The sequence below is a fragment of the Columba livia genome, chromosome 3 (genome assembly GCF_036013475.1).
Source record: "Columba livia isolate bColLiv1 breed racing homer chromosome 3, bColLiv1.pat.W.v2, whole genome shotgun sequence".
In the NCBI taxonomy this organism is placed as follows: domain Eukaryota; kingdom Metazoa; phylum Chordata; class Aves; order Columbiformes; family Columbidae; genus Columba; species Columba livia.
In genome coordinates, this window is record NC_088604.1 from 108218533 (window position 1) to 108289517 (window position 70985).

At 45.2% G+C, this 70985-nt stretch overlaps 1 protein-coding gene and 3 long non-coding RNA genes across 10 annotated transcripts; 2 read left to right on the top strand and 2 right to left on the bottom strand.

Annotated features, from left to right (window-relative positions):
• Nucleotides 1–4865: 4865 nt before the first annotated feature.
• Nucleotides 4866–7294, top strand: LOC102090228 (cystatin). The gene is made up of 3 exons (XM_005508801.4): nucleotides 4866–5153; nucleotides 5706–5819; nucleotides 6923–7294. The coding sequence occupies exons 1-3, from the start codon at nucleotides 4881–4883 to the stop codon at nucleotides 6998–7000; spliced, it is 465 nt and encodes a 154-aa protein (XP_005508858.3). The 5' UTR covers nucleotides 4866–4880; the 3' UTR covers nucleotides 7001–7294.
• A 13444-nt stretch (nucleotides 7295–20738) lies between these two features.
• LOC110363517 (uncharacterized) lies at nucleotides 20739–29483 on the bottom strand. Of its 5 annotated transcripts, none has more exons than XR_010471692.1 (4): nucleotides 29398–29483; nucleotides 28606–28779; nucleotides 24100–25386; nucleotides 20739–23291 (listed from the first exon to the last, which is right to left on the bottom strand). It is a non-coding gene; the product is annotated as an uncharacterized LOC110363517 (long non-coding RNA). The 5 variants fall into 5 exon arrangements; XR_010471690.1 differs by lacking the exon at nucleotides 29398–29483 and adding an exon at nucleotides 29228–29389; XR_010471691.1 differs by lacking the exon at nucleotides 29398–29483 and adding an exon at nucleotides 29224–29389.
• On the top strand, nucleotides 29407–55722 carry LOC110363516 (uncharacterized). Of its 3 annotated transcripts, none has more exons than XR_010471688.1 (4): nucleotides 29407–49605; nucleotides 49697–50274; nucleotides 50858–51043; nucleotides 51732–55722. It is a non-coding gene; the product is annotated as an uncharacterized LOC110363516 (long non-coding RNA). The 3 variants fall into 3 exon arrangements; XR_002421664.2 differs by having other exon boundaries at nucleotides 29408–49903; nucleotides 50201–50274; XR_010471687.1 differs by having other exon boundaries at nucleotides 29414–50274.
• Nucleotides 55723–55869: 147 nt separating this feature from the next.
• On the bottom strand, nucleotides 55870–58654 carry LOC135579158 (uncharacterized). Its single transcript, XR_010471693.1, has 2 exons — nucleotides 57877–58654; nucleotides 55870–56445 (listed from the first exon to the last, which is right to left on the bottom strand). It is a non-coding gene; the product is annotated as an uncharacterized LOC135579158 (long non-coding RNA).
• Between the last annotated feature and the right edge of the window lie 12331 nt (nucleotides 58655–70985).

Below are 70985 nucleotides of genomic sequence, written 5' to 3' on the forward strand. Positions count from 1 at the left end.
CCCACGGAATTGCCACTGAAGTGCACTCAGTGCCAAGTGTTAAGTATATTTAAAGTAGACAGTCACTAACTCCTTCCAGGCTACCATGAAGAGTGCAAGAAGCATGGTTGTGACTTGGAGGGACTGGAGGGACAGTATTTACTAATCCAGTTGTTCTGCCAGGACTGAAATATGTTCAGAGCAGCCCTTTGGTGTTTTTCAGCTGAATTGCCTTGCAGTCTATCCAGAAAAGCCACTCCTGGCTGCTTGTGATGAGAGCTTGCCAGCATGTGAATGCGTGTCTACATGCAGGAGAGATGTGGCTGTGGTCCTGGTTCCCTGGGGACTTTCAAATCAGCTGCCTAGATTTCAGAGACCCCCTTTTTAAAGCTGAGAGTGAAGACAGGGCCTGGATTTTCCCTGTGCGGACAAGTTGTGGCATTGCCTCCATTCCTCTCCAGAAAAAAAAAGGCTCTGCATGCCAGAGCAAGGAGTGGACAGAGGTAGCCATGGGTCTCAAAGGAAGGCAGAGGTGGTCATGGCTCTCTAAGTGGGGCAGACACTCCCTACTTTTCCCACCATCACCGAATATCAGCTGGTATAGGATGAGTTTATTTCCGTAAGCAGAGGGCACTCTTCAACAGCAGTAAAACAGCTTTGCTTTCGGTATTGAATCACTCTCAGCCCCATCTCATAAACTGCTGACTGTCTTGCTCAAGAGGATTTCAGCCCCCCAAAGTGATCCTTTTACAAAACACCTCCCTTCCATCACTTTGTCTTAGTGATGCAGCATGGTTGGAGGCAAAGGGGGAACTGTGTCAGCACCCCACCCTTTGCTGCTCCAGATTCACACAGTGGGATGCAACGCACCAACCCCAGCATAGCCCTGGCCTGCTGCACCTCCACTAAGGGAAACTGAAATCAGATGTTTAGCGCTGGATAATGCTTTTCCCATTGTTTCTGCATCTATCACAGTAATTACTCTCTCTTGAGGGTCATTCAGATTTCAGCTCTGTGGAGAAACAGTTATTCTTGATTAAAGGACCAGCAGCTGCTTTTTAAACAGCCATATCTAATTGTACTTTGAAAGACACATCATAGTATTCCAGAGCTTTTTTTCTGGAATCTACTGAGTGGAGACATCTATAATTGTTCCTTTGGATATGAAAAGAGAGATGGGAGATGTCAACAGCAAAGACAAGGAATGCAGAGTTATCTGGAGGAATTAGTATGCCTGGTTAATTACATACGAAGTCCAACGGTCCTGACTGAAATTGAAACATTGACGAAAAGGTAGATGAAAATACATTGGATATTGAACAAATGCTCTTGAAACAACTGTGTAAGAATATGCTACAATTCTGTCTTTCTGGTATACTGATAGAACACAGTGTTACAAACTTTTACAATGTTATCATGAATCTCTTGCTGCTTGGTCTATTTCTTAAATTACCAGTTCCTTTGGTCACCTGGTTATCTCAGAATTTCTGTTTTATTTATCTTTTTTAAAAAGCATCTCTGATAGAGAAAAATGGTAGTGCCCTAGTGCCCTTCAGAAATAAAGTGACAAAATGCAATTTTATTTCATGAACCAGGTCCCCTTTATTAACTGATTGTAGAATGTAATTTTTTTGCCAAGCCTTTTTTTTTTTTTTTCCTCAAAATTGCTTTGGTTGAAGTCCTGATTTTGTGAGGTTTACCTTGGCAATATTCAACAAATGCAGCTTGCCTCTGTTTTTGTGGTGGGTCTGCAGGGTCCACCTGGCACTGACCAAGCTGGAGAACCAGAAACTCCAAAGGGCAAGTATATCCCTTTGCAGCCATTCTGCACAGCCGAGGGAGGCATGAACCGTGTCAAAGAGGGACTCTGCCCTTTTGCAGAATAAATGTTGGTGCATCTGGTAGGAAATACAAAGTGAAATCCTGACACCAAAGAAACTCCAGGGTCTGACACTGCTGAGCAAAAGACCAGCTCCACTTTCTGTCATTACATGTGTTCAAATGAGTGAAGTGTTGATGACCAAGGAGAGGACAACATGACACTGATCAAAGTGCAGCTCGTTTCAGACATTTAAATAAGCTGTCAGGCATCCACCAGGTCTCCAGATATGTCTGTTTTTTGTGGGAGGGAGCAGAACCAGGGGAGAGAACAGGGACTTTTGATGTTGATGCTCAAGGATCATCAGTGCTCAAGACCTCTAGCACCCGGCTAATTTGGTAGAAAGGGGCATAGCTGACTTCTGAGATGCAAACCCAGCATTCTCTTTTGCTTGGGTTGACTTGTACCTGGGGAGAAAACTCTAAGTGGGGATCATCAGTGACTTTAAGTATCATAGTGATATAATATCAAAGTGCCCAGTGCACTTCTTTTGGGGTAAAAAGTAGGGTGTGGCAGACTGGACATTGCTGCTGCTACTGGCAATGGGATGGCTCGCCCCTGCCATGTGGTGCTTGTGGCCAGCGAGCTGTGGTCTTTGGGACCTCTCCGCCTCTCTCAGAATGAAAGCAAGCTTTGTCGCTAGGTTCAAAAGTTGGTGGTGTGGGCAGGAGGGCAGAGAGTGTTTCTGGAAAGCCTGGCTGCAGTGTGCGGGAAGGAGTTGGGTATTATTCCTTGGCAAATGTTCCTTTGCCTCAGCTGCAGCTTGGGAAGCTGTAGGCAGTGGTTTGATGGGGAGGAAACTTTTGGTTGAAACTCCTTAGAGACGTTGCACACCTGTGAAGAGCCAGTACATAGGGCACTACCCCGGGGAAAGAAAAGATGCAGGCTGAAGGCTCTGCTTCATAAAACTCAAGACAGAAACTTTTCCACATCTGTGCCCAGGCTGACACCTCTCTGGGGGCTAAATGTTCCCTGCCTTGGGGAGGCTGGTCTCTCTCTGTGTTGAGATTCTTCCATACTGTGTGAATGATTATCTGCCTAAGGAAAGAGATGAACTTTTCCTTGCAAAAGGTGTCACCACCCCTCACGTTACTGAAGCACATCTCCTCTGCTTGTTTCCTGCTGGAGTGGCTTTGTGGCATCAGTTATTCATTGGGCCAGTGACAGCCTGGCACATGAGAAGAAACTGAAACCCTGGGTGAGGGCTGCAGGCAGAATGGGTATGCCGTGGCATCAAAGCAGAGGCAAGAGGGAATGCAGCTGTGTCGTCCTGTACCTCACATGATGTCTGTTTACAGAAATAACCATGAGATCACCAGGACTGCACCGAGAGCTGACTTACTGCCTGCTGGTGTTTGTTTAAGCCACACTGGATAGTCCAACTAGATGACCCAAGCACAGCTAAGACTTTGGTTGCTTGTTTGCCTGCAAGGACAAAGCTCCTTGCATCCCAAAGGCACTGTTTTTCCTCTCATGGTGCTTCCCTGGTGCAATTGTGTGAGGCACAGATCCATGCATGTGCTGCGTGGGGCTGGTGGAGCATCTCCAGCAGCTGGGAACCAGTGCACTGCTTGGTGGAGGCCTGAGCTGGCAGGATCAGCACAGGGCAGTGGGAAGAGACCTGGCAGATACATAGCAGGTGCAGTGACTGATTTAGGCCAGAACTAGCTGTTCCCATGGACAGCAGTCACTGACAGCACAAGAGAGCTTTTGCCTCTAAAGGCACTTAGGTGAGCTCTAACCTTGAGTTTTGAACTGATCCATTCTGGATCCAAGGCCAGTTAGGGAAAACAAAATTAGACAGGCCCCCCCCCAGCCCCTAGCAGCTCTGGCTCATGTCCCAGTACAGACATCTCAGTCCCCTCTCAGGTGCTTTCAGTGGTGCTCATGCCTTCCTATAGCTGTAAAAACTACCACAATGCCCCATCACTGATGAATTAGTCACACAGCTTGATTCCAATTGTGTGGATTTTTCCAGTGATAACTCTCATGCTGGATATTGCTAGCGTGCAGGCAGCCTTTCCACACAAGCCCTTTACTTTTTATTATGAGATTGGCTGCAGATATACAGCATCAAAACATCACCCTCTCTGAACCTAACAACTCCACAAGGCCCTAAGTCTCACTTGAGCTAACTCTCTCATGCTGTTTGTAGTCCTGTTTTTCCAAATATACCGTTCCTGACAGGATGGGAGAGATAGGCTTGTGGTTACAAGAGGTGACCGAAGTTAATCAACCTGCCTGGGAAGCCACTCCTGCCACAGATGCCACTCTGACCTTCAGCAGAACAATTAGCGTAGATGAAGTACAGTCAATGCTGTGGAGGAAGATCTAGGAAATGACACATGGTGTTTTCTGCAGGGAGCCACATCTGTAGCTTAAAATGCTCTTGTGGTTATTTTCCCTCTGCAGTAGAGGAAAATAAGTGCTAAAATAACCCATGAGGAGGCAGAGCCTGGGAAAAGCCTCCTGCTTCCCGGACCTGTGCAGGAAAACATCCTCCTCCCCACACCCCCGTGTAGGGCAGCGCAATGCCAGTGCCTCATCCTCACTGACCTCCTGTCCCCTCCATGAGGGACAGGGGACACGGGTGTGTTTCCATGAGCAAAGATGGTTTCTGGGCACAGGCCCTTCCTCAGCGCAGAGAGTTTTCAGGGTTACCGAAGCCCTCTCCTTCTCTCAGCACTTGCCTTTCTGAAAAGAGAGCAGCTCCAAGAGGGACTCTGGAGGGTACCCTGGCTGGCTGTGAAGCCTGTCCCGGGGCACCCCGGTTCCCCTCACGCCGAAGCCCTGTGTGAGGCAGCCGAGCCCGGCGCTTGGGCTGCTCCGCAAACAGCCGGGCGGTGCACAGCTTGGTCTGGACCGTAAGAGCTGACGCGGCGCATCCCCGCGGCCCCCCCGCTGAGCTGGAGGCACCGCCGAGCCCGGCCCCTGCCGGAGGGCGCTGTACCGTGGGAGGAGGCGGGACGGGGCGGTGTGTTTTGGCGGAGGCCGCGGCCCGCCTCGCCCCGCCGGCTTTAAAATGGCGGCGGCGGGCGGTGTTGCGGCAGAGAGCGCAGCTATGGCGGGAGCGCGGGGGTTCCTGGCGCTGCTGGCCGCGGCCCTGCTGCTCGCCGGCGCTGTGCTGGGCGCTGAGAACCGACCGCTCCCCGTGGGGGCCCCGGTGGATGTTGACAACGCCGACAACGACGAGGGCCTGCAGCGGGCTCTGCGTTTCGCCATGGCGGAGTACAACAAGGCCAGCAACGACATGTACTCCAGCAGGGTGGTGCGGGTCATAAGCGCTAAGAGGCAGGTGGGTGCCGAGCCGGTCCGGGCCCCGTCGGGACGCGCTTGTAGGCGGCGAGCGCCGGGCAGGCCGGAGCTGGGGTGGGTTAGATCGCCCCGGGCATGCTGTGGGGAGCAGCTGGAGATGAGGCCTGTGGAGTTTCTTTGGAGAAAGAATAGGCTTCAAGCTTGAGGAGTTGTTCAAGCTGTCATTTTTTTCCGCAGAGGGTGAATAAAAGCCTTTTTTTGTAGCTTGGTTGCTGTCAGTTTGAATGCCCTGTAGTGTGATGTGTTACTGAAGAAGCCAGTGACTTCTTACGCTGCTGCTGAGTTAAGATGTCACTGTTTACTAAGGAAGCTGCACTATGAAACTTGTTTACTTGGGGTTTGTTCCCTGATTTTGAAAGGGTGCCAAGTGCCTCTTCTGTGGCGGTTGCTGCACGCAATCCCCCCTGTATTTCTGGAGTCTGGTTTCTGTCATATAACCAGAAAACTGCCTTTCTGCTAGACTTCTCTCAGCAGAGAGCTGTTCTGTATGTGCTGCAAATAAAGCTGCTTCTGCTCACTTGTCTTGTTGCAGATTGTGTCTGGAATCAAGTACATAATGAAAGTTGAGATTGGCCGGACAACTTGTCCAAAGCCAGCAGCTGATCTCCAGAGCTGTGCTTTCCACGACGCCCCGCAGATGGCTAAGGTAGGCTCCACAGCATGGCCTGCTGGCCCCTGGGCTTCCAGCCCCTGCCCTTTGGCTGGCTTAGCGCAGAGAGGACAATGTTCCCTGACTGTGCCAGCCAAGAGCAGAGTCCTCGCAAGTCTACACTTGCAAAATACTGCCCTTGCAGAACTTGTCTTGCCAGATGATGATGACAGGGCCTTTTACCCTGTTTTGTAAGTGGGATGTGAGGCTGTAGTGCGTTGAGGACTATATGTGCCTCAGTCCTCTTAAAAAGTGCTTTATGGTCTGGATCATAAGGATATATGGAGGAAACTCTGCCATGCCTACAGGTCTCCTGACTCTGTCTAGTGTCCTGAGTCCCCATAGTATTCTCAGCTCCTCTTGTCCCATGGTCATGTCAACATATGCTTGACTTGACATACTTTCCTGGGAGATTTATGTGGCTGAGAATAGTGCTTTGGGCTAAACACTGATCACAAGAGTCAGATTACTGCTGTTCTCTGTACCTACCAAGCTGTTAAAGGAGTTTTGACTAATAGCAATGCTCTTTAAGAAGTACTTTAGCTTTTCAGATGAGAGCACCAAACATGTCTATTTTGATCTGGCCTGAATCATTCTTCCATAGTACTTAATTCTGTTGATTACAGTGGTAGGCTTAACTTCTCTGTGTAACATGTTTCTACCTGCATGTATGAGAAGTGTAACTGTACACAAGTGATCCATTAAGCATCTAGCTGAGAGCTGCTGTGTACCATTATGACAACTGAAATGATTTGGCATGTGCACATACAGATTAGCTGTGCAGGTGTGCTCAACTGTGTCAGAGAGCTTAAGTTGGAGTAATACCCATGCTGAAAGCTTTCCTGTGGGTGAATGGGTAAAGGAGGTAACCTGGTCTTCAGAAGTGCTGGCTGGTCAGCTTCTCTGTCAGTGGAACAAATGCTAATGAGTCATGTTCCAGAATCTTTGTCAAGAGAGTGCAAATCTAGAGAGCCATGAAAGTGCCATTCACTGTGGATCATATGGGGTCATAAATCAGTGTAGGACAATGGTCAATAACATTGGTTTATGCTCTTAATCCGATCTTAATCTGATAACTGCTTTTTTCCTTTTCTCCTCAGCACACCGTTTGTGACTTCGTAGTTTACACTGTTCCTTGGCTAAACCAAATCAAACTTCTGCGCAGTAGCTGCCAGTAAGCCTACCCTTGGTTCCAGCAGAGGCCAGCAACCAGTTGCTCAGATCTAAAAGAAAGAAAAGCAATAACATAAACTAAAATGGGTTTTATGTATGTCTGTTAATTACAGATGCTTCTGCTATGCAAGTTAAACTATGTAACTTTCCTTTCTTTGTAATTACATTTTAGAGCAGCTGTTTTGGTCTTCCTACAGCTTTCCCAATAAAGTAACTCCAACATCAGAATTCTAGTTAAAAAACCCTTGGCATCACTGTTAAGTGACTATTGTAAACATAAAAATTAATAATTGCTGTGACGTGTTGTTCTCTTGGAGCTTCTTCTGTCTTGGAGGGAGGGTTTGCTTTTATTTGTGACCTAGTTTATTATGCCCAAAGAATAGGTTTCTTGAGCACATGTGCATGACCCATTACAGCTTCCCTTTACAAGCAGAGATGGGTGTAGAAGTGCCTGCAGTGGATCAGTGACAACCCTGCCTGGGGGGGGAGGCTAAACTTTACTCTGGCTGTGGTTTAATTGTGGGGAGTTTGAATGATGTCTGATCTGTGCGAATACCTTTAATTCAGCAGGCAGAGGGGGTCAGCAGCTGGCACTGAGAACTCTTAAGAGAAGGAGGCTGAGATATTTCCTATTGAACTGATGTATATGAGGCTGTGGATGTTTTGTACTTAGACTTCAGTCAAGCCTTTGACACTGTATCCCACAGCATTCTCCTGGAGAAGCTGGCAGCTCATGGTCTGGATGTGTGTACTCTGAGATGGATAAAGAACTGGCTGGATGGCTGGGTCCAAAGAATTGTGGTGAATGGAACCCAATCCTGTTGGAAACTGGCCAGGAGTGATGTTCCCCAGGGCTCAGTATTGGGGCCAGTTTTGTTTAAGCTCTTTATCAATGATCTGGATGCGGGGCTTGAGTGCAGCCTTAGTAAGTTTGCAGACAACACCAAATTGGATGGGAGTGCTGATCTGCTGGAGGGTAGGAAGGTCATACACAGGGATCTGCACTGGCTGGATCATTGGGCTGAGGCCAGTTGTATGAGGTTCAACAAGGCCAGGTGCTGGGTCCTGAACTTCAGTCAGAACAATTCCAGGCAGTGCTACAGGGTCAGAGAAGAGTGGCTGGAAAGCTGCCTGGAGGAAAAGGATCTGGGGGTGTTGATTGACAGCAGCTGAAGATGAGCCAGCAGTGTGCCCAGGTGACCAAAAAGGCCAACAGCATCCCGGCTTGTATCAGGAATAGTGTGGCCAGCAAGAATGGAGAAGTGATTGTGCCACTGTACTTGGCACTGGTGAGGCCCCACCTCGAATACCATGTTCAGTTTTGGGCCCCCTCATTACAGGAAAGACATTGAGGTGCTGGAGAGAGTTCAGAGGAGGGCGATGAAGCTGCTGAGTGGCCTGGAGCACAAGTCTGACGAGGAGCAGCTGAGGGAACTGGGGCTGTTTAGCTTGAAGAAAAGGAGGCTGAGGGGAGACCTTATCACTGTCTACACCTACCTGAAAGGAGGTTGTAGCACGGAGGGTGTTGGTCTCTTCTCCCAAGCAGCAAGTAATAGGAGGAGAGGAAATGGCCTCCAGTTGCACCAGGGGAGGTTTAGATTGGACATTAGGAAAAATTTCTTAATGGAAAGGGTTGTGAAGCACTGGAACACGCTGCCCAGGGAAGTGGTTGAGTCACCATCCCTGGAGGTGTTTAAAAGGTGTTTAGATGAGGTTCTTGTAGATATGGTTTAATGTTAGAGTTGGGTTAGGTTAGGTTATGGTTGGGATGGACTCAAAGATCCGGAGGGTCTCTTCCAACTGAAATGATGCTATGATTTTATATGATCAAGTTGTATTGTAGGGAAACTGGGGATGCTGTGTCTGTGTGGAAAGATGACACTGATACCCGTAACCTACTTAGCCCAAGAACGGCCTAGTGCAAAACCAATGGGACAGTTAGTAATTGGTGTTAAATGGATAACTGTTAAGAAACAAACATTATCAGCTAGTCTTCTTTTTTTTAACAAATGTGTCTTGTCCACAAACCCTGGCTTTGTTCTGTGGATGTTCTTCAGGAGGAACCCTCTAAGATATGTTGATTGAGAGCTAACACAACCACATCTTTGGGCAGGGAGGGGGCTCATATCTAATGAAGAAAGGTAAAACAAGAGCGAATAACCAGAAAACAAGCCTCTAATGAGAAATACAGCTGCTTAGGAGTGCATCTTCTGTTGGCTGTTCTTTCTGCCAAGGGCAGTGCCACCTCCCATAATTGCCAGGGTTTGATGAGCTTGTGATGAGCACAAGGCCAGATCCTGATTCATACTGTCAGGGACATGAGCTGGTCACTTGACAAGGAAGACACCCAGGGTGTGCTCAGATCCAACAGGAATTATTCTGCCTGCTACCCCACTGTCATTGCCCCCATTCTTGCCACATGTTGTGCACAAAGGTGGCCCACTTCTCTTGCCAGCCAGGTCAGTGACTGTGCAGGTGTCCATCTGCTGTGCCACTGGGTACGTGGCCCTGCTGACTGAGGAAATCCTGGTGCCAAGCTGCTCAGGAGCCCTCACTTGTCATTTTTCTCACTACTCTCTTCCTTTATATGTGGTTATTGTCTGCTCTCCACCCTATATATATAAGCACTAGGCAGTGGTGAAGGGGCTCCATCATACTTCTGGTGGGTTTGCCTGTGTTTCTCTTTTGTCATCTTGGCTTGAGGTCTCGATGGGTAATAGTACTGTTCTCCTTAGTAAGGAAAATAGGCAAGAAATGATGATGCAGATGGATGTAACCATCATTTTCACCTCTTCGTCTGTATTTATTACCCAGCAGCTCTGAATAACGTGTGGGAAAAAGAGTGGCTATGCTAGAGAAGATGAGAGTTTGGGTGTTATGAGCTCCTGGGTTCCAAGGTATTGCATTTCCACGTTGAAATGCCAATGATTAAGGGCACAAATGAATGGCACAAATTACCCCATACTCACAAGCTGCTGAGTGACTTGGTGATTGTTGCTACAGCTGTCTGCTCAGAGCTAATGCCAAAAAAACAGCTGACCTAATTTAAGTACTTTCCACTGTGAGCTGTGTTATTTTGCATTTGCAACAGGCTAAGAGCATTAGTGGAAGTTCCTCTGCCAAGGGCATTTTGCTTGGCAGATCTTTCTGCTTGGCTGGCGGGCAGTAGTTTGGTCAGCTGAACACTGAGCCCTCATTTTAAGCTGCATTCACTGCGTGAATTTTTCAAATGTCGGTGGCAGGTGTGAGTATGTGAACAGGGAAGTGCTTATTTCATGTTGTGTCTTGTTATGCTGGCATTGCTGTGTTTTGACTGCAGCCCCTTCTCCTGCTCCAGAGGGGGCTCCCTGTAGGGCCCCTTGTCCTGGTTTATCTCTCGCTGTGTCTGGGGCTGTTGATGGACCTGACTCTACTGGCCAGGCTGAGATCCTCTCGGACCGTGTCATCTTGGTGAGGGCAACGCCAGTGCTGGGGCCCCCTTGGCTCCTGGCTCATCCACTCCCAGTGCTGCTCCCTGGGACATATCCATGCAGGGTCTTTCTGAGATTCTTGAAGCTAACAACATTCCTGTCAGGTATGGACATTTCCCTCCGCACATAGCATAAATTGCAATTTCCTGCAATTATGAAAGTAAATGATCATGTGGGGATCCAGGTCACCCTGCAGCCGGGCCACCCAGTGCTGTTGTCAATGTGCATGTGCTCAGGTTGTACCATGTTGCTTAACTAAGAGGCATAGAGGCCTCTTAGTGAGTGTCTGGAAATGCTAAGTTGTTTGCATTCATTGTTAACATGGAAAGCCTTAGAATCACTGTAGTGTGGATCCTTCAGGAGATCAAATTTGCTGACAAACCCACACCCCATTTTGAATCTTGGTGCTTTATCTCCTTATGATGAATCTTGGTGCTTTATCTCCTCAGATCCCTTTCCTTGCAGGACTCAGTGGTGTTCTGGAGATCGTTTCCACTGGGTTGAGCAGGAAAGTGTTGTAAGTTGGTCACTGCTGACGACGATGGGACCCTTCACAAGCCTTGTCAGCCAGCTTTGTTGGTGGCACGCTGGTGAGAAGGTAGAAGGGCAGATTCCTGGTTCTCTCCAGGCAGCATGGTCCCAGGCTTGGCAAGGAGGGGTGAAGAAGGCTTTTGGTGCCCACCTGGCTTGAGAGAGGAGCCAACCTGCAGGCCCTGTAGTGCAAATCCCTTGCAAGCCTCTCCCTGCGGTCCCCCTCTGACATGGGGCATGGCTCAGTATGGTGGTGGACCCTGGGGCAGGAGCCAGGGCTTGAGTGGTGACACTTGCTAAAGCCTCTCTTCCTTGTCATTGGGTTTGCATTGCTCAAATTCTGTGAGCTGGTAAGCTCCTACTGCAGGATTTTGCAAGATGGCAGAAAAGGAGAAACTCAGCTGCTTGTCTCCATGATAAGCTGGTCCATGAGTGTTGGGGTGTGTGCTGGGTGCTATTTCTGACCTTGCTGGAGGTGGGTGTTGGTATGTGCATGCATAGGACTGACCATGGAGAAACATTTCTCTGCTTCCAGCTAGAGAAAAACTACCAGTGACTCACAATGCCCTTGCTGGGAGGCACTGTCCCCTCTTCTCCACCAGCTGAGAAGCATCATACCGTGTGTTGTGCCATCTCCACCCCTTCTCTTTTAAGCACCCTGGGATGATCTGTCTCTAACTGGGTGAGGCCATCATTAGCAAGCAAAGGCATCTCCTCCCTGTTCTTGTCTGCTGGCCCGTGTCTACAGGTGGCTAGTGCTGGTGCTAGTGCTAGTGGCTCTTGCCACTTACCTTGCAAACAGGCATCCTGCCTGTTCACAGCAACAGTCTGTAGGGGACAGTGTGGCAACATCACTTCATCCACCCCCACCCCTTATCCTGGAGAATGATAGGGGAGAAAAATAAAAGAAGATTCAAGTAAAACCTAAGTGTGTAAACATTATGTCAATTAAAAAAGTAATCATGTGAGCAGATAGGAACCAATATGAGTACTGAAAAGTGAAACTTTCTCCCTAAAGGACTGTTATGAAGTCAATGTGTGCAAGATGCTCCCATAGACAAGCCAAACCCAGCAGGATCCTCTCTATCCTTCTATGGAGTACAGGTACCACAAAGGCGCTCCCCCCAGCTGGAGAAGAAACTGGGGCTTAGGCCTGGCCAGGGAATTGACTTTATATCTTGAATATAAAAATAAGCAAGAAAAGAGTGGTTTCAGGTGAAGTAGTGACGTTTACACTAAGCATCCCCCTCTCCCTTGTCCCTGGTTAAGTCCTCCAATCTGTACAGGTGAGCAGTGTTTTTTTTCCCTCTTATGGGGCCAAGGAAGGCGTGTGGTGAGGGTCCCAATAAGGTAAAAAAGCTAAAGGCAACCTGCACCCCATTTCTCAGCACTGTTTGGGCTCTTTACTTCGTGTGGTAAAGCTGCTTTTTATCCTCTGACATCCCTGGAGAAATGTACCATCTCCAAGTGCCCTAAGTGGTGGCTAAGAGCAGCTTAAAACCTGTGGCATTAACATCAGTGAAGCCTGAATCCTCCTCATTCACAGTAACACTGCCCACCCTTGACTGTGGGGTGGGAGGTCAGGTTCGTACTGTCATCCTCAAAGGCTTCCTGTGCAGAGACATCCTGCCCTCACTAGTGATAAGGGAAGCATGGATCACTTCTCGCTCAACATCTTCAGCTCTCTGTTATCTTCTGATTGAATTGCTCCAATGACAAGTTCTGCCAGGCTGTGGATTGATACATTATAGAGAACAAAATGAAACACCACCCTTCATCATGTGGCTGCTGTGACTGCAGGGCTGGTGTGCATCTCTCTTCACCCATTGTTTGCTCCATCACTGTTGTAGTCCTGAGTTGACCAAGGTGCACGATAAGCTGTGCCAGGACCTGTCCTAAGCCACTGTCCAGGAGACTTTTGTGGTTAGTGAGCCTGGTGTTAGCTTGTTGATGGCCAAGTGAGCTGGATGAAGCCATCCATGCTGATGAAGAAGAGGCCGGAGAAAAGTTTGTCTGGGCTTTCAAGGTGTCTTCATTTTGCAAATGCAGCCACGCTAGTTCTGAGCACATTGTCTCTGGAGGAGAGGGGGCACCAGAGCCATTTGAAAATATGCTCTTCACACGTCATTTTGCAGCTTGTCCGGGTGAAGCTGGATGTACTGAGCACCAGAGCAGAGGTGCAGTTTGGTGAACTCGCGGGTCACAGGACGCGTCCCAGAAGAGATGAACAACACTGGTGGACCCCAATGCCTTCAAAAGCTTCTTCCCAAGAGATCTTACTAACTTGTTCTCCGAGCAGCCTGAAGTCTGCTCTCCTTACATCTAATGTTAAGGTCTTGCTGTCAGTTTTCCTCCCATTAGCATAGATTTTGGACCTGACTGTTTTGTGGTTGCTGTGGCTGAGGCAGCTACCAGTCACCACTTCTTGTATGAGACCCTCTCTGTTACAAATCTAGGAAGGCACCTTTCCTGGTTGGTTCCCTTCATTCCTGCACCAAGAAGTTATCATCCAAATGCTTCAGGAATCTTCTGGACCTGTTGGTGTCAGCTGTGTGATATTCCCAGTTGACATCTGGCAAGTTGAAGTCCCCCATAAGGACACGGGCAGATGATTTGGAGACTTCATTTAGTTCCTTAAAGAATAACCCATCAGTGTTGTCATTCTGGCTGGGTGGCCTATAGTAGACAACCACTATGACATCCGCTTTATTTGTCTGACCCTTAGTCCTTACCCAGAGGCTCTCAACTTTGCCATCACCAACTGCCAGCTCCATGCAACCCAGCCCCTCTGCTACATACAGTGCCACCCCTGCCTCTCCTACCCTGCCTATCCCTTCTGAATAGCCTGTAGCTGTCCATCATGGCAAACCAGTCACAGGATTCATCTCACTAGGTTTCACTAATGCCAATTGTATCATATCCCTGGGACCAAGCCAAAGCTGCTAGTTCATCTTGCTTTTACCTCATGCTTTGCTCATTAGTGCAGAAGCACTTCAGGTGTGGTTGATTGTGCCCTTCAGCTTTGGTGTGCCATCCCACTGCTTGTCACTGACTGATCTCATACCATCCCCTTCTCCCTTCCAATCTAGTTTAAAGCCCGATCAATCAGCCTTGCAAACCTCTGAGCGAACACCCTTTTCCCCTTCTGTGAGAGGTGCATTCTGTCAGGTGTCAGGAGACCTGGTGAAGAACCGACCATCCCATGGTTGAAAACCCTGAAGTTCCATTGATGACACCAGTCACGGAGCCACGTGTTGATTGTTGATATTTCCATCACCATCAGATAAAGCTGCTACAAGATACCTCCCAGCATCTTGTTTCCAGGTCCTCCTTAAACTGAAGATGACTTTAATTTCACTCCATCTTCTTGTCCTTCTGAGGATAATTAAGCTGCTTGTATAGGTGCAAAGGGCAAAAAACGTATGTGTCTTCCCCTACATGCGGAGGGGCACTTAGTGTGTTCCTTGAGATCAAGATAACATACTTCTTGAGCATGCTGTGCTTCTGAGTTTTCTCCCCATCTTTTGAGGAACACTGATATGAACATGCTTGTTGTCCTCTACAGCTTACGCTATGTATGTCCCAAAACATCTTCTGCACTTTTAATCTGGGGTTTAGCACTCAGCACCCCTCAAAAATGCACAGTGTGTTGTGAACACATTCTTGTTCATCCGCTCAGACTGGAGCAAGGAGGAAACATCTCCCCACCTAAGTTCCAGGCAGCCATGCTTGCTAGTCATGGTTTATCTGAAGGACACAAAATGCCAATACAGCCTCCAGCAGCTCCAGAGTCACCTCTCGCTCTCATTGCAGCCAGAGGGTACTCCGAGCACAGGCCTGTGTACCACATGCCGCCATTTTTGTGTTGATGCTGTGGCTGGATCAGACAGGTGGGACACGGAGCAGGGAAATGCCTTGTCCTGCACCTCCCCACTGCTCTGTGGCAGGGGGGCCTGTGCACTCATAGAATCACAGAATGATAGAACAGTTTGGGTTGGAAGGGATCTTTAAAGCCCACCTAGTTCATGAGCAGGGACATCTTCAACTAGATCAGGTTGCTCAGAGCCTCATCCAGCCTGGCCTTGAATGTCTCCAGGGATGGAGCATCTACCACCTCTCTGGGCAACCTGTGCCAGTGTTCCACCACCCTCATTGGAAGGAGCTTCTTCCTCATGTCTAGCCTGAATCTCCCCTCCTTTAGTTTAAAACCATTACCCCTTGTTCCATAGTAACAGGCTCTGCTAAAAAGTCTTTCTCCACCTTTCTCATAGTCCCCTTTTAAGTACTTTTGAGTAGTAATTTTTTGACGCTGGGCTGTTGAGTGATTGTACATGGATTTTTTTTTTTTTAATTATTGTTTTGTTTGGTTGTTTTTTTCTTTGTGATTTCTGTTAATTTTGCAATAGAAAATGCATTTTGCTATATAGCCCAGATCTGATAAAAATAGTTACAGAGCTTAGAGCTCTGCAAGCTCAGGTCCTGAACTGTGTAAGAAAGCGTGAGAACTGGGATACTGAAATATATGCATCCTCTGCTGCCCTCGTGCCTGGCAGGTGCTCAGAGAAGCAATCAAACACAAAGATTGGCAAACTGATTTTGCAGCTGTTACAAATTTTGTATAGATACCAACATAAATGCTTCCGGGGAAGGGCTATGAATTCTCGTGAGCTCTGCTAAAAATGTTACACCAGCGATATCTCATTGTGATTAGGTCCTCAGGAGAACCAGGCTCTGCATAAGAAAATACCTCCTTCTGTTGGTGAAGTAATTAGCTATTTTTCAACATGTTACTGTAAGAGAAGAGGCAGAAACTGGATGTTTCTCCAGCATGATCAATAAACTACAGGAGTTATATTAATGACAGATTAAGTTAATTTAGTGTTTCTTCAGATCTCTGGCATAATTGAAGTGTAGTCTATTATGCTTTTGTAGAACTTTGCATTGCTTTCCCAAGAACAGCCGCTGACACGTCACTGTGTTGCCTGTAAATACCAGAGCTGATGAATACCAGCTTCTTGTACAGGCAGGCTCTACAACGGCGAGGGGGATAAACCATTGACTCTGCAGACATTGAAACCACTTTTGTTGATGCTAGTGGTGTTTGATCCAGGCAAATAAACCTTTATGTTGCCCCAAATCCTTTTCAAGGTACTGTGCAAAGCCGGCAAAAGTTGTATGCACACTTATTAAATTAGCAGTAAACGTCTTCCCCTCTAGGAAATTATTGCCTGAAAATTACATGAGATCTGGAGGATCCAGTTTATGTAAATACTTGGGATTGTCCTATGGATTATTAAAACAAAACAAGACCCTTACTCTAGTTGACTCCTGGACCCCTCAGACTATTAACTTGCATAAATCTTGTTTGCTTCAGAATTGAAATTAGCTTAACTGCATGAGCAGTGTCTCATTTTCTAAAAGCCTTTTTTTAAAGGTAGGCTGAGATTAAATGACTTGCAACTCCAACAGATATAAAGGGCTGTATTGTGGCAATGCAAATGATGTGATCTATGGTATAACTCGGATCATTGTGCAGAAGAAATGAAAATCAGGATCATTTTTTGTTTGCTCACTGCTTCCTTTCTTGCTCCTGGGTTACTGTGTCATCAGTTAAGAGGGTGACAGATCCCCTGTTTGCAAATTGTCTTGCATCAAATGCTAAAGGTTGCAAAGGTACAAAAAATAACTGGGATTGCTTGGCTTAGAGTCCTGGGGATGGCCCCAGCTGGTCCTGAGCATGGACCTGATGGTACTTGTTTTCTGCTAAGAGCCAGCTGAATGAGGCAATACAGAATCACAGAATCATTTTGGTTGGAAGAGACCCTCACGATCATCGAGTCCCATCGTTAACCTCACACCGGCACTAAACCATGTCCCTAAGAACTTCATTTTAAAGACCACCAGGAATGGTGACTCTACCACTTCCCAGGGCAGATTATTCCAATGCCTTGGCCTTCCTGTTGCAAATTTTTTCCTAATATCTAAACCTCCCCTGGTGCAACTTGAGGCCCTTGTGAGTGAATGTGAGATGCTGAGTAGGGGACGAAAGGATCCTGGCAGCTTGACCCAGTACTGGCTGTGGTGCTATGAGGGCAGTGTCCTGGGGAGCGTCAAGGTGAATGGCTGGTCCTACAGAGAAACTCATTCCACATTGATCTGGTTGCTGCAGAATAACAGGGACAGTGAGGTGGTGGATGGATTGGAAGAAAATGGATCACATGCGTGATGATGTTCATGGAGCAGGATGAATCCTGGTGTGTCCCTTTTAGACAGTGGAATATTTTTGTCTTCTGCACGTTTGTATGGTGCTGTGGTATGGCTCCAAGTCATACATACTGGTGAGGAGTTTGGCTGGAGCACTTGTCCTGCGAGGTTCAGCCTGGAGAAGGGATTCTACAGGAGGATCTAAAAGCAGATCCTCATTACTACAAAAAGCTCATCTGGAAGGGTCTGGGCTCTTTATGGTAATGCATAGCAGAAGATAAGAGAGAACAGGCACAGACTGAAACAAGATTTCCTCATGAAGTCAACAAAGTACTACCACAGCCAAGCAGTGCAACAGGGAGGCTGTGGGGTCTCCACTCATGGAGATGTTCAAAACCTGACCAGGCAAGTCCAAGAGCAACCTGCTCAAGCTAGTCCTTCTTTGAGCATTGCATAGGACCAGAGATCTCCAGAAGCTAGCCTGCATTAATCTGTGACTTCAGCTGTGAATGCCATGTTTCCAAGGATACGATCTTCTGTGCTGTGGTTTTTCTCTTCCTCTTGTAGGTCAAGGTCAATGTTTTTTCCCTATCTGTGAACAGTAGCAGTAGGTTCATGCACAGTACATGTTGCATGGCTTCATGTTGTTGTGTAACTGTGCTCTTCTGCTCCCCCCAGAGTCTTAGTGGGTGGAGGAAGCCCTGTTCAGAATTTGTGACCTTCAGGATGATATTCTGGTATCTGACTTCTCCGCATTGACCCCAAAAGACAAGCATACAGGTTCATGTATCTCCATGTAGGGAAGAGGCAGGTCCACTGCAGGGTTTCTGAGGTTGTTTGTTGGTGCTGAGGTCTGCATGTTGGCCTGTGGCTGGTTCTCAGCTTGGCAGAGAGCCTTGGTGGAGGTGACAGGGAGTCAAATTTGTTCCCAGGGGACAATAAGTCCCAGAACCCAGGACTGGATCTTAAGAGACTCTGTTTTACTTCCTGCTGGCTTTTTGGATGATCTTTGGCAAGTCACTTCATCTTTCTGTGCCTCAGTTTCCCCAGTCTGTAAAATGGTGATAATATTGAGGCTCTCCCCTCCTACTCAAAAAAAAAAAAACAAAGTCCAAACCCATTTCAGTAGATATAAGCATTCACTGCTGTTGTTACAAAGGAGCTGAATTCTTATTTGTTGGGTAAATTTTCTCAATATGGGGTAATTTTTAACTTGTTCTGGCATCTGCAAAATAAACAGCAACTTTCAAGCAATTTTCAGTTTTTGCAAAGGAATATTTTCTAAGCCTCTCAATCTGACCCTCATGACACATGGGCCAATTTACTGCTTGGAGAAATTAACTGTGCTATACAGCATTAATGTATTTCAGTTTATGCACTTTCGTGCCAGTGTACAAAATGCTATGATTACATATGAAATTCTGGAAAGTAACATTTAAATATAATGATATTAAGTTTGCTTAAAGAGAACCCACCAGGGTCTTAATTTTCCATAAACTAATGCAAGAATGTAAAATTGGTTTTTTGTGTTCCAGTTTTGTTTTGCTTCCAAGTTCTCCACTGAGAAAGTTACCAAGTTCTTCTGTGCACATGAGACTGTGTGATTTATTATGTAAAGTAGGCCTGTGCTTCTGAAAACCTGCTCTAAAGAGTTTGAAAAGTGAGGAAGTAATAAGAGCTAGTGAGGATTCACCTTCCTCCTGATCCTGACTAGGATGCTTGTACAATTTTTGTGGGGGAGCATCCCTCCAGGCTGGAGATGCTGCTAGAAGGGCTATAAGACAGCAAAGCAAGGCTTGGCCATGCTGGCTTTGCTGTGTGTGCAGATGTTTGGGATCACATATGCTTAGCAGCACCATCAAGAGGCATTGGGTGCACCCAGATCTCTGATAGACTGGCCAGAGCAGCCAGAGCACGTGTCTGAGAAGGGCAGACATGCAGAATATATATGTGAAATGCATATACGCAAATGTTTTGAGCAACGCATGAGCATGTGGGATGACACTGGGATGGATGTGCCTCAGATGTTGCAAGACCTTGGGCTGGGGTGTCATTTGCTCTCTGCTGCACAGCTGAGGCTCAGCCAGGGGCTGGAAGCTGGGGGTTTAGGGATTTAAGGCTGCAGCCTGAAAAAGGGATGCAGGATGGTGGCAGCAAAGGCCATGAGCCTGGCTGCATTGGGGGTGAAAGAGCAGGAGCAAAAATCAGGGAAAGCCAAGAGCTGTGATCTCCAGTCACCATCCCTGGAGATGTTTAAAATACATCTACATGAGGTTCTTAGGGACATGGTTTAGTGGCACTGTTAAGTTAATGGTTGAACTCGATGGTCTCCTCCAACCAAAATGATGTTATTATTCTATTTCCCAGTGCTTAGTGGGGCTGGCTATCCCCTTACAGCTAAGTGAGTATCACTCTACCCCCATTTTTTCACAGCCCATGCAAACAGGTGGAGAGGACAGGCAGCTGCCAGCATGTCGTTTCCTCCCCAGCTGACTGTCATTTGGTGCCTTGCTTTTCAAAGAACGCATTATTCATTCATTTTGTTCCCACCAAATGTTGGCAATCAAGGCAGGCTGAGAGTAACACCTCCCCAACAGCCTGCAGAAGCGTCGAATGTTTAATTGACTGCTTCACCACCTTCAGAGCCTCAGCCTCGAGTGTTTAATCAGAGAAGTTAAATGCTTAGGGGATTGGATGGCTCAATCTCTTTGCTTAGAGGTTTTTCTGCTTCTGCTTGATGAGCCAGACATGCTGACAGTTGGCAGAAATCTTAAAGATGCTTGCGTAGAAAAGAGCTGTAGTTGAAATGTGTGTGGGTTTTTGTTGTTTTTGTTTGGTTTTGGTTTTTTTTTTGTGTGTGTTTGTTTCCCCCCGCCCACCCCTGGCCCAAGCTGATACTGGAGACTATCAAACAAAGCAGCTGAAAAATGGTAGTGTGGTTCACCAGTCTGACATTGGCCTTTTCTCCCTGAACGTGTCCTTTTCAGTGCTTCCTGGTTATGGGAAGAAATGATCTTTCCATCAGGACTCCTGGAAAACACAGACTGGCTCTCCTGCTTCCTCACAGGGCAGTCGATGGGAGCAGGACCTTGCAACCTGCCCACCTCTTGCTTTTTCCACCTCTGATCCCTGTTCGGCTCTACATCACTCATGTGCAGCAGAGCAATTCCAGCAGGTGAGATTTGATCATGGGTCACTGGTTTGGGGAAAATCTAGATGTTCCTCTCCTGTTGTTCAGGAAGGAAGGTGGTGCCATACCACGGTGGGGAACCAACCCTGCATCATCCACAACCCAGAGGATGGAGCTGTGGCAGGGGACAGGTCAGTGTGTGCCCAGGGGCACCAGCAGTGCAGCAAAGGGGAAGTTTTCTGCTCCCAAGTTTTTCCTTGTATCTCTTGGCAGGAAGGTTTTCACCACTGCTGATGTTAGAAATGCTCTGTTATGGTTGAGTGAAAGCGTGTTTGATGGGGGGACCTCCAGCCACCTGGAGTTTGGATATGGGAGAAGTTTTGGAGGCAGAAGTTTGACAATACAGTATTGATTTCATATTATTTACTTTTTATTTTAATAAAAGTGATGGGCTTTTGGATTATGGTATTCCCAAGTCTTTCCAATGCAGAGGGTAGCCAGGGTGTCAGCTGAGATGGGTTTGAAAGTGTTATTCCTTTCAAGCCTCAGGGAGTTATTTCAAAAGCTTGTAGGTAGAAGGCAGATGGTTTGCAATTGCTTTTTGTTCTGAAGTCAGACACCAAAATGAAAAATATCTTCAATGTTTTAATTGCAAATAAATGATTTGCAAGGATAAATGTTCCTGTTTAATTAGATTCTAAAATGAAAATTGTGTTGCCCTTCATAATGCCAATTTTGGATGATCACAGACCTAAGATGCCACTTTTGTTACAAACTGATATCCTATAATTTATAAACACTTTTACTTTGGGAAGGGGAGGAAGAGGCAGGATGGAGTAAACCCACTTTTGGCCAGGTCTGATTAATTAACATGATGGAAACAATAACCTTTGCTGCTAATGTTTTCAGAGAAGAGCTACTGTAGTTGCTTACTTCTGTTGTGGGCCTGGGCTACAACTTTTGGTCCTTTAGATGTGCTGAGTATTGTGGAGGGGAAAAACTCTTTTAAAACATTTCTAAGGAGGAGGGCAGAGGGAAAAGTGCCTCCATTGAAAAGCCCAAAGTTATTCCATTTAAAAAAAAAAAAAAGAAAAGCCCCATATAGAAGGCCAGGATTTCTCTCACTATGTAATATCCCCATGATAAGGGATATGAGGTGCTGCAGATACTGAGTTTAATGCTGTGCACTGATTCAGGGAGGGGATGTGTGTGTGTGAGGATTTGCAATTCAGATCCAGAGGTTATGGAGAAATAGACAAATAACTGGCTTTTGTTAGGGTATTTGGGAGCAAACTCAAAGACACCTCAGTTTCAGTCCTCTGTGACTACATATTATGCTCACAAAATTGGAGAACGTTTTGCCAAAGTTAGTTCTGTAGCCTAGCAATGAGGTGTGAAAGTCCAAGAGGGATATGAGGCTGAGTACAACACAGCACTCTGCTCCTTGTGATGCCTTGGCTTTGTTGTCCCTCCCACTTCTTTTAATTTTTGCCTGAACCAGCCTTAGCTCATGTATTATAAAATAGTCCTGTACCAATAAACAAGGAATGAGATTTTTGCCTTGCCTCTGGCAGTTGTGCAACATTCGTCCTTCTGAGGCCTTTTTGCTTCATCTCTGCAAGCTTCATTCATCATTGCATACATTTTAGCAGCACAAACTGGGAATGTCTTTGCAGCACAGAATCCTTCAGGGCTATGTTCTATGTTGCTGTGGGGAACTCAGTGTGCTAGAGTCACTGCTGATGTTAAATAAGTGCTTTATGTTTTGAGCAACAGTTTTGGCTTCTTGGGTGTCTCAGTGAAAGGGCTGCCACTGACCTCCTAAAAGATGTTTTCCTATTCCTACTGTGGTGTTTCAAGAGGACTTAACTGCTTGAGGTCTTTCCTTTCTGGTGGAAAACACAATTTTCTTCCACTTTGCAGCTGTGGTAGCTGTTCCATGCTAAGGGCATCCTCTGCTGACAGATATCTGGGTTTCAAAAGGTGCCGATGTTCAGAGATAAAATTAACAGCTGTAAGGGAAGAAAATCCTGCTTCTCTCTTTTTGCAACACCTGGCTTGTGATAGAATAGTTCAGATAACTTTCAGGTTATTTAACTCTTTCTATTATTCCTTTAAAATTATGAAGATGAAATAAAGGTCTCCTTGCAAAAAGAAGAATGGAAGCATATGCATTAAGAAAGGTGAAATGAAACATCTCAACTACTCTGGGCTACCGTTTTCTATAGAACAAATTTCATGCAATTTGTGATTCATGTCAGCACCTTCAAAACTGCATTTTTTTTCCAGCAAATCTATTATGCTCCTTTTTTTCTTCCTACATCTAATGAATTATATTCTCAGTGCAAATTGTATTATCCAGCCTCCTCCTAAGCAGGCCATGGATGTGTGTGCATGTAGGGACCTTCCACAGCTAAATGAAGGAATGAGTTGTTCTGCTTTTGCAGCTTTCCATAAACTGCCAAGCTTCCTCCAGCTTTCCTCCCACAGCCAAGTGACTGCACCATGCTTTTGCACGTTCTCTTGCTGCTCTCCCATTGCTTGCTACTGTCTCTCCCCTCATGTCCCATCCTCCAGCTCTGTGGTTTCCATCCCTGTCCAATGTTTGCAGCTGGGTGCTACTTCAGCTTTTTATACCCCTCGCATCCACAGGTGCTTCCATGGTGCATCCCTATGATGTAGCTTCTTTTGAGTTTGCTGTAATGTAAAGTCAAGCCAGAAATGTCAATTTCCATCTCCTCTTCAGAGTGAAATAAGGCAGTCACAACAACACTCAGAGCTGAGCTTTTCCTCCTGGAGAGCTCATCAGAAAATCCCCAAGGCTGGAGAAGGAGACAAAGGATGGATGCAGATGAAGCAGCTGTGAGTAATGCAGGTCTTCTCCTATGGGGATACAGCTTATCTCTGTCTGTCAGCCCCAAACTCAGTCTTGCAGCAGCCCCTTTGCCGTGCAGCCATCCTCTGTGAAGATTAAAAAGGCTTTTTCCTTATTTTGGAAAGGACTTACAGAACATCTCTAAAATGGCATTTAAGATTGGATATGGATCTTCAGATTAAGAAAAAATGAAACATGGGTATTTTATAGCCTCAGCTATCCAGGGTCTTTTCATATGCAGGGTGGGTCATAAACTCACCTCCCACATCTGACCCTGCTCCTGACGTGTTCCTATTTTCATACACATGGCATTACCCATCTTCATGCTGTCTAACCAGGAGCTGCAGCTGTAAACAATGTTACTTCCCATCTGTGGTCATTAAAATCTTACAGCAACCACCAGTTTCACATGCCAAAGGGTTGGGGTTTAGTTATTTTCCCCATAAGCAGGTGATGGGAAAAGTCTTGTTCCCTGTGGATGGGTGACCATTGCTGGTCTGTGCCATTATGGTTATTTCTGTAGCTGCAGTCATACAGATCCACTTAGTCCTACCCTTGATGACATTTAGGGACCTTTAGGTCCCTTCAACACTGGACCACAGGGCCTGGATTTAGGCATCCTAGAGTGCTCCTGAGCAGCTCAAACTTCTCTGCTTGCTTCCTGCAAATGTTCAAAGTGCAGAAGCTGAATTTCATTTGAACGTATCAGCAGTTGCCTCTTGCTCACTTCCTGAAAAATCTGTCAGCACGCTGGGCTACTCACAAAAAGCCAATTTAAGTGTGACTTTTCCACATAAACCCAGTTGCAAGTGATCTGTTTGATTGCAAGATTCACAGTGCATGCTGCACTGGGAAGTTGCATGTCACTGATCAGAACTCGCATTCAGAGCCCACCTGTGCAGGGTGTCTACAGCAGACCACACTGAAGCAGCTGGCTGGTGAAGGATACATTGCGGAAGATGCTTGCAGATAATTCGTGATGGAGACGCTTTCCAGCACTACTTCACTCTTGCTGCAAGACCTTATTGCAGCCTTTTTGTACTTAAAAGGAGCCTGTAAGAAAGATGGAGACAGACTTTTTAGCAGGGCCTATTGCAAGATGACAAGGAGTAATGGTTTTAAACTAAAGGAGGGGAGATTCAGGCTAGACGTGAGGAAGAATTTTTTTCCAATGAGGGTGGTAAAACACTGACACAGGTTGCCCAGAGAGGTGGTAGATGCCCCATCCCTGGAAACATCCAAGGCCATGCTGGACAGGGCTCTGAGCAACCTGATCTGGTTGAAGATGTCCCTGCTCATTGCAGGGGGGTTGGACTAGATGAACTTTGAAGGTCCCTTCCAACCCAAACTATTTGATGATTCTAAGTGTTCCCAACAAGTGACTTCATTATGTGCCCTGTGGTACACTGCCAGCCGCAGGAGGCTTCTCCTGTGCCCTCCCTGCCTGTGGGGGGTGATGAGCACTGTGAAGCATCCTTCTGGGGCCACATGTCACCACTGCTGGTGGTGGCAGGATCTCCATGCTGTGGTGGGCAGGTGCTCAGTGTGGGCTGCGGTGGCAACTTCTGTACCTTCAAGGTTTCTGTACCTTGTCCCTGCAGAGTTCAGCTGAGCAATCCCCCTGAGTGCACTGCCTGGCATGAAGAGTGGGAAAGCCCCCTCAAGTCAACATACATGGGCATGTCTTTAACGTGGCACCTTCACACAAAAACACTCTTAACCTCTCTGGGACCATCCCTCCTGGCAGACTCATCATTAAGGGAACATTTTACGTACCCCTCTCCTCTTTTATTTCTATTAGGGGGAAATAGATACTGCTGTGACTTTCAGGAGCGTTCCTATCTGGATTTACACCACAGTCCAACACAAAGTCCCCCAACACTTTAAATTAGGTATTTTCTCTGCTGGACTTTGGAACGGTATGTTTTAAAGTGATCTGTTAAACAGCACTGTGACCCCTGCAGCAGGTATCTAGAGGATTTGAGTCATGATGGTGCAAACCTGTTTGACAGCAACTTGCTCACCAGCTTCTCAGTTTGTATACCTGGTGCAGACTCCTCACTTCTTAAATTGGTGATGAAGCATGTTCTGATGTGGTTTCAGCTTTAGCAACAATAAGCAAATATTTATTCTTTCTGCACAGAGTAGTCAGCCCAGCTCTTGGCCTGCAGTGTTAGGAACCTAACCATGGGCAGAGAGAAAAAACACAAACAAAACCAGGAAGAAACCTTTCTATCCAGGAGAGCAGTAAGTTGAGCATATTATACAAGATCAGAGGATTCATTCAGACTGGCAGGGATCTCTGGATGTCTGTAGTCCAGAGTAGGTCAACAATGAATTCAGATTGGGATTCTTTGGGCTTTGTCCTGTTTGGTCTTGAAATTCTCCATGGACAGAGATTTGACCAGCTCTCTGAGCAATCCATTCCAGTGCTTGACTATCCTTATAATAGTCTTTTTCCTTAAATCCAGATGGAACCTATCCTTTCAACTTATTCCTGTTGCCTCCATGGACCAGAAAGAAGTCAGGCTCTGTCTCCTCAACAGCCTGTTAGGCCCTTAAGTCATCTCTTCACCAGGTTCAACAAATCCACCTCTTTCATTGTCTCCTCTAAGGGCAAGTGCTCAAGCACTAGACAATCTTGATGGATTGAGGAAAATACAGTCAGAAACTTTCTGCTGCAAATTTGCTGCAGGCTTGGTTGGGATTGAACTTCTTGACTCTCCTAGTGATGCCGGTTTGCTTTGGCATAAACTTCTGCTGCTCTACTAGGTTTCCTTACTTTTCCCTCCCTAGGTCATTGATCTCTTATGTGTTTGGTGTCTCTGTGTCCTTTCTGTCTCAATGATGCCAGCAAGATTTTTTTAGGGCAGAGGACACATGTTGATGGGAAGGCAAAGACAGCAGCAAACCGTAACTTTTTCTTGGTCTGGCTGCTGAATTGTTGTTTTCTGGCAGATGCACACAGAGGTGGCAAGCAATCTACCATCCCTCCATTTCCCTTTGTAGTATTATAGTAGAATGGACTATGCAACTAGATACAGGGCCAGTGGGATGAGTCTGGGTTCTGGATTTTTAAAAAATTAGAGGTGGGGGCAAAAATTATTCATCATAACTCAACTTCAGGTGACTCAGTGATAAAGGGGGAAAAGACATCTTGACATAAAAAATGAATTTTTTCACTGGAGCAACTTCCCCTGGGATGCAGTAGAGTCCCCATTGCTGAAGGTTTTCATGAGGCAATTGGATGAGGTGCTAGATAATCTCATATAGGCTTCCTTTTCCACAGAAGGTTGGGCCAGATGAGATTCCTTCCAATCTGAACTATTCTATTATTTGATTTGTGCTTTTTTAGATAATATGAGACATTCTAAGAAGGAGGATGAGGAAATGCTATCTCAATCAATTATTCATTTGCTCCTGCTCTTCCTAAAGATTAAGCGAGATACGTATATATGTATGTATATATATGTATTTTATTAATTCTTAAACTCTATCAGAAGTGGATATATTTCTTAAACTCAATTTAATCCTCCTGCAAATATTTAAAATTCCTGCAGCTCCTTTCTAAGCCCATCCCCTAGTAAATCCAGCCAGACTTTTCTCACCTCTGTACGTCAATAATAATGGTGTGACAGCTGTTCATGAAAGATTTAAGAACTGATTTTGGGGGAAACAAAAAACAAAACCAAGATTATTTAGTTAGTGCATGTGTGGACATAATGGCTGAAAGTCATTATGCAATGTATTTGATTAATGACAAGTACCGATAAAAGCATTTTGAAACAGGTCAGTATGTCATGTCATTGCATGCATATGCATTGTGGCCATGCTGTGTATGGTTGCTACTAATATACATAAGAGTGGACTAGAACTGCTTGCTCCCAATAGCTGTCACTAAATATGTAAAGAAAACCAGAGCCAGACAGAATTGGTGTTAGCATACGTTGTGGATTTTAAAAATACAAATTACCCTGTTTTCCTGTACAGGAAAATTGGAAAGGAAGCTGGCTGCCTTTCATTTATTTTTAAACTCTGCCCTAGGGAAAAGGCAATTTTTGCCTTTTTCCCCGTGGTATTAGAGACAAAGTCCTCCTCTCAAGTATGCTAAATTACATAGGTAGTTGTGCAGACACCCAGAATGCTGATTACACTTTCCAGAAAAATTGCTCCATTTAAAAGCAAACAGATAAAGCAGATACAAGCAATACTGGCTATCGACTAGCCCATAGTGCCAGCTCTTGCAACCTGAGCTCTCAGCATGCTGGTTAATATGTAGGTGTTATCTGCTGAGTGTCTCGTGCCCTTCTCCTGCCCCCAGTCAGGGGACTGATGGAGGCAGGATGATGTACTTCCAAGTGCTTGGTTCTAGTCCAGCTGAAAGCCCCTCTACCCTTATATCAGCTGTTTCTAAACATTGTTTTTTTTCCCCTGTACTTTTTCTGTATAATGCACCTTAGTAATTTACATACTACGTTCTGGACTCTCTGTACCTTCAGCATTCATCAGGCACAGCACTCGAAGTCCAGAGCTGGGCTCTGAAATATCACAGATGCGGTGTTTCTCGCTGGCCTTTCTTTTCACCACACCTTTTTTACTCCATATGTGTTGGCTTGAGTGAAATTCACGAATTTCATTCTTAAAACTCTGCTGTGTGTATAAGTGCATTTTTAAATTGTAAAAAGTAACAAAACGCAAGCTGGACTGTGAGCTGCTAGCTATGCTTATGAAGACAGACTTCCCATGGATTTTACATATATTGTTTCTCTCCCTGGCACTCTCCCTAATGTTTAATGATAGGCAGAAGCTTTTCTCTCTGTGGGTGCAGTAATTCATATCTCTGTCCCCTCTCCTGAGCCACCTTTCTCTATGAAATATTCGTGAGTTCAGCATGGTGAAGACTGATAATCCTCTGCCACAGTGAGCTCAAACAGGTCAACAGGGAGGAAACACCTAAGAGACCTCAGAGATCCAGAGGCACAATTACTAACACATCTCATTGCTTAAAGAAGTGGGGCCAAACTTGCTGTAAGTTGTTTACACGTGACAGAGGAAAACTGAGCTTGGAGGAAAGCGGAATGGAGAGCATGGCTCCTGCCTGATGGCTGCAGGAACAAGACCTCTGGCAAGCGTTCAGCCTCTTTGCACTGAGGTCAAAGTTGGTGGGAGTTTTTTAGCAACAAAAGCAATGGCCACATGGGGTTTTCACCATGATGCTTAACAGATCCCTCAGCTGGCACAGCCTGAGCTAGTCACTGTCTTGCTGGGTGTCAAGGATCTGCTCCTGATTGTCCTCAGCTTTCTCTTCCAGGAAAGCTGCCTCTTTGTGTTGTGCCACCCAGTCTGTAATTCAGAATAGCTCCTCTAGTCTTGCACTCCTCATTTAGACTCATAACTTACCTTGTGCCAGAAGGAGGCCATAAGAGCCATCAAAAGCCAACAAAGAGCCACCACATTTTAAGAGTCACAGCCACGCAGTGCCTCGGAGCTGGAGTGAGGGTGACACACTTGCAGCCCTGAGCACGGTTCCAAGGCACGGGGACGAGCTCAGGACGGGGCTTCCACTGCAGGGCCCTGCCATGCAAGCAACAACGAAAGACAGTCCTTTGCACGAGGATAAGCTGACCCAAACTTGGCACAAGCCTCTGGTGGCCTCCCATCCTTCTCACACCTTCTGCCAGTACACACCAAAGAGGAACCCAGCCTCTCGCGTGGTGTTGGTTTCTCAGCACCAATCAGGTCTAATTTTAGACGGAAATGCTGAGCATCCAAAATATTTTAAGAGAGACATTTAAGTGCGACTCCGTAGGAGTACGATGAGAGGCAGAATCACCACCTGTCCCAGTTTAGCTCCAGCCCCCCCAGCCGGCAGCCAAAACGCCGTGCCGCTTGCTCACCCCTCCCCCGGTGGGATGGGGAGGAGAATCAGAAAACAAAGGCAAAAAAGGGTGGGATAAGAAGCGTTTAACAGAACAGCGAAGAAAACCAAACAAACAGTTACAACAATAATGAAAGAACCTACAGAAGCGACGGGCACACAGCGAAACTGGATCCCACACCGTGGCGGCCGCCACAGCAGCTCCCCCCCGCCCCAGTAGACAAGTGGGCTCTCCCATCGCCCTGGCCGCAGCTCACGCCGAACCAACCAACCAATCCACGCCCGCCCGCCCCGCCCCAAACAACGGCTCGCACCCGAGAAACACAAAAGCACCAAACCGCGAGATCCAGAGGGAGCCGCCCCCGACCGCCCTGCTCCCCGCAGCGCCAGCGAGAGAGACAGACTGCTCGCCTGACCCGCCCCCTTTGTAACTGATCATGACCTTATTTGGTATGGAATACCCGCTTTGGTCTCTCCGGGTCTGCTGTCCTGTCAGTGTGGAAACGGACCCTGGCTCAGCCCATCAGCAAACTTCGTCACCTCGCTGCCTGTGTCCTTTCCAGGCCATTTCTGAATACGCTCACCAGCCCTGTTCTGAGCATGTAGACCTCTAGTCTGTCCTCACTTCAGCTGCGATTCCCTTTTTCTCCTCTATGCTGCTTAAAAGAATAGTGCCCTAGCATCTCACCATACCAAAATGATGAGTGTTTTACCACATCTTCCCATGAGAAGCTTCTGTACATGGGAGCACCCCTGCCCATCCATGACCCTCTGGATGGGAGAGAGGAGGACTGCCAAAGGTGCTGCAACTCTGATTTACAGACTGGAAGGGTTATCCATCACCCTGGATGAGGACACTGGCTGGTCTGGCGCTACAGGGCAGGATTGAATATTAGGAAAAAAATCTTCACAGAAAGGGTTGTGAAACGGTGGAACAGGCTGCCTGGGAAAGTGGTGGAGTCACCATTCCTGGAGGTGTTTAAAAGGTGTGTAGAGGAGGTTCTTAGTGACGTAGTTTAGTGCTAGAGTTAGGTTATGGTTGGACTTCATGTTCTTGAGGGTCTCTTCCAACCAGAATGATTCTGTGATTCTGTCACGCTACCTGGAGGTCCTCCTGTCACAGGAGGTTTTCACATGACTTCACAGAATCACAGAATGGTTGGAGGTGGAAGGGACCTCTGGAGGTCATCTAGTCCAACCCACCTGCTAAAGCAGATACATCTAGAGTAGATTGCACAGGAAAGTGTCCAGGCGGGTTTTGAATGTCTCCAGAGAAGGAGACTCCACAGCCTCTCTGGGCAGCCTGTTCCAGTGCTCTGGCACCCTCAAAGTAAAGAAGTTTTTCCTCATATTCAGATGGAACCTCCTATGGTTCAGCCCATGTCCGTTTCCTCATCCTATTGTTGGGCACCACTGAAAGGAGTCTGGTCCCATCCTCTTGACACCCACCCTTGAGATATTTATAAACATTGCTGGGATCCCCTCTCAGCCTTCTCTTCTCCAGGCTGAAGAGACTCAGCTCTTTCAGTTTCTCCTCGTAAGAAAGATGCTCTAGGTCCCTAATAATCTTCGTAGCCTGCCACTGAACTGCCTCCAGTAGTTCCTTGTCCTTCTTAAACTGGGGAGCCCAGAACTGAACACAGTACTCCAGATGCAGCCTCACCAGGGCAGAGTAGAGTGGGAGGATAACCTCCTTCGACCTGCTGGTGACATTCTTCCTAATGCACCCCAGGATACCATTGGCCTTCTTGGCCACAGGGGCACATTGTTGACTCATGGTCAACCTGTTGTCAACCAGAACTCCCAAGTCCTTCTCTGCAGTGCTGATTGCCAGCAGGTCAACCCCAAACCTGTATTGGTGCCTGGGGTTATTCCTTCCCAGGTGTAGGACCCTACACCTGCCCTTGTTAAACTTCATTAGGTTCTTCTCTGCCCAGTCCTCTGGCCTGTCCAAGTCTCACTGAATGGCAGTATAGCCTTCTGGTGTGACAGCTCTTCCTCCCAGTTTGGTATCATCAGTGAAGTTGCTGAGGGTGCACTCAGTCTCTTCATCAAGGTCATTGATGAACAAGAACACTGATGAACAGTGAACAACATTGATGAACAAGACTGGACCTAACACTGACACCTGGAGAGCCCCACTAACTACAGGCCTCAAACCAGACTGCAGCGCTGATCACAACCCTCCGAGCTCTGCCATCCAACCAGTTCATGATCCATCTCACCGTGCATTCATCCAGCCCACACTTCTTGAGCTTGCCAATGAGGAGGTTGTAAGAGACAGTCTCAAAAGCCTTGCTGAAGTCTAGATAGACAATGTCCACTGCTCTTCCCTTATCTACTCAGCCAGTCATACCATCATAGAAGGCTATCAGGTTGATCAAACATGATTTACCTTTGGTGAACCCATGCTGACTACTCCTGATAACCTTATTTTCCTCCACATGCTTGGAGATGACACCCAGAATGAGCTGTTCCATCACCTTTCCAGGGATGGAGGTGAGGGTGACTGGCCTATAGCTTCCTGGGTCATCCTTCTTATATTTTTCTGAATACTGGAGTGACGTTGGCTTTCCTCCAGCCCTCAGGCACCTCTCCTGTTCTCCAAGACTTTTCAAAGATGATGGAGAGTGGCTTAGCAATAACATCTGCCAATTCTCTCAGCACTTATGGGTGCATCCCACCGGGGCACATGGATTTGTGGATGTCCAGTTTGTGTAGACAATCTCTAACCTGTTCATCCTCAGTCAACTTTCTTGCATGTCAGCTGTGAGTCTCAGGGACTGCTCAAAAACTTCTTGTTTAGCTTGCCCACAGGAAGTGATTTTTTTTTATTTTAATGGAAACTGTTGTAATGAAAATTGTTCAGAAATGGAGAATGTTGGTAAAATTAAAATTTTTATTTTATTTTTGTGGTAGGATATAGAAATATAAGTATTTGGTGAAACTGGCAGTGTGGCACATGGGAGCTATCACTTGGAGAATACATCTCACCTCCCACATAAATCAGATTCCCCTGCCATATCATTTCTAATGTGAAACCATTGGCAAAAATATTTCTTATGTCGTTCTAATTTAATATTCTCCCCCTCCCTCCCCAAACCAACAACAAACAGAACAATGAACAACATTCCTTTGGAAGGCAGATCGTAGCAAAAGCACCAAACCATTTAATAAGAAATTCAAGTCTTGAAAGACAGTCTAGATTAAAAAAAAAAAAAAAACAGAGCTAATTTACTTCCTGAAAGTTTTGTTTCCATTTGCTAAAACTTTAGGATTGAAGGCTCTCAAAGGGGGCAATTTTGTAGGAAAAAAGTTTTTGAGGGAGTATTGAGAAATACTCTGCAATCTGCTCAAACGACTGAATTTCAGAACTATCAAATACCTCTCTCAAATCATTTATGAACAGTTTATCGATCCCAGCTTATTTCCCATGTTATTTCATTTCATTGGAAACAAGAAATAAGTTTATGAATAGGATGATCAGTCAGCACATCACTCACTGCATTATGCCTTGGAACAAATTGCACAGACAATCTCTAAGTTTTTATAAAAAAAGGAGCTGATTATACATTGAAGGCAACTGAAGCAGCTAATACAGTTGTAAGAGGAAGGCATGCACTGACACTTGAAAATGCTGAAGAAGAAAAAAAGGTAGCAGGGGTGTAGGATTTTCTTCTCTCTGTTCTGTTGGCATCTTTCAGAGAATTTGAAAACCCATCCCCAGGCAGCAATATAATTTAACTTTCACTGGAAAACTAGTAAGTCCAGGTGCTGAAAGAAAAAAAAAAAAGAAGTCCCTTGACTTTATTGCAAAGTCTGTAATTTGGGCAACTGGTGGTTCTTGCACCCTTCATAAAAGACAATTGTCCTCAGAAAAGGGAAACGCAGAAGCGGGGTCCCTGCTTCCCATTCTTCCCCAGGACTGAAAAAACAAAGAGTCTGTCCCAAGAAGACCAACATGCTCCTGATGGCTTGTGCTGTGGTGGGCTGGTAGCAGGACACCAAGCTACATTGGCTACATTTGGAGAAAGGCAGCTGTGGGCTAGATTGACATTCAATAGGAATAGAGAAACATCTCAAGATGGAGTCCAGGTCTACCTAATATCTGAGTCCATCCCCGCCCCCTCCGGGCTGTGGATTGTCACTTCCCCTGTTCACACCCCCATCTGCCAAGGGCATCCCTGCCAGGACTCTCCCTGGCAAACTCTTCTGTGCCCACACTTGCAGAGGAGGACAAAGACCCCATGGCAATTTAACCATGACTTTCCTCACCTTTTTTGCCTGCCTGTCCCTTTCATGACCAGGTAGATCATTGTCATGCAGATGGCCATTAATATTGTCACTGATTACCAGCAGCAGAAAAATCACAGAAAACAGGCCTTGCAGGGATTCAGGATGTCACTGGTTGTCCCCCTGCCTCTAGACAGCATCAGCTCACTTTCATCCATTCTAGCTAACTCGCTCTTAAGAGCCAGCAATGATGGGTATTAAACACTGTCCTGAGGCACTTAAGTCTTCTTCACTGTTAGAAAGTGCCCTATTGCAGGGCACTGTAAGCTGCATAGGGGCACTGTGAGCTGCGTAAATCTTACATTTATTTACCTTTTTAAAAACAGGTATACAAAAGTTTTCAGGGATTTTGCAGGTAGTTGTGCAGAAAAGGACACACGGAGATGGCTGAAGAGCAATCCCAAAAGGAAGACGCAGAATTCTGGCTGTGGGGTGAGGATGCTTCACCACCCCACACAGTAGCAGGCAACCACTGGCTGTGCAGGCCATTCCTCTGAAAACCTAAGAGGATCAATAAGGCTTTATCAGTTGGGAATCCAGCTTTGTCCCTTTGGCATTATGTATTTATAAAGGACTCCGATATTTAATAAGTTTTAGCTGCCACTGAATTTATCAACTGGCTGATCCAGAAAAAACATAATAATAGAAAAAGAGTCCCCTGGCCCCTCTGGTGCTGTTAACATGGGGAGTCTGGCTTGCAAATTGTGCAAAATTTGCACAGGTAGCTACCCATCACAACTGATTTCTCCCCCTAGCAGTGCTCCAGCACAGGAACTTTTTTTGTCTCTTTGGCTTGGCTGGACTGAACCAAACCTCTAGAGAATGAGCCACTCCAAAGGCTCATGTCTATGGAGAGGGAGAGGTTACCCCTGACCATGAAGAGGCCATAAACCAAGTGATATTTCCAGGCTCTGGAGGAGAGGCTGAGGAAAGAAGCTGTTGCTGCCAGGGACGTTGCTTCTTCCTTGGACATTGGGTCATACTCCCATGGGGGAATGATTTACCATCAGAGGTGCTATGTAGGTGCAGGCAGGATTTGCTGAAGGAGGCAGAGGGACTAGAGAACAGGACAGAGAGAAGTGGGGAGAGGTGGGGGGATGTGACTTACAACTTTCCCTCCTTTCCCAATGCTTTGTGGAGGTACCAGACTGGTCATGATTTGCTGCTCTTCTCTGCTGGAGAAGCAGCCCTTCAGGTTGATGAAGGGAGGTTGTACAAGGGAAAGGGAAGGGTTCCTTGCTTCAATGTAAAGAAATGTAGCCCAGGGAATAAGGAAGAGATTTATTCCTTGTCAAAGTGTGCAGGAAGGAAATAATTCTGTTAGGCACAGATCCGTTCTTCCATCTCTTACCACTGCTGTGAGACACCTGGAAATATTGGTTGCCCCAGAAGAAATTCAGGCGTCCCTGAACGGGGGAAGACTCCTCTCTACTACTAGGGCTGTTTTAGCAGCAGGCAGAATTGCTTCATTTTCAACAATTATTTTCTCATGTTATTTTCTCAGGTTATTTTCCTCCATATCCCTGAGGCCACACTAACGTTTATTTTTATGCTCAGCTAAGCAGCTGATTGATTCTTCCTGGAGCTTTTCCTGTATCAGCACCAGCAGGGGACTGAGCTACACCCAATAACACAGAGAAAGTCAATTAGCTATATGAGACAGTTGCCAACAGCCAGAAAATTTCCTTTCCCAGCTATTATGCCTGAAACCCCATCACTCTGACAGCAAAATAATGGTGCCTTGTTGCCTCTAAATTAGGAGCCATGAAGGAGGAGAGGATGGACATCCTGGATCTAGCATCTCTTCTTCAGCGCTCTTGTTCTTCAGATAGAAGTGCTCTGGGCAGCCTGAGAAAAATATGTCTCTCATCCTGTGGCTCCCAGTGATTGATGGGGTGGTTTAGGGAGCACTCATTTCAATGCTGCTGCATGTTCATACCTTAGAAAACATCATCTGACCAATTACAGCATCCATGGACATACTCAGCATTTATGCACACATCACCATGTTTGTGGAGCAATACACAGTTATTAAAGCAGGTGGTTTGTTAAAAGTACAACGCTTAATTCAGGCAGTCGAGGAGAAGTGATTTGACAGCAATACTGAATAGCCTTTAGGAATACACAGTTTAAAAAAAAATGTTCTTCATGGGACACAGCAGAGCTACCTTGCATTTGGCCAGGACATTATACTTAATAATCTTGAGTGGGATTTTTCAGAAGTGCCTCAGGTTTGCTGGAAGGACATTCCTTACCCTTAATGACTTGTGCTCCTAAATTATTTAGGTGTCTTTGACAATCTCACCACTAATCCTAATGAAGCCCAAACCAGGCTCTTTAATGAGCATATAGCTGCGCCATTTGTGTTGCTGGTATAAGTTGTGCTGCTCAGTTGATGGGAGCTGATTAAATCTGTACAACTCACCTACCCAGAGATAAGTGTCCTGAATATTCCCATTTTTCCTTCTGTCAAGAGACAAAAGACCTATTTGGTGCACACATATAAATGAAGGATGAAAATTGTGTGCTTGGACATGCACAGGCAACTCTTACAGAAAATCCCACCAGTTTAGTAATATTTTGTACCAACAAGATTTGGGGGCAATATTTATCAGCATATGCCCTGGTGCTGCAGCTCTAGCATCTCAATACACATCTCTTAATGCACAATATTGTCCCTTAAAGGTCCTGCAAACACCTGGATTATTCACAGTAAACCTGCAGTGTTCACATGTGGGGGCAAGTTTTACTGGAAAGCAAGAAATGCAAATTTTTGGTTCTAGCACAAGGGGAAATTGTGTATGTTCCAAACAGTGGAACATGCACATTTTTAAAAAAATACTTCTGCCCCTGAGGTCTGAGCAGAGAACTTCCCAGAGAAAAGTAGTATGTGCTCCACCAACCTCTCCTGCAAAATGTGGACTCCTCAACCTGGGTATTATAGTGTCTGCTGAAACTGCTCAGCAGTGTTGACTCTATTATCACATACCTCTTCTACTATTCGTGAATGAATAGCCAAGACCTCCTCCCTTACTTTGCAAAATCAATTTAAAAAATCATCACAGGAATCTGTGTGATTCTCTCCTATATGATCCTACAGTTCTTGAAAGAGGTCAAACACAGGTCAGCACGCTGTGTGTATGGGAGGAATAGAGCAGATACCAGGTTATTTTGTGTCAGCACTTCCAGAGTACAGTGTCTCACAGTGAATTCCAGCTTTAGCAAAATAGGAGGCTTTCTAGAGAGCAGATTTTGCCATCAGAAGTTGCCTTTTCTTTTTTGAAAGCAAATGCTTTCATGAGAACATAGTGGTTTTGATTATATTTTTAATGGGAAAAAAGTTGCAGTTAGTAACTTTGAATGTCCATTTTTCTTTAAACAACACAGCATGTACATTCTGTGCATTCTGGCCTCAACTTCTCAACAGATGTTAAATGAAACAACTCTGTAATGTGTGGAAGATTGGGCAGGATTAAAATACACCACCATGGAAGTGACATTTTTTTTGTCCTCAGACCAAAGCAAATGACATTTAACAATAAGCTTAAACAAGAAATTCATTCAGAACTTTCTGTGTTGTGAAAGTTACATTCAGAATTTCACTCCAAAATGGAGTGAAAACAAATTTCTGAAGATTTGGTTTTTCTTCCCAGAAGGGCACTCCCAGTTTCCAATCAGCAGCATCCTTTGGGGCAGGTTGAGAATGGTTGTGCTCTGCATGCATAGCGGTCTACTCATATCTCAAATCACCCCTCAAGGTTGCTCACCCTCAGCAAGGCTGTTTTGCCCTTGGCAGCAGAAATGATTGCTGGTGTGTTGTCCACCACCCTGCTGCTTTATTAAATGTTGTATGTCCTCAGAGTTGTGAGTATAAATAAAACCCAGGCCAAGCCCCTGAGAGCAGAAATCTTGTTACCAGACAGCTGTTGGAGCCTGAAAGTGCTGATGAAACTCTTGCCGTTCACTCTCAGGCACCATCTGGTGGTCACAGTTCTCTCAAAATCTCCTTTTTTCCTGGAATATTGTTCTTTAGGAGCAATAATAAATAAAAGTAAAGCTCTCTAATTTAGCCTCCCCTGCAAGGCAAGAGCAGCTCTGCCAGGGGTGGAATGGGTGAGTTTAAAGTAATGTGGGAGATGGGAGATACAAAGGGATTTCCAGTATGTGCTCGTGCAGTGAAAGAAAGCTGAGCAAAGGAAAAAGGAGATTAGCAAGTGAGCTAAGGTAGCAGGAAGATTGAAAAGCAGAGGAATCTGTCCAAATAAATTAATTCTTGTTCATTTGCAGCAAGAGGGATAATACATCAGGTATGTGTGGGTGGGGGGTGAGGGGATGTGTGGTTATCAGGGGTTGTTTCAGATAACATCTTGCTTTAGAGCGGCGTCTTTCCTGTCTGTGAAGGAAATGCCTGAGTGTTCCCAGGCACAGTGTGACTGCACAGATGGATGGAAGTACTGAAGGACCTGGACTTCAAACATGAAATGCTGATGCTCCTCTGTACCATACATAGTTATGCTGTGGGACCTCTTGCAGCTTGGTGGGGTAGCCAACAGATATGTGCTTGGGTTCAAAAAGTGCTCAGACAATTTGAGAGAAGAAAAGTTAATTGTGGGCTATTAAATATAGAGATGTTCTTCTCCAGGAGCCAAAACCATTGGCAATCAGGAGAGTGGCTTGGGGGCAGGGAGTCTGAGTACATTTGTCTTGATCTTGTAATCTTCTTTATGCATTTTAAGATTATTGGCCTAGCTCAATTTTTAGTTGCTTCTTTTGCTCTGGATCTTAGAGGTCAGGGGGCACATCAAATTGCAAGCTCTCTGCCCTGTTCAGCTTATGTTGGAAGCAGTATGTCTTATTTATGTATGTTGCCAGGGCTGATCTAACAAGCATGCAGGGGATAGAGATTAGGGGTATCTGCACTTTGCTTTGGGTGCTGTACAGACGTATTTTTCTGAACACCTTGAAGGTGAACTCTGTCCTGCTTCCCATCTGGAAGGTCCTATTAGCTCTTCATGCTGCCAGTCTGGCTTGCAAGGGGGTTACTGCAGTGAGGAAGTGCCTGGAGAACCTACCACTGTGAGTATCCCAGCAGGCTGCACCCTAGCCTCAAGCCCCTGAGAAGTACCTTCTTAGGAAGGGTACCTCCAAAACTGGGGTAGAAGAGAACTGGTGGGAGACAAGACTTATCTGAAGAGGAGACAGTGGGCTAAATTTTCCTGTTGCCACTAAAAATTTCAGTCCCTCTCTTGCTGATGCTTCTGTTCATGATTGAAGTGGAATGGGATCAGAGAACCATGAAGAGCAAACATATTATATTGTTTTGTTTTGGTTTGGTTTGGTTTTTTTTTGTCTTACATATAGGGGTGACCTGTAATGGAGAAGCTGTCATGCACCTGCTTTGGCTCCCAATGGTAGATGAGGATAGCTTTCTTCCAATTATATGGTTGCTGTTTGAATTGCTCAAATCCTACATCAGTTAGGTCAGCAGGAGATTGCTTGTTCCTTTCCTAATGTATATATTTAGAGACATGGACATCAGCTAGGTATATATGATCTTAATTAAACCATGGTCAGGCTTGTATGCCTCTGTTTTCCAAGAACAGAACTCAGCTCTAGTGTTTTAATGAGTAGATTTTTAGCCTAGTTTCCTATGAAATGAGGATTATCTCACGATGATGTGTGTTTGTACTTGCACAAGCAGAGATGTGTGTCTCAGCCCTGTAGGTCTGAGCCTCATTTTGGCAGAATTTGACAAAATAGTAGTGAGTTTCAAGGTGTTATGGTAAAGAAGAACAACCCTGCTAACATTATCCGAAGGAAAAGATGGAACATATGACTGGAGAATAGAGAAATTGCACAAGCTAGAATTGTTATAGAAGTATCTGTGGGAAGGAGCTTCCAAACCAAAATTGTTAACCCTCTGTGGTGGACTCTCCCACACAGCCTTTACAATGCCTGTAGAAACAATACACAGAGCTGATGGAGATGAGGCAGTTGGTACCCTGGCTGTCCTCTGTCAATAGCTAGCAAGAGTGATCAGCCTTGGTCAGGGAATTTGAATCAGTCTTGCCTGTGAGAAGGGCAGTGAGACTAGAAATTATGGGAGATGACATACTATTCATGTGAGGGTGTTTGGGCCATGGGAATATTGGTTATGCCCTAATGCTCCAGCACACCTAATGTAGCATGAAGGGTGTCATCAGCTGAGTAATTACTGCCCTTTCAGAGTACAGCATATGAGTATCGACACATCAGTACTGATGTGACAAGCCTCATGGCTAGACTGTTTTGGGTCTACAGGGAGAAATAGTAAGGTTAGGTATCCAAAGCCTTACTCATGTCTCATCACCTGTTGAAAGCGTCCCTTGAGGTTGACCTTTGTCTTATAGCTTCCTTCACTGGAGCTATCTAGCCCAGCATGACTCCTTGATCTATGGAAGGAAATACACTATGTGGCAGCACAGTTCATCTATCCAATTTTAGCTTTATACGAGTAAAATGATTGGTGCTATAGAAGTGCCTGGACAACAATTCCTGTGCAGAGCAGTCTTATTCCAGGCATAGCTACCAGTGGTGATATTGGTTGGCCCCTAAGAAATCTCTTGAAGTCAAAGACACCAGATAGCATTTGCCCTACAGAGCGCACCAAGTCTTGGGTTGACAGCAACGAGTGACTAAACGCAGAGCATGTGTTGAATGACTGTGTCAGAGCGAATCAGCAGGGAATCTTCAATGCAGCTGATTTCCACAGAAGGATTACAGATAAAAAGTGACTGTCTCAGATGGAGAAAGAGGTTCTCTGGATGCTCAAAATCAGGGGAGGTTTTGAAAGAGAGATAGATTGTCTTTCTGGTCCTTTGCACTCAGCTACAGCTCGCTCCAGGTACGGTGTCATGCCTTCCACGGGGGGCAGAGTCTGCAATGTTGGAGAGGATGAGAAGGGGAGAGATGTGGAGCAGCTTTACTTGAGGGCTGGTGGGAATGGTGCACAGGGAGATCAATTGGTGGCTTGATTACAGTGTGTAATTACCTCTAGGAGAGAAAACATCAGCTGCTAAGAGACTATTAAATCCAGCTGAGAAAGACTTTTTTTTTTTTTTTGGGTCTTTCTCCATCTGTTAAAGTTAATTGCATATCTTCACTCATTTAAAAACACTTAACAGTAGTTTGTTCAGATGCTGGACTTGGCCCTGCAGCACAGGACTCAGCAGGTACCAGCTGGAAAGTAAAATATTGCTGATGAACAGGGAAGAAAATTGCAGCACGAAGTCTCTTTCTGTTGCTCCTTAGCTGGAGAAGCACAGTTCTGTGCAGCGAGTGAATCAGTCCTGGGGTGAACCTTGTGGAAGGACTGCAGCCAGCTTTTCACCCCCATCTTACCAACCACAGCAGGCTGTAAGACCTAGGACTGGAGGCCAGCCAGCTCCAACTCCTGTCTTTCTGCTTCCTTGGCTGTGGTTTGGCACAAGGTACAAGGGGATTCCTCTGATCTAAGGGGTCTAGGGCTGGATTGGGGAGTTTGACACTTACCTACCACCTACAGACAGACATGGGTGGGCAAAAGGAGGTCGTTTGCTTCATCGGATGTGTTCATGGACTGATGTTCTGGGTAAGATGTCTGTGTCTGCTCTACTCCCAGCAGTCACAGGTGGAAACATCAGAAGTGAACTAGAGGACTAAACATCCCTAAAAGTTCTGTTGAAAAGGTATCAGATTTAATAGGTTATGTGCTCTCTGACTATTTGCCTCACAAACTTGTGGTGGAGCAATGTTTAGAGTAGTCTATTGATGCCACTACACTCCTGACCAAATTAGAACTCAAGGACAAGACCTTCTTTTTTTTTTTTTCCAAAAAAACTTCTGTCTTGTCACCATTCCTCCCAGTGTCTGTTTTGCCTGAAAAAACTTCTTTTTTGTCTCCATTCCTCCCAGTGTATGTTTTTCAAATTTAGCATTATCATTTGAATTACTGAAAACTAAATTATTTAATGTCTCCCACTTCTCCAGCAGGAGCATGATGGTTATTGACAACGGGACATCGATCATGTTTTAAAAAGAGCCACCAGTATTAGGCAGGAGAAAAAATGATTCAAGGGTTTCCAGCAAAAGCTGAAAATATCACTAATGAAAGGCCAAGTGAAATATTTTCCTAATGAAAGCCTCAACATGTAACCAGAAGCTGTGTGCTTTCAGAATGCCTTATCCTCACATTGTTCTGATTGTTCCCAGCTAAAAGAAGATCTTGGACTCACAATGCAATTTAATTGGTGTCCAGATGTTTTTGTGAACAGTGCTGTAGAGGCTGCATTTGAATAAGCATCTTCCTCTTGCCTGAAAGTTCTTTAGATAAAGCACAAATGTAATGCATAAAAATGACATTGGCTTCTGATCACCCCATTCTGTGTAAACTGATTAATTACGTGTTCAATGGAGGTCAGAACCAATGAGCAAAACAATGCCATGGGTTCCTCTGAGATGCAGTAATTTTTAGATGTATAAAAGCTATCTAATAATCCTTCATTTTATTTTTAGCACAGATTTTCATCAAGAAAAGTAGCTACCATGGGGAGAAGAGACAGATTCTGCCCCCTGGCTAAAATGGAGAAAATCTAGGAAATCTAGGACTGCAAGTGGGCTTTCTGGGAGAGGGTTGGGCCCTGAAGAGTTAGTGTACTGAAATACGTTGCAAAGATTGTTTGCATTTTTCTCTATTTTGCTGTCTTGGCACATGGAGGCATTTGAAGTCTGCTTTACCAAGACACTGAACTTCTGTTAAATCTTGTATCAGGGAAATGATAATGATTTACACATCTTTCTCTTTTGCTTACAATCGATTGTGGCACATGTTCAAAATGGCTGCTGGTCTGGTATGCCTGAATGATTTGGGTAGAACAACTTAGGCAGCACAACCCAAGAAGGCCAAGAAGTCCTCATGGCATATAGTTTTTGCTGTCTCCAGTATAAAATATCCGTCACTAAGCGGGGGTGTCTCTGAATGTTGAGGAGGCATTTTGGGTGGTGACTAGGGTAAGAGCCTGGGAGCCCAGTATGTGTGCACCTCAGTGGCAGTGAGACAACTGGTGGAGTTGGTTCCTGCGCCAGCCAGGAACTTGCTGCCATTTCCCCCCATTCTTAAAGTTGCTGCATTCCACGTCCTGAGCTGCATGCCTGTTGGACAGAGGCACCTGGGAAGGTGGGATGGGTAGGGGGCTGTTTCTCCTGCCACCTCAGGTGTGGACTTGCTTCCATTCATCCCTTTTCCTTGACCTGCCTTCTTCAGTCAGGCAAGGGGAGGACACAGGAATCCCTTGATCTTAGTTTCTTGCTGGTGGTTTTACCTGCCCCTGGGTGGCCAGAGCTTGATCCCACCAGTCGATTTCCTTTTCCAGCTCCCTGATACGTCTCAGCCTTTCCACCTCCTCTTTCAGCTCTACTACCAGGCTGAGCAGGTCATCCACCTGCTCACACCTCACATAACCGTTTTCTGTATTACCACTCCATACCAGTGAAAGGCTCTGGCATTCTCTACAGCCTGAGGTCTGGGTGGCTGCATGTTCCCATGGCAGCTCTGTCTGGGTTGCCACCTCCTTCCTGTTGAGCATGGAGTACTTACCTTTGCACCGAGTGGAAACCATAGTCAGCCCCTTCTGCGAGGGTGACAACAACCAAGTGAGGCAAATCACTTGAGCCTGCCAAACTTCCTTGCCCTGCCTGCTTAAACTGCCTCTGCAAACTGCTGCACTAACTGCTTCACCCCTATTTGCTGGCCCTCTTCACTGCACTCCTGCTTGCCTGCTAACCCTAGGTGGGCATTTAAGTCTCCCCCAGTTGCTCCTGGCAATGCCCCTTCTGCATCAGCCCCTCTCTCGAGATCAGCTGCTTTCACAGCAATTCTGTCAGCAGGACCGTGGCTCCAGGATCTCCTACTCATCTCCTCAACCTGTGCCCAGCCTCAGCTCTTACCGTAGCCGCTGGTATGCACGTCGGTTCACCACATTTAAATCTCCTGCAGTTGCTCTGTAGCAGCTGTTGTGCTCATTGCTGACTGTGATATAGAGTGCTTGGGGAAAATATTCCCACAGATAGCTGGAGGGTTCCTAGAGCAGAACAAGAAATGAATGTCAGGACTTCAAAGAATAAAAGATGGACTAATGTTACAGTCAGGTGAGGATGTTTCTGCATTAGTATTCTTAATAAACTGGAGGTTTGGGAAGTCGTTTTTCAAACTGGGATAACCACAGGTTGAGAGGTTTAGAAATGAAGTTTATAAATGCAGTTGTGGTGAAGAAAGTAGAATGAGAGCTGGGATATGCTTTGGATTTAGTTGCAGATGTTCATTCCTGCTCTGTAAGTCAGCTGTTGGAGGCACTGGTGTGCTGCTTCAAGCACTGTGCTGCTGAAGTGGCACAAAGCTGGACTGTAAGGTCTGCAGGAGTGCACCTTTTTGCACCAGGAGTGCTGAGATGTTTGATTTTGCATTGTGTCCAAACGCCCCACTGTGGCACTTGCAGCGCTGTTCTCACTCATTGTTTTTTTCCATCAGCTGTCATTTCTCTGCCGGCAGTAGACGACTGTATGCACTCTTGGCTGGGACACTTTGCAGGGCTCTGTCCAGTGGCTCATTAAATTGAGTTCAGCCATATGGCACTTTCCCTGACACACTGTGGCTGTCTAAAGCACCCATGTGTGATACGCTGTGCTACCCTAGGACTGGCTCAGCAGAGCCTGTGAGGCCCTTGAGGTGAGAGGTGAGGTTCTGTGCCACTAAAGGAACTGCTGGAAGGAGGAGGGTGGGTTGGTCTTCCCTTGATGTCCTTTCCAGAGTGGAGCTTTGCACCAGTTCCTGAGCATAGGCCAATTGCTACTGCTTCCCCTGTCCCTCTGATGGCACCTGGGTGAAGAAGTGCTGGCCACCAGACTTCCTGCAAGGACTTCGGCAGTACCTCAGGGTTCAAGGGTTTAATTTTGTCCTCTGACCCATATGATGTACCTTGTCCATTTTTAACCTTCATAAGAGGAACATGAATTGTTAGTTATTACCTTGAGTTTGCCCAGTATAATGCTCAGAAGGTCAAATTCTTTATCTCTTCTCAAATCTGACTATACATGGCTTGAAGGCGTATATCCTGGTACCTGTGGTACAGAGGTAAACATATGCTTTTGGATGCAAGTGAGACAGCCATAATAAAAAATAAAAAAATAAACATGAGAATCTCTTACTTCAGTAACAGACATGATTTGGGGTTTCAAAGTTTCCAGCAGGGTGGAGGTGGGGGATCAGCTCTGGCTCCTATCCTGCCCCACAGAGCATGGGAACAAAAGCAGATGGGCAAAAGCAGATGTCAGATAGCAAATTAAGTAATACATTTTTATCTCCTTAAAAAGCAAGCTGAGTTCATTGCTATGGGACCTGAATGAAAACACATATTTTCCTAGCTCCTAGTGTGTTTTTTGACATATCTAAGAGTCAAGGGTAGGCAGCTGGGGAGCCTGGGTTTTGGGAAGGATGCAAATCCATCTGCTCCAGGGATGGACTCAGATCTGGAAGAAACTTTATCTCCAGGGAAATTATCCTTAGCTGCTTCCTAGAGGTTATTAGTGCTGTTGGCTTTCTTCTGCAAAGCACTGATGGTAGCCACTGTTTGAACTTTGCTTGGCAAAACAAACACACAAAAATATGCATATATGAAAGCACCATGTCTCCTTGCCCTTGGCTCAGTCTTTGTACCTTCATTGCAGGATTGTTCCCAAAGTGTCAGCTAGTTACTCCTCCTTCTTTCCAGAGCATGGCTAGTGATTGCCTTTGGACAAAGCTCATTGAAACAGAGCCAGGGTGAATCGATGTCAATCAGCATGCAGGGGAAAAGTCCTGCTTCACTAACCCAGACAGGACTCCAGCATAGACATTCATCTCAGTTTCCTGGCTCTCTGGGGAAAGTATGAGCAACAGATGCTGAAAGAGCTTGTGCCACTGAATTTTTAAAATGTACTTTATTTTACCATAGAACTGTGAAGCTTGAGAATTCAAGGAGCAGGAGACAATGCCTCAAATTTGTAAGATGGGCACAAAGCTTATTCTTTTGTAAACTATAACATATCAGGAGTCACTTCTATTTGCCATCTGGGTTTTGAGGCTGAAAGTATAGCCAGCTGCAGTTATACTGAGGCTGCAGTATAACCAGCTCTGTCGCCAGCACAGGTTTTGCATAAATCAGTTGGCACGAGCAGCACAGAGATCACTGCTGCAGAGCACATCAGTGCTCAGTAAGGATTTTGAAGGTATGCAGATATGATTCATGCTTACTGCAGTCTATGAGTACTTGTGTACTAGAGTGCAAACACTCTCTAACAGTGAAAAGCTTCCACAAGAATCAAGGTAAAGCTTTTAAATTACCCCATTATAATGTCCAGTCCAGCATGGGGTGAGGTAAGGAAGGGTTTTCCAAACACTAGTCCCTGAAACACATTCTCCCTCTCTCTTGTCTATGGCTGAAGACCAAAGGCTGTCATATCTCTCATGAGAGGACAGAAGCGTAGAAAGGTCTGAGCCTGTGAATTGAGGAAGGACAGCAAGGACCGGAGCAGGCAGCAGAGAAACAGGGCTTGTTGGCACCTCGCTCTGACTTGAAAAGCCTGGGCTGTGAGTGGGGACGGAGCCAGGACACCATCTGTATGGTGTGATGCTGCTGCATAGACACCTGTGCTGGCACGCTTGCTGTTGAGCCAAGGTTTGCAGTGTGCTGTTTGAGCAGGGGAACAAAACCTCACAAGCTGTCCCACCCTGAGCTTCATTGGCACTTCAGCCTCAGCCATGTGGAGCTCCATCAGGTTGAGCTAGTGCCCTGCAGGGGTGGTTCAAACTGCTAGTGGGCCTGCTGCTTAATATCACTTGGGTGTATTTCTGAGCTAAAGCCTGTTAATGGCGGGAAGCATGGGCTGGACTGGGTTGATACTGCTGTAGGTGTAACTAGGCTGTGTTTTTAAAATGTTTTTTACATTTGTAGGCTCCATGGGGCCTGTAGTCCTGCTATCCGCTGCCCTCTGAGATGATGGTGGTCAGTAAGGGGTTCTTTGTTCACGGTTGCAGTAAGATGAGCCATGAACACATAATTAAAAAAAAATACATATAACATAAAGAGTATCTGTTTCTCTGATGGGAATTGTCCCTGTGAGTCCTTTTCAGATAAGAGAACTCACTTGAGAGGGCACCCCTAAATGAGGACTGTTTTCCAACAAAAAGCACATATCAGAGGAAACCATGCATGGAGACAGTCCCCTTCAGTGCTTGTAATCCTGTTTTTGTAGGAACAGCTGTCCCCTTATTTGAGTTCTGTTCTCCTTTCTGAAGTCAGTAATATCTTGCAAAGAGCTGAAAGATTAATTGCTCCAAGAAGAACAAAATTGCACCAAGGAGAACAAGTTATGCATGTGCAGTGGGGTGCTTTTTAGTTCTATGCACACTTCAGTGGCTTATGCATACACAGCCACTTCCTTGGTTTCCCTGCAGATACTGAGAGGTGACCACTGCACATTCACCTCCATGTACTGAGGAGCCAAAGGAATGGCAGGAAGATATGCCAGGGGAGGTTTAGGTTTGACATTAGGAAAAGGTTCTTCAGCCAGCGTCACGGCCCCAAGCCTAACAGTGTTCAAGAAGAGACTGGATGATGCTCTCGGACACATGGTGCGAACTGTGGGGTTGTCCTGTGCAGGGGCAGGAGTTGGACTCAGTGATCCTTGTGGGTCCCTTCCAGCTCAGGAATTTCTAGGAGTCTATGATTTCTGCCTTGGAGCTTGGGAGAAGGAAATGCCATGTGCACAACTGCTGTGCCTTGGGAATTGCTGCACATGGGAATTGCCATAGAAATTGATGCACAGGCAGTAGGAAACTCCTGCCACTCTCCTCTTTGGGTGCCCTGGGGGAGGCTTTGGGGCAGTCACAGCCTTTCCCTCCTCTCAGAACTGCTGGCAGCTGGAAAAGCCTGGAGCTGCGGTGCTGCCCTGCTCCATTGTAAGAGCCACTGTCATGCTCTTCACACAGCAAAGCAGAGCCTGCAAAGAGAGAAGTAACGCAAATAATCAGCAGTATCTGCCTTTTCCTCCTCTATGTGTTACCCAAGACTTAAACCCCACTAATAAATATAAAATGAACAAGGAAACATAGTGTGAGCCCTGGAAACTCTGTTTTGCTTTTCAGAATTTGAAGTTTCATCAATTGGTTTGCATTGACTATTTTTTTAATAATAATAGCTAAAAATCTCATAACAACATCCGAGGAAGATGCATATATAGATGTGACCCTTTTTTAGTAGTAATCCTAAACCCTGACTGATTCTAAGTGAACTGAAGACTGCTGGGGATTTGCATTATACACACAAAATAGCAATGGCCAGTGGTCAGTCTTGCTCTGATCATTCATATTAAGGGAGATGCAAAGCACCATAGTGGCTGCTTTATTGTCTTGAAATGTTTCAGTTCTTTCTGTCCGGCATGTCCATCTACCACGTCGTAGCCATCAGCAGGATGTCTGACAGCCAGGCTCTGGCTGATCAGTTGCAGGTCATCCTGCAGAAAGTCAGGGTACATTTAGCAAGTGCCAGGTTTGCGGCCTCTTGGGAGATTAAATTTTCCAGACTGCAGCTTTTGTTTGCTAATTTTTTGTGAGAGAGCCCATATTTTGAGGACAAAGAGCAGTGCTCGAATTATTTCCTGGTCTCTTATTTTTCAGAACTGAATCTGTCCTTCCTCCCTCCCTCTCTCCCTCTCTCTCTTCCTCCCTTCTGCCCAGCATGACCAAAACCACAGCTCTTCACATCTGATATGAATTAATCTCTCTCTTTTGCAAAAAAACAGTCCTCATTGAGGACATCTTGGGGGACTTAGCAAACAAATCAGGTCTTCTCTGCTGCCTCTTTCTGAGAAGCCTGCAAGCAAAGTGATAAAACCCTGCAACTAAATCAATAACTCTCCAGCATTTGAAAAGCAGAGTTCCCAGGGCTCGCACAATATTTTCTCACTCATTACTGTTGGATTTTAGTAACAAGACAATTCCCAGTCACCTGGCAATGCCAAGGCAATGCAGACTGGTTATGCACAGAATATTGTGTTTCTGCTGAAGCAGAGTGTGCAGTGAGGGGAAGAGACGTGTATCCGTTCCAGGAGGAGACAAACTGAGCCGATGCAAAGCTTGCCAAAGTTACCCCTTCCCAGTTTTTGACAAAGTTGGATGAAGCACAGTGAGCCTGCAGAAGCTCAAACTTGTCCTGTGGTTGCAGTGAGCTTGAACTTAAGAACTGACTTGATGATGTGCAGCCATGGCATAATGCATAAACCAAAGGAGTGGCTATTGCCCAATAAATCTCCCAATATGAGAACTGGGCATGGGAGAAGGGAAAACTTGCAGGAGATTAGCTTAAAACAGATAAAAGATAATATGTTTTTACACAGCAGGTAGCAAACACTGAAATTTGTTGTACCAACAGGTTTTACAAGATCCATTAATGGATGCTGAAGGGAATAGGCATGACTCTTTCTCCAGGCATCCCAAAGCCTGTGCCTGGGGATGCTGGAAAACTGCCAGCTGTGCATCACAGGAAGGCCAGACACACGTGGTCTGTTTTCAGTGCTGGAGGCAGCACCAGGCTGGTTGCACCATTGGTCTGGCCCCGAAGGACAGCTCCTATATATGTCAGACACTACACAAACCTGTCCCAGGTGTTGCCTGCAGCATCTCAGCCCAAACAGCTCACAATGAAGGATTTATCAGTTCAGATTTACCAGCCTGGACTTTTTACTGAGCTCATTCAACTCATGGATTAGCATCAAAACACCCAGTCCCGATTTCACAGGCTCTTTATCAAGCCTTCTCCCTGATATCTTTCCAGAAACCTGGTGAGTTTAATTGGACTCATGCAAAATGATATGCAAAAATTGCGTTAAACAAATCAGGTTTAATCATGGGTAGAGAGAAGAGAAACTTAATCACATACACTGGGAGTCACAAATAACCTCCCCGAAGGTGAAATCTTCTCTTATCCAAAGTCACCATTGGTAGGTCTGAATGAACTGGGTAGTGTCATTTTCCTGCTAATCCTGTTGTCCCTTCCCTTCCTGCTGTCATGCTTGTCAGGGAGGAAAAGCTGGTGGAATTTCAAGAGGTAGCATCTTTTCCCCCTCATCGGCTGTGTAAACAGGATGATGCAGAAAGGGTCAGAAACAGAAGCAAGAGAGTGAGTATCACACCTAGCTGTTTTCTAGAGGTCTGTAAGCCTCGTAGCTGCTCAGAGGCATTTACCAGTGTCCCACTTTCCCCCTCCACAGGCCCTGAAGAAGTGGCACTGAAATAATCTGGTCAACAATGGACATGAGTGCACCAGGTGCCTGTCACATGTGGGCATGTGCTGTGGAGTCAGGTGGAGGAGCCAGCTTGCTTCGTTTCTGGGGAAGGAAGGAATCCCAGTGATGAATGCTGATGCCATGGTTTGGAAATTTTTTCTGCCTTGCCTGGCACAATCCAGCAGTGGTCTGGTAAATTAAACCCAAAAGCTTGTTTTGTGGTCAGGGCCATGATGAAAAGTTTCTCATGGGAAGCTTGATGTGAGTCCTCACAAGTTGCCAGCACCTGAGATCTGGATCTCAGAGAGGTCTCTTGGGATGGGGGAAAGTGGTGCAAGGAAAGAGGTAGTGTCAAGATAGGCACAAGGGATATCTGCAGGAGGCAATCACGATGCATGTTTTGTAGGGAGGAAAAGGACTGTTTGCACATGCAAAGCAAACCTTAGAAAATAAGTGGGTATCCAGGCTGTTGTGTTTCTCTACCTATAGAAGCTGCTGGTGCTGCTGGACCAACAAACATCAGCCCTCTAAGAACCGGATGAAAGGACAAGCAAAGCCCCATGGTGAGAAAGGCTTCCTCTGTGGCTTCTTTTGTAAGACAATGAGCCATTTAAGGCTTCAGTGTCTTTTGCAAAAGCAAAATGCTGCTGTAGCTGTGATTGCCAAAAGTGAAGTTATTTCTCTGTCTTCTGTTTGCCTTGTCTGGCAATTGTTAGGCAGTAACTGGAAATGAGGAAGGGAATCCTTTTCTCTCTTAAAAACAAATCATGCTTTTGCAGCTATGAAAGCAAGTAATTTTCTTTAGAAGCTTGTGTTCTCTTGAGTGGCGAATTAAACTCCTGCACAGCCTAACAAACTTGACTTTCACCAAGCCCAGCCTCTCACTTTCAAACTCTTTGCTTCTCCCCAGAATGAAAAGGTGTTATTGCAAAACTTTCCTGATTTCTATACGCTGTATGTACTGGGCTCTGGTTTTGTGTCAAAGTCCAGCTGTTTGCCACCATCATAAGGAGCTGACAAACCCTCTTCTAGTCTCTTCTCATTCCCTGGTTATTAGACAGCACAGTGATGCTGCATTAACAAAGCAATCCAGATGTTTGGCTTTGTGGGGCATGTTGATTAATTGGATTTCCATTTAACTTTCAGGATTGCCTACATGGCCACCACAGTTGTGGGGAAAGTGATGGTGCACACCCTGCTGAAATTTCTCCCTGACATCTTAAACCAGGAGAGAAGTGTACTGGTTGCTGTGGTAATTAGCCACCCTGCAAAAAACAGGTGTTTTCTCTGCCTTATGAAAGCCATTTCACCCACCAGACACTTCTGAGCAAGGTGGGCATTACAGGGAAGTGTTTAAAATCGCTGTTGCTTGTGCTGTCCCTGGGCTCATCAGCTGGAATGATGTGAGAACTTCAGGCTCAATTCAGGAAAGCCAATGCTTGAACAAGCACAGGCTTCATTGAAACATCTGCCTAAATGTCTTACAAATTTGGACCTTTGTAACAATTTCTTCGCACCTGGGCACCTACAACAATTCAGGAGTGGTAAACTCCTGGCTTCTAATCTGTATTTTTTTTTCCTGCCTTGGGAAGCAAAGAAAAGGAAAAATGGAAACAGCAAGGCAGTTTCTCTGCTGGTGTCTCTTTGAGATGCTCCAGAAGAAAACAGTTCCCTGACACCAATTAAATCTTGCAGAGGATCTGCTGATTTTGAGTGGAACATGAAATCTCATTGAGATAGAAATAACTCTTTTATGCCTGTCTCAGTTCTCAACACTTCATCAAATTCTCATCCTGGACTCCTGCCAGGTCTTTTCAGAAATAACAAAACGATTATTCTTAGCACCAAGCTAGGAAGACTTTCTACTAAAAAAGCAAAACATACCCTGCATTTGTTGCAATTTTACCCCTTGTTTTCATTAACAACTCACTCATTCCTGCTCTAGCCTGGTAAATATATTTATGATTGTACAGTTCATCGGATTTTTTTTCACCTTGTATTTATTTTTTCTCTCCTACAGTGCTGAAAATTGGATGATGATGAACGGAAAACAAGTTGAAAGCAAGCCAAGGAGAAACAGAGCAACAAGGCAAGCATGGTGGAGAAGGAGAGACCCACCAGAGCAGGGAACACTGAGTCTCATTTATTTTTCACGTAGTGAAAAGACAGATGGAACACGGTCTGGGAAGCTTTTGGAGGAGTGTTCTTCAGATTATAAATAAAGGGGAGAGAGACAGGAAAACTGGTCAGAAAGCAAAGGTAACAGAAGCCAGCAGCGCTTTTTCAATTAAAGCTCTGCCACAGTTTTGCAGCTGGAACTTTTTTCCCTCAGAGTGAAAAGTAAATTAATCAATGCCACCATACTTGGTAAACTCCTTTTCTGCCAAGTTAATAATTTCAGAAGCAAAACAAGTAAGATACAAAGAAAAATTCCCTCTTGGTATTTTGCAATGAAAAAATAATTCCAAATATCATTCCTTGGACATTCCCCTTGTTTATAAAAAATTAAAAAAATGATTGCACAAAGTAAAATGTCTGTTCCTCATTGCTTCAGAGTTTCACTGAACTTAGAGAAACATTTTGGCATTTGTTGGAAATATTAAGAGCATTCTGGTCAGGGAGGAGTCTGAACAACCTTCTTAATTTTGGGTGCAGGCATTGCCAGCAATGCAGGAATAAATATTAAGGCCCTTGGTTATTTTCTTTGCTCTGGAAATCCCACTCTAACCTGAGGCTGGGCCTAAAAGCAAAACTCTTGTGATGGGGCTTTGGGGGCTGGTAGTGTTCTGGACAAAATGTGATACACGTGAGTTCGAAATGTTGTTAGATGAATGAAGGGAACAAAAAAAATGACACTTCTGGCTCTGGAGGCTAAGAGAGGTTTGTATGAAGTATTGCTGCACATTTGTCTTATTTTTATACTTCTGGGTAACCTGTTTTCCCAGTGCCAAAGACGGTAAGGGATCTGAAGCATTTTTGAACTGACCATGGAATCACTCTTTCCATTCTTGTTTTAAGCTTTTATGAAGAGAGAGAAAACACGTTCCCCTTAGGTCTTACTGGCTGGGGAGAAACAAGTGATCCACGCAGGTTTCCTACTAGTACTTTTCCAGGCACACACAGTGTCCTGCCTTGAACATCATTCCAGTGAAAGCATTAAGCCTATTTATGGGGCGAGTGAGACTGATGAGAATATGAGAATGGTGCAATTAGAGTTAATTAAACATGCTGCAGTGATGAGTCTGGATTTCCAACACCCACATAAGCACACTGAAGATGAAATGAGGAGGGAGAAATCCTGTAGGTCTTGTGTGTGATATGAAGTTTTGAGAGGCATCATTAAGACACACCAACTACTGGGCCTTTTCAGGGAGAATGGATTTAATATGTAACACAAGCAAGTGAAGCAATGAGTAATTTAGACTGGAAGAGACCTCTGGAGCTGACTTGATGAAAAATAAATCCTTAACAAAAGAAGAAAATGAGATACAAACAAGATTTTTATTCTGTGGTGTGAAGTGGTTGGCACTGAAGTTCTCAAGCCCTTGACAGAATGAGGTCCCCTTTGTCCCTGTGAGCTACGTTCCTGGAGCATATCTTCCTGTCCAGTTTTGTATGAAAACCATCTGTCTTGCAGACTCCAAAGGCACTCTGAAATGTGACTCAAATCTTGGCAAGAGGAACATCTGGGGGATTTTTTTTCAAATGTGGACTCCCACCTTGGATTATAATCTGTGTGTGTTCATGTTCAGTGTTGGGTGTCCTATCTCCTCTCAGGGAGTGTTACGACATGTGCTTTACAGCTGACCAAATTCCTCAGTGTGTTTTAGGGCTGGGCCTGCAGGGGCTTGCAAATCTTATTTGGGACTCTCACCAGCCCTTTCCTCTCTGCACTCGCTTTCTTCCCATGGGGGTCATGACAAGATCATTTGATATAAGCAGTATGAATGGGCAGACCCTGTTCTACACCTTTCCAAATGAGCACACTGAATTCAAATTGAGACACTGAAGGGTGTCTGAATACTCTTTTTTTTTTTTTTTTTAAATCATTATTTTCATATCTTTGGCACTGCTGTTTCTATTGGGAAGAGCAAGGCTCTGTGTGAGATTACATTTGCTGATCTTTCTGAAGGATATTTTTATAATGCTTCACAATAAACAAAAAAAAACACTGAAAGGACAGAAGGAGAACTCCCCCGACAGCCCACTGTTCTGCCCCTTGAATCTATTTAGGCTAAATTTTTCCCATACTGAGAACCAAATTTCCAGAAGAAAGTGCCTCTGTTGCAGCAGAAACTGGAGGTGGTCTGGCTTCCCTTGGGGGCCAAAGAATCATAGAATAGTTTGGGTTGGAAGGAACCTTCAAAGGTCATCTAGTCCAACCCTGTGCAATGAACAGAGACATCTTCAACCAGATCAGGTTGCTCAGAGCCCTGTCCAGCCTGGCCTTGAGTTTTTCCAGAGGTGGAGCATCTACCACCTCTCTGGGCAACCTGTGACAGTGTGCTATCATGCTCATTGTAAAAAATTTCTTCCTTGTGTCCGGCCTGAATTTCCCCTCCTTTAGTTTAAAGCCATTACCCCTTTCTTATGGCAACAGGTCCTGCTAAAAAGCCTGTCCCCATCTTTCTTCTAGGCCCATTTCGAGTACTGAAAGGCTGCAATAAGGTCTGCCTGGAGCCTTCTCTTCTCCAGGCTGAACAACCCCAACTCTCTCAGCCTGTCTTCACAGCAGAGCTGTTCCAGCCCTCTGATCATTTTTGTGGCCTCCTCTGGCCCCTCTCCAACAGGTCCATGTCTTGCCTGTGCTGAGGGCTCCAGAACTGGATGCAGGACTCCAGGTGGGGTCTCACCAGAGCAGAAAGATCCCACCAGCTATGCACAAAGCTGGTCGTGTTTGCCTGGTAAGACTTAACTGCAGTAGTTGCAAACTGCCTCTTCCCACTCCCACACCAGAGGCTGGGATAAGACAGATTTCCTGGAATTATGCTGGTTTTGGGGTTTTGTTCTTCTAGCTACAGGGACTGGGGTAACTGGTAAGCTGAGCCAGCTCAAAGCATCCAGGTGCATATCACAGGCAGCACAATGCAGTTTGCGCTGATCTTGTGATAGGAACCAGCATGTTGCCTTTCAGGAGCCTCAGCATCCTGGGCCAGGGCAGCATCTCTTGTGCTGTTGGACTTTGAAGCAGCCCACAAAGAGGACCTCAAGGTCTGATGCCTGTGTGTCACTCTTCTTCCTGTGCTGCAGCAGCTGAGGTTTGCTTCCTGACAGCTGAGTACATGAATTTTTATATTGGCTGTGCAGGCGAGGCAACTAAGGAGAGGTTGCTAGGAATGTAGCACTTTCAGAGCAGCGCACACCATTAATCCCATCCTCCCCAGCACAGAGATAGTTCAGCATCTTTGTAGATGAAAGGAATGAAGCTTGTTTGTTCACGTGCTTTCCCATAAAAACAAGGATACTGTGATTTTTCTTGATGGTAGCTGTCTCCCTTAATCATCCCTCCATAATTTTTTTACTCCTTTAGCTAGTTTCCACCAGATTTAACAGTAGGGGACACATCTCAAAGGTTATACATTCAAACAGGGTTTTCTCCCCCGCCATAAAGAGGAGGCCATGCAGGGGAAACATTGCAGGAGTGGTTGTCAGTGAAATAGCTGAAATCTGAGGTTAACCCTTACTAGGCATTAAAAAATCCTCAGATGAGAGATGAAACCTGTTAGCAAGGTATGTAGACTCCCATATTAAGAGTTCATTAGGGTTTTTTTTACCCCTATTTACACTTTTAGGGGACATAACTCTGCCTCGTGCAGCTGAGAAGAGGTGTGAAAAGGAGCACTGGGAGATTCAGTACTTTAGGATCAGCCCCAGTAACTGTACTTTCCTGTGGATTGCTCAGCAGGTGGAACAGCAGTGGCAAACCACAAAAACAGCACATATAAATAACATTTGAAAATTAATCATCCCATTTCCTGCAAGTGATAAGAAAATATGCCTTATTCGTGAGTAATTTGCAGTCAATCATGGCAATTTCTAATATTTAAATACTAAGTAAATTAATTATTTGGCATTATTTTTAGTTAACTGATTTGCTGTAATTGCAATGACTAAATAAATCAATTACTTAAAAAAATAGAAGCCCCAGACAAACACAGTAAATCAATTACTTACTGTTTAATGGGAATTACTCGGTGTTACAGAAAGCAACAGAGGAACAAATCCTTTTATGACATCAACAAAATTCAATCACTGTCTGAGGAAAGGGATTTCAGTGCAAAGTTACATCTTTAACTCACAAGATAATGTAATGAAACAGTGAGAATGTATGGCAGCCATGAGCCCATCCTAAACACCATGTGCCACGAAGTGACCAGCTGGGACATGGTCATCTGAACCATGGATGAACCAGGAACAGCACTTGTTACAGAAAACCTGTGACAACAGATAGCATTTGTGATTGCCTGGATAAATACCACTTAGGCTGAAAAAACAAATATGGTGTTAGAAATCATTAGAGAAGGAGTGAAGAAGATACTGGAGAACAGAATTTTTACGGATATGGATGGGGGTTACTCTTAGCCCATGCCTTGGACACTCTGTGCAGTTCCTTGTCTGCTCATCTTGGGATGGTTTATTAGGAGACACTTCAACACATGCTACTGGAGGTACTCAGGGTCTGTCGTGGTTTCTGTGCAAGACAGCCATGGATGCACAGTCTAGGACTTTTTGACCTGGATGGAGAAAGCATACGTGTGTGTAAGGGAAGAGAGGATTACACTGAGGGTTACTGAATACACAGGATAAACAATGCCTAGGATATCCCAGCTGAAAACTGCAGGGGAAGTGTCATCCATCTTGCCCCATTCCCCATGAGCACAAGTGCAGCCATCTCTGGAGACAGCACTGTGGGGCAGAGCCCCTTGGCCAGCACCCGTGTATCTCCTCCCCATGCCACGCAGCAGCACAAGAAACAAAGCCTGGCTTCCCACCGGCTTGAGCATCACTGAGGCAATAACCTCAGCAATAACCTGCTCTGCTGACAAGTGGCTAGACCCAGGCTCCATGTGTGCTGGTGGCCATCGGGAACCCCTGTGCTCATGGACCCTCCAGCAATCACCATAACTGCTGAGCTCTTCCTGGCAATTTCCCCTCAGAGGATGTGCTCAATTTGCATCTCTCTATCCAGCCAGCTACTTTCACACAACTTGGATGAATTTAATTATCTTCTGGAGCTCAAATTATGTCTGACGAGCTTTAAATTGGGCAGCAGCTTCAGTATTAGTCATGAGAAGGTAGAAAGACAGATGAGCGATGCTGTGCAGTGTGCAAACCCTGCCTCATTAGGAAAGTGGGGTTAGAGCCCACCAGAGCTTGGTTAAATAGGCACATTATTATTTCTGGTCTCCTGGCCACTCTTCTCATTAGTGTTATGACCCACTTTTAAGTTTGTTTGCTTGGGATGCTGAAAAAACAAGCTGGAATCAGAAATTATGAAACATTTTACCCAAGGTGAATGCCACTTCTGTATTTTTGGATATGTTATGAACCAGCTTAGTACGACAATAATTTCCTTGGTGATGCAGGAACCATCCCAAAACACTGAGTAAGGAGGGTTACACAGTCCAGCACAAAAATACCCAGAATATCATTATTTGTTTTGTGGCTACATGTTTAAAATAAAATTGCTAATGGAAAAAAAAAAAAAAAAAATCATTTTCAATGGGGTATTCTTTGAAGGAAAACTCATCTGCGTCTGCGGCATTAAGGTAGCACTCCTAGTGATTCTGTGACTGCCTCTCAACCTGAAAATCCTGTTCAGGTAGTTCTGCCTCCTCCAGCTGGCCCAGGAACTCAGTGGGAGTGAGACCAGCTCCCTGCTTTCCTCCTGAGCATCCACAGATGGGGAGACCCTGACCTGATGGGACTTGATAGCTTTCCTTCATGAAGAAATCCATGTGACCTGCCTGAAGGGATAGCACAAAATGTACCCAGGGGGTTCTGCTCTCTCCTGGATTTTATTCCAGCCCCAAACTGCCCTTGGCCATACAGACAAGTTGTTTTCCCAATGTGGATTTCCTGGCAAATGCAGATGTCTTTTCATAGGGAAGCAGCTGCTGCTGCTCCTGATATCAAGGCTGGGTCTGCCAAACATTTGGTCTCACCTCCAAAGCACTGTGGATAGGGGTGAACCTATAAAGGAAGAAATAAGAGTCTTCAAAAAAATTGTTTCACCTCTTTTTATCTAAAGCAATCAAACCACTTCAGCTGAAGCTTTCTGCAAGGCCACTTCTTGAAGAAGGCAACTAGACATGCAAAGTTTACCCAGGCTGTAAAACATTGAGAAGAACCACAAATAACTGGAATATCTAGTTCCATAATAAGAAGCACCACATCGCTTTGCCAGTGTACAGTGCTGCCAGGAACAAAGGTGTCATAATCACACACAACAGATACATGTGATATATGTGATATAGTGATAGGACCTGAGGGAATGGCAGGAAGATGTGCCAGGGGAGGTTTAGGTTGGATTTTAGGAAAAGGTTCTTCACCCAGAGGGTGCTGAAGCACTGGAACAGGACCCCCAGGGAGGCAGTCATGGCCACAACACTGACAGTATTCAAGAAGCATTTGGACAATGCCTTCAGACACACGGTGTGGATTTGAGGTTGTCCTATGCAGGGACAGGAATTGGACTCGTTGATCCTTGTGGGTCCCTTTCAACTCAGGACATTCTACGATTCTATGTTCTTGTGCCAAGAGGGACCAGCTGATACTGAGTCCTGCACTAGGAGATGTGTGCTGCAGCATCTGCTGTGGGCAAGGCTGGGAAGAAATTTGGAGGCAGAGGTTCGAAGTGACACTGACTGAAGGAGGTATGAGGGGCTCCCCCATGTCCTTCCTTGCACCTCGCCAGAAAGGTAAATGGCACTTCCCAGCCTCTGACAGCAGACAGGTGAAAACTGTGGTTATTAGCAACTTGAACCTGACTTTATTTTTAATGCAGCATGACAGGAACTCTCACAGCAGGAGTGACAGGCTCCCCCTGAGTGCAAGATCTTTCTCAGGAAGAAGGATTTACTTTTGCTGCCTCTACTGAAGTAGTGTCAGAAATTAGTGCATTTCAAATATTAAGCATTTAGTGTGCCTCAGCTGTGCCCCTGATGGTATCAATTAACCACAGATCAACTGGGGAGCCAATTTGAGTTTGAAATAGAGAGCCTTAATGAGATGTCTGCGGTGGTTGTTTGTTGTGTGCTTTTTTTTCTTTTTTAAATAAAACAACAACAAAAACAACAAAAACCAAACCACACCTGGAAGGTGAAGGTTAATGCAAAAGTTTGTTGCTTTGGTCTTTGTCTTATAAACCGCCCCCTTCACAATTGTGTTAGGTACTGTCCATGCAGTTTGAGCTCCCGCTACAAAGAGTTTAACTTTGATATGTGGCACTGGCACAGTTCTTTTCTTTACAGAAATTAAGGCCTAGACCCACCTACAGAAAACAGCATACTGGGACATAAAAGCACGGAGAATGGCAAAATTCTCCAATATTATGGCAACAGGAGCATAAATTAGTATATTGGAGTGCTGATAGAAGTTAATTTCCTGTCTCATCTGCAGAATGCCTTTGGAAGACTTCATTGCCATGCAAATGGAGTTTGCACACAGCCTAATGAAAATACATCTGTCAGACTGCACACATGTGTAACATCAAATGTTAGCATAACTAGGATTTCTAGAGCAAGCGAATTTCATCTGGGGCTGGTTAGACTTGGCCCACCACTGGAAACAATAAACGTTAATTACGCTTCAGTAGTTCAGAGATCTTTCTGATGAATAATTCATCTCTTATAGGACCCCAAAAGACACCATGATACTAGAAAAATTTTGACCTTGAAATGATGGAGAAGAATTTTGACAAAGAAATTGCAAAACTGACAAATGAGAAGGCAACAATGAATGCAGTCAAGTGAAGGGGGAAAATTATCATCTAACTCAGACATAATTTTGCAAGGGATCGAGTTGTCATCTGATTTATTTTGGAGTAAACCTCCAAGGAGACATGTCTGTGACGATGCATTCATTGAGATTAAAGACCTGAAGGGTATTACTGCTGTGTCCCGCTATGGAAGCCCAGGAGCAAGGAGCTGTGCAGCTTAAGCTTCACAGTGGACTTTCTGCCAGGGAAAGTCAGGGACCTCAGGATCCAGAGGAAGCAACTGCACTAAACATACGATGTTGGGCTTCTCTTCCTCCATTTTTAGCTCTTATTTTTCATTAACTAACAAATCTATATCCTCCTTTGTCTTCCTTCTGATTCTAACAGATTTTAACAACTGTTCTATTTCCCATTAATGTCTCTTTTAATGCATAGCCTGTCTCTCTGTGTATTTTTACATGCATGTGTTCTCCCTTCATTGTCTTTTTTTCTTTTTGTGTAACATTCGGAGACAGAGGAGACTCCTCCTCTGATTTTCCAGCCACAAAAGGACTCTTTGAGCAGCCATCTGAATTTTGCACTGTGCTGCAGATGTGTGATTCCTGTGCCATCTGGAAACTACAGTGACATATTCATCTGGAGTTTGGCTCTGTATATCAGAGCAAGAGCAGTGGATGAGGCTGGGGTCCTCAGCAGTGTACTGTCAGGAAGCTTGTCATGGGTCGGACCCTCTGTCGGCACCCTTCCTCATTATCATGCACTTCTGGGACTGACCATACAAGCTTCATCTTAACCTTTGCCAAAGCAAGTCCATCAGCTTCCTCAGAATGACTCTTCTACCTGCCCATGGGACTGGACTCTCTGTAAGACAAGCTGAAGTCAAAGGCTGTGTGTTTGGTCCCAGCTGGTAGTGGCTGTTCAAACCAAATTAAGGCTCTACATCTCAAGCAGGTCCAAGACTTTACTTGGTGCTATGCAGAAAGTTCTTTGGCTTCAAGGAATTTCCTGATTTCATGGGAATAAGCGTGGTCTCCCACACCATGAGATCAAATATGACCCTTTAGGTAGGACTCAGTTTCCTAAACATAGATTTCTAGGAATTTTCTGTGGTACATGTTCAGCTGCTGCTCCAGGAGTAAAGAGGTTGATAAATCCCATGTCCTCTCCACCAGCCATGCTGATGCGCTGGTTACCCCAAAGCATCTCAAATGGCACTAAGTACCTGTGTTTAGGGAGCTGAATAATTCTTTTCTACCCTTTCAACTTGTCCACTCAGAAATGACACACTGGAGAAAGCTGACCCATCACTGGCAAAGGGAGTGACCAGGGTGCTGCAAACAGCTTCCCTTTTCACTAATGAACCGAGCACAAAGAGGCCCAAAACCTGAGATGTGACCAAGTCACATTTCCTTTTTAAATATTCCATGGGTCCTTTGAAGACGTGATTGAAGGAGACATGGTAGAGGTGGGGAAGAGATGCTAGAACTGCTAGCAGATGAAGATATAGAAAATCAGTTTATGTGAGCCCAGAAGCTTGGCAGATAATGGTCCAGGAAGTGCTTTCCTGCTTACTTGCCAAACATAAGCAATGTCTAGTATTTTATAAGTGTTTGAGCTATCCTAGCAACACATACACACCTCTTTACAAAGAGCATCATTTCTACTTGGTTTCTGTTTTGTGATTTCAACCACATCACATGAAATACAGAGATGAACGCTGGTCAGAAGAGCGATTCATCAGCTCCCACAGTTATAATGTGAACCCAGAGTTTTGTCACAAAATTACTTGTGGATTAATTTTTGCCTCCCAAATGCTTCTTAAGTCTTTAGAGCTTTTCTTGTCAATTTTCAGCTGTGACCATAAGGCTAGAAGATTGAAAAACTAAAACATAAAACTTGCCTTCCAATATAATGGTGCCAAAGCAAGGGTCAGAAAGAAAAAAAGAAGCACACTGGAAGAATGAGTAGCTTCATTGATACGTTGCTGGCGGTATCCGTGGAGCTACCCCAACACATATAGATGTATTATATCGGTTAACATAAACCAAACATCCCCAAAGTCATGGTCCCTGCAGCTCATCACCTCTCCCTCTGGGATGGGGCTGAGTTATGTTAGTCCCCTATTTGCTACAACAAACCCCACGATGCCTTTCAACAGGCCAGACATGAGGAGTGATTTAGCTACAGCCAGTGAGAATAAGCAGGAAGGATTAGCAAGCTGCAATGGGCTGGTCTCGGCAGGTCCTGCATAGGAACAAGGTCTGCTGGGAGGTCCAGGAATAAATCTCACCAAAGAGATGTGAATGGCAGACCATGCTCACTGAGCTCTGGGTCTTCTGCTGTCAAGTTGCTGTTTCCATGTTGCATGAGTCTGGAGTAATGTCATGGCAGTTACTCAGTGTCCCAATGCAGAAGGTGGGAATCAATTACTGAGAGACCCTTGGTGCTTTGCTGGACACTCTTCCCCTCTCCTGGGTGACTCTGCCTGTGACATGTTAATCTACATGTCAATTCACTGTCAATACTATGTATTCACTGACTGTTCATTGTCTGCTCTCCCTCTATTCATTGTCACTGCTTTTGTGTGGTTAGCAGCAAAGAGCTCCTTACAGGAAAGGGTTTTCTTTCCATCCACATTGGGAAAAAGAAGAAAATGATTCCTAGTTATTCATTTCAATTCAAAAGCATCTCTGGTCCACTTGATTTTATCAGGCCTTGTGAACTCACATGCCACAAACCAACAACACACATCATTTGCCAATGTACACACTTTGAATTTCTGGGACAGATCTAGCATTGGCCACCTTGGCTCTGTGTGCAGGGGTTTATGCAGGCCAGGGAGCTGACTTGGATACTTGAAGAGACCATAGTGACTTTCCAAAGGCAACCTGGATTATGAAATGTGCCATCCCTGCTCAGCTAGTTGTGTCATGCATTCAAGAAAGAGAATTACCTCAAGGAACTTGTAAAGGTGCTAACATGACATAATTTTTAACATACGTGTTATCTCTGAGTTGTAACCTTCATTGGCTGCATTACAAAACGTGCCCGAGCTTCGCTGATGGACCATGCCTGATTAATCACCACAGCAATGCATGAAGCAAACTGAAAAGTCAAGTACCCTGCAGGAATACATTAGATATTAGGCAATTTTAGAAAGCCTGCACAAATGCTGTCTGGAAGTAGAAATAAAGACCTAGATGAAGATTCTTGCCTGTGATTTCAAAGACATCACAAACTTGCCAAACTTCTCTGTAATAATTCTGAGTATTTCACACATCACAGACTTGAAACATCAAGAGATATCTCATCCTTTTTATTATCATGTCTCTTTCTTTCAAGGAGACATTGCTCTGGAGAGAAAAAAAAAAAAAAAAAGCCCTATTAAAAAAAGAAAGGGAATTAATGCATACCATTATAATAGGGAGAAAAACTAATAATAGGTAATACTCAAAAGGCAAACAAGGTTATTGTGAACTACAAGTCAGGAAAGGAATAATTTCAGCACCAATAAAGTTGTCAACATAAAAGCATTTTATAGAAAGGGCAAAGAAAGACAGTGATACAAAGGTACTTATAAAATCTGATTTCAGATAGGAAGTTCATCGTGTTCTACATTCATCCATCAAATCCAGATGGATTTTTAGTGTCATGTCTTTGTGTATTTTAAATATTTGTGGAAAAGAGTTTGAGCATTGTTTCATATTGCCTGCTAAACAGAATATGTTTCAAATTAGAGCCCAGTAGTTTGATAGTAATTTGTGAGATGAAAGATTCTCTAAGTATTGACAACATTCCTTACATGATAAATAAACAAAGAGGACATATATGGAAAGATATCTTCAGGCTTTGATAATGATGCTAACAATGATCTTCAATGTCTTGTAGCCTTTTCCCACCTTCAGGTGGCCTGACGTTAACTAATTAACTAATCACATTATTATTCTGAAGGGCTTTCTTCTTCCTGCCAAGAAGAGAGGCCCTGCATGGACAGGTGAAGGACAAGAGCAGTCAGTGAGTAAAGTCACTGTTGTAAAGACCCACAGAGGTCCAAAAGGCTCCACTCTTGGGGTCTGTGTCAGTGCCCACTGTGCTCAAAGGGGAAGACCCCAAATATCTTCACTGGTTAATAAACTCTCACAGGATGATGAGCAGGGGCTCATCAGCCCTTTCTATAGATCAGCCTCTTTCCAGCCAAGATCCAGGGTGGCACCCAAGGGTTCTTGTAGCATACACATCTAGTTTCATGGGTGATGAGAGAGCCCTACCACAGGTTTTGCTGCAGGGTTGTCTTCAGCTTGGTCACAGGGACACTGTGGCAGGGTTGGGTGCATTTTTATTCTCATTGACTACCCACCTAATGTTTTCTCTCCTCTCATGCATTATTTTAAGTTAATTGATTGATTCTTTATGAGGTCTTTATTTTTTTATTATTAATTTGCAGACTAATAATGAAAACTGAGAGTGCTGTAGAAGTCGGGCTGAACATGTGATATTCACAGTTCAATGTGACTGACCACACAAACCATGCCACCCTGTCCATCTCCTTTCAGTTTTGATCAAATAACTCTTAGAGAAAACAGGACTTTTCTTGGTTACATCTCCACAGACAACTTTGAAATAATGTAGGTTCAAGTACTGCATCTGGACACCAGATTTGTGTTCAGACCTGATATCTTTGTGTGCATGAAGCCTGTCCCAGGCAGCTGGGGATATTCAGGAACTAAAAATCAGTTTCACTCTTGATATCTCTATGCAAAAGACTGCTAAATATTACCAGTTTTTGATAGCAGAAGAGATCAAACAAATACAGCATTTTGTAAGACACATACATTTACAAACTAGATAACTCCCTGCATATGAGAATCACAGACTATTTGCTCTCAGATATTTAAAATCAGCAAAAGATGACCTGAAGATCCATTAACAAGGGCACCACCAGCAGAGACAAAGGAGTCATTATTCCACTCTACTCAGCACTTGCAAGGCCACACCTGGAATCCTGTGTTTAGTTTTAGTCCCCGCTACACACAAAAGATGTGGACAGGCTGGGGAGGGTCCAGAGAAGGGCCACAAAAATGGTCAAAGGACTTGCAAGCCACCATATGAGGAAAGGCTGAAAGAATTGGGTTTGTTCAACCTTGAGAAAAAAATGCTTAGGGGAGACCTCATCACCATGTTCCAGTATTTAAAGAATGGCTACAAAGAAGATGGAGACTCCCTTTTTACATGGGTTCACATGGAAAAGACAAGGGTTAATGGGTACAAGTTCCTCCTGATGAAATTCTGGTTGGACACAAGAAGGAAATTTTTCACAGGGAGAATGATCAGCCATTGGAATAATTTCCCAAGGGAAGTGGTGGATTCCCCAACATTGCACACTTTTAAGATTCAGCTGGACAGGCTGCTGGGCCATCTTGTCTAGATAGTACTTTTGCCAAGAACGATTGGACTGGATGGTCCTTGTGGTCCCTTACAACCTGGTGTTCTATGATTTTATGATTCTCCTCAGGACCTGGATCCTGACCCCTTTTTTAGAACTACTCATTCCTCACTGGAGTGCTAAGATACTGTTTTTGCAGGTTAGAACAATATTCTTGTGCTCAAATTTGAGATAAGGCAACTTACGGCCCATTTTGGAATTTTGGAGCTGGTGAGGTTGTGCTGAAAACTTGTCATTTAAGATCTACCACCATGTTCACATTTGAACTGTCTCTCTTCACCTTAATTAAAAATATTTGTGCATTCCATTGTGCTGCAACCCCTCTCCCGAGGATCTGGGATGTTTGCAGGTATCCTGTCACAGCAGAGCATTGCACGTTGATTGGTCAAAGATCCAAGTCTGGAAGAGCAGTTCTCTCGAGACCCAGTACTTCTGCTGTTATTTTAAGACAGTTGAGGTATTAAATAACGACAAAGTGCTGCTGCAGCAGAGCTAAAGGTTTACCCATAATGTTAAAGTAACACACCAGGTTTTTTTTTGCAAGGCAGCATTGGCACAGAGCTCTGCTATGAACCATGAGTACATCTCAAGCTCCCATAAAACGAAGAACATTCCTAGTGCCAAACCTGGTGTCAGCCGATGTCAATAGATGTAGCCTGTTGATGCCAATGGAGATACAATGCTTAACAGACTGAGAATTGGCCTCTTCTTACCTTTAAAACTTCTCAGATGTTCTGGCTGAATCTAGCAGCTCCCAGCTTGAGGAGGAAAAAGGCTTTTTAGCAGCTCCTGAAAGTAGATTCAATTTGTAGAAAAAGTCATGCTGGAAATTCATGTGCATGGTGCAAATGAGCACCTGGAGAGGTACAAATCAATAAAGATTTTCCCTGATGTGCATTCAGCTGCCATCCATGGGAACTGTGTGTGTTTCTGGCAAGGGGACAGAATTTGTCGCCTGTGATTTGCGAAGGAAGGTGACGTTTCTTTGGTCCTTTAACATATTCTTTTACAAGTGGGCAGTTTTGCATCTGTCTGGCTCAGGCCAGCATTGGCAGTCATTCAAAGAGAAGAGTAGGACAGAGTGGGTGAGGGATCATGGGATCTCCAATGGAGAGCAGTCAGCACTTGCTGAGAAAATAAAAGGGAGAACACGTTTTCTTTGTTGCAAAGAAAGGTGGGGAAAAAAGGAAAAAAAAAAAAAAGAGAGAGAAAAGAAATCTGTTGGTCTTGCAAGCTAGAGAGGTCCCAATTGGGTCGTATCTGAAAGAGGCTCTCGGAAGGAGCTTTTGAGCTACTTATGAAGTACGAGAAACCCCAGCAACATTATATTCCCTTGCCAGGATGCGAGCGAACGAGCGAACAGTAACAGACCCCGCACAGACCCCGCAGGTCCCTTCCCGCCGGGGCAGCCGCCGACAGCTCCACCCCCCGCGCTTAAACCCCCTCGCCGGGGCAGCCGCCGCTGTTCCTCCTCCCCTGCCCCGAACCGCGACCCACACCCGAAATACCAAAGGAAAAAGGAACCACGCCGCCCTGCCCGCCCCCCCGGAGCCCGAGAGCCCCAGTGCAGAGCGAGGTTACTGTAGAATACCCGGCTGTCCCGGCAGCGCAGGAATTAACCCCATCCTGACCGACCCGGCACAGCTGTGTTATTGATATGCACAGTAAAATATGGGAAGCTTTTTGGTCCGATTGATTTTTTTTTAGCCATGTTAATGAGAGCCTAGCAATAGCACGTAAAGCAGTTAAAAATAATTAAGGTAATTACAAACACTGTAATTTGACAAGGTTGCAATAGTAGCTTCTGAATGCTTGCCTGGTTAAAGTGGGGGCATGTTCTACAGACAGGAAGGTGAAACGAAGAAATAAACAGTAGAGTCAATTATACTGTTAAGCAGCATTCTTTATCAGGGCTGGGGAACTCTGAGGATTATCCTCCGTAAGTGCTCCAAAGACTGGATACTCTTGCATTGCTTATATTCACATAATTATTACATATGCATTACAATTTTTGAAAATTTTGACATACAATATATCTATACTAAGAAATAATTGATGATGTTAGTTATAATTGTTTAGTTTCTTACTTACATCTATTAATTATTAGTTAAATATAAACTAAGCACTCTGCTTCTAAACAATGTATCACTTAATCTTCTGTCTCCCTCTTGTCATGGAGAAGGATCTCAAACTTGAAAAATATTCCCTTGTTTTGCAGGAGGTCAGAAAGCATTTATCATGTCAATTGGTTAATGATGGGTACGTCTTTTATAACTTAATCCTAGTATACATTAATTTGCCAGCTTCTCTTCAAAGGCAAGGAGGTAGCATTTTCAAAACATACTTGGAGGGATTAAGAGGCATCCATGATACCACTGTAGGTCTGTGGAACATTTCCCAAGGTTACCCGCTCTCCAGATACTGATCTTAGAAGTGGATGCAGTTGAACACCTGCTCATCTACTTCCACTGCCTCAGGTATGTGCTTCAGGCCCTGCTGAAGTCCTGGCTTCCCAGCCACACATCCTCTTGCGGTCTCACTGTGACCATCATGCCTGTGCATGCCAGGAATCAGAGCTCCTCTGACATAGATGTCTTTGCAAATTCATCTCCCTCATTACGGCAGGCAACTGTTTAAATGAAGAACACAAAGGCATTCTGATGCTGCCTGCTGCAGTCGAGTGTTTCCTGGCTTTACTTAGAGCTTTCACTAAGTTACTCCCCACAGCATTGCTGGGGAAGCAGAGAGGTGCTGGTGAAAAAAAATTACATTTCCATGCAAGGTTATTTTTCTTGGACAGGACCCTTTCCAAAGGACAGGGTCACACTGTCCTTGCAGCTGTTGTCGTTTGCTTTGGGGAGTGTTGGAAGCTTCCACATGGTTCAGTTGCCATTCTGCTTCCAGAGACATGGAAATGCTCAAAAATAAAAGGGGGGAACTTTAAAAGATTAATTACTAAAAAACAAAACTCCTGCTTTCCTTCTTGCCCAGCTTTGGCACCTTGACAGTGGCATTTAGCCCAAAGTGCTACTAAACTGACATTTCTCACAGTGCTGTTTTCACTCAGTTGTCTTTAGCAGCAAGAAGCAAAGCCTGCTGCTCTCTGAGGTCTTCCACATCCTCAGACTCCATCGTTAGGCACAGATTTTGTACCCATAAAAGACTGTGGCAGAAGTCTTGCATTGTTTTCCCCTTCCTGCCATTCTCCTTGCTCTCCCATGAAATGCGAGGAAGTCCTGCTTGTCTTACTCTAAGCATGCTGATAGCTAGTGATGCCGTGGCCTAGACTCTCTAGGTTAAACTGCACATCTCAAATAGATAGTTACTCTAATCCCTATGCTCCACACCATTACATTTTCCTTATCTGAAGACAGCTAGCAATGAATCCTCAGGTCTATCATTTCAGTTAATTTATGCCTCCTTTTAGTCCTTTGAGATGTATCCAAACCAAAGAGAATGAGGCTGGGTTGGTGAGAAGACACTCAGGTATGCTGCTTTCTGGATGTGTCCCTTGGCTGTTGCATGCTTTGAAACCTCTTATTCTCCTGTGGAAAACAGGAAGAACCAACATGGAAATGGTGACTGTCTACCACAGGTATGAACAACCCCCTGTGCAAAGCCTGTATCCATATTAAGGCTAGCTGCCTTCTCCTGGCAAGCTACATTGTGCTTTAGCCACACCTGCAAATATTTCTTCTGTGGCATCACCAGAAAGCAACAGGGTGGAATTCAACACCATTACCACAGCTGTCTAAACATGATGCATCTTATCTAAACCAACCTTCTAGGTCTCCCACAGAGTCCAACGAAGAGAAGTAGGTGTGCCCAAAGAATGGTTTGGCCTAGTCTTGGACATATATCTTCTTCCCCCCCGCCCTTTTTTTTTTTTTTTTTAAAAAAAGGATGTTTTTCAACAAGGCTATACTAGACCTTGTGAATTCTACCCTGGATGACACCCACTATGAAGGATGGGACTATGAGAGGGAGAGTCACCTCCCAGGTCACCAGGAGATGGACATAACTTAGATTAAGCAGGAGATTCTGGACTGTCTGGTGTAAGACATAATGGATGACCTAGGAAAGGAGTTGGGGAATTTCTGCTTTAGACTCTCATTTACTGCCAGAGTTGTAGATTATAGCATTTTCTCCACCTCCATTTCAAGAAGATAAAGCAAAATCTCACTAGCTGCTCTTTCCCTGGGTGAGGAGGTTGAGCCTATTTTCATAGCAGCTGTTTTGGATGTTTGCATCTACTGTGTCAGTTCTAGAGCAGAGGTGGGCCCTAAAAGGAAGAACATGGGCACCTGTCTCCTTCAGGGTGCTTGGCCCCTTGAGTCAGTATGCTGGGGATCGACCAGGAAAGGCATTGCTATTTTCTTCCTCATGACAAACACGAGTGATGCAGATAGCACAACTTGCTTAGGAAATGGACAGGGAAAACTATGCATAGGTCCGATCTCAACAACAATGCCACTCCTTTCAGCACCAAAGCCTGCTGCCTGGGTGCAAATTCCACGCACTAGATAGTCATGCAGAAGTTGTGGAGTACCCCATGCTCCATGAAAGAGCTGACAGCTCTTGTTATACAAGTAAATGTGAGCATGGACATGCAAGTTGCAGCCTGGAGTCACTGCCACAAGGTGCTTGGTGATGAATGAAACCTTACAAAGAGGCCGAGAAGGAGAGCTTGAGTAAAGGAGATAAAACCAGAGCTGGGGGGAGGCAGCAGCCTTTCAGCTACAAGCCCCAGACTGAGCCAGTTTTGTCTGAAATTTGTCTCAGTATCTATTTCCACCAGTGGGCTAGCTGTGAAGGGCATTGCTTGTCAGCTGTCACCACTGTTTCACTGTTGTCTTTGCCTTAAGTGAGAATTGAATGTGGCAGGCAGCTCAGGGAAGGAAATAAGAGCCTGGTTTATTTATTCCAGTCTTACCAACCCCATGGCTGAAGGCCCTCCCTAAGTTACAAGATTAGCAGTTCCAGGTCACTGCCACCGTCACAAGCATCTGCTCTGACTAATAGCATAATGGTATGGCCCTTTTAGCTCTGGGTTTGCTTGAGGCTGCAACACTTTTTTGTATTCAGTCTGTTACTAGTCATATTGTTTGCAGCATCTGTCACAAGAAATGATGCTGAGACATTCACTTAACTGGCCCTTGGGCTTAAGCATGCTCAGTCTTGCCTTGCAGAGTCTGTAGTCCTTGTGCATCACACCAGCATGCTGGGGCTAGCGTGGATCCAGGAGTGGACTGACCAGTACAGCAGGGAGACAAAGAGAAATGTGAGTCTTGCTACTGGCCCTTGGCTGCCCTGCTTCCCCTTCCTTACATGCCCATGTGTCCTGGCTCAGCTCTGCAAATTCCCTAGGTCACATGTGCTCAGTCATACACCATCACTGTGGCATGTCACAGTCAAATTCCCAGAGCGGGAGAGGTGCACCAGCAGCATCCTGCGGCTGGAGAGCTGTATGTCTCTCCTCTTCTGCTAGCCCTGTGCCACAGCATTTACTGGGTGGGGGGCGTCAGGAGCAGAGTATGCATGGCACAGAGTTCATGTCCTGCACAGCACACTGTTGAGTGTACAAGTCAAAAAAAATAATGTAGTGTTGATTCAGCTCTTTAAAATGCTTTTATCTGAGGAATGATCTCCATCAGTGTGGAGGCTTGGTTGCTGAGACAACTTTCTGAACACTTGCTGGAGAGCTGGATTCTTCAGCTGGACCACTTTGCAGCGAGCTCTTTCCCCATCTCCCTGCTGATGGCTCCCTCAGTTTCTAGGGAATGCTTGTGGCAGAGATGAAACCTGGACGTTTTGTTTGAAAAGTGAGTTCCTCGCAGTGAGGGCACCAGTGAGAAGAGGCAAGTTAAATCTGGAACTGTGGTGCATTTACC

Coding starts and splice junctions, on each gene's coding strand:
- LOC102090228 (XM_005508801.4), top strand. CDS start 4,881: ATGGCGGCGGCGGGCGGTGTTGCGGCAGAGAGCGCAGCTATGGCGGGA. Junction 5,154..5,705: donor TCATAAGCGCTAAGAGGCAG/GTGGGTGCCGAG, acceptor GTCTTGTTGCAG/ATTGTGTCTGGAATCAAGTA. Junction 5,820..6,922: donor ACGCCCCGCAGATGGCTAAG/GTAGGCTCCACA, acceptor TTTTCTCCTCAG/CACACCGTTTGTGACTTCGT.